Source organism: Marmota monax, unplaced genomic scaffold (assembly GCF_021218885.2).
Source record: "Marmota monax isolate L192 unplaced genomic scaffold, Marmota_monax_Labrador192_F-V1.1 WCK01_AAM20220418_F8-fsc00044, whole genome shotgun sequence".
NCBI lineage: Eukaryota > Metazoa > Chordata > Mammalia > Rodentia > Sciuridae > Marmota > Marmota monax.
The window spans coordinates 16,637,157-16,709,245 of NW_026695198.1; the positions used below are offsets into that span (position 1 = coordinate 16,637,157).

Sequence of the window (72,089 nt, forward strand, 5' to 3'; positions counted from 1 at the left end):
AGGATGAGTGAACCTGATTTAGAACCACATACCATCAACTTAATGGGAACCTCAAGAGACAGGCCTCTAATTAGGGAAGGTAACAGAAACCCATTTTACAGAAGGGACAACAGGGGTACAAGACCTTGCATGATTCCTGCAAACTAAGATTAACCTTGTTTTGCAAAGTGAGCTAGATTTTGGGCAAAGCTAACCTTCAATTGTTCCCTAGGGGAATGAGTAATCACTACGAGGAGCTGGAAATTTTTAGCTTGTCCTCAGACCTACGGAAATATCTTTGCTCTTTCCATGCATCTGTAAGAGCAACTGTTGTTTTCAGTCATTCAAGGGGAAAGTGTGCGGTAAGTGCCTCTTCTATTTTTGTGGTAGACTCCACAACAAATAAAGAAAGTCTCTCTGGGAAGCCTGAGGGTTGCTTTTTGGAATGTAAACTGCAAGGTTTAGAGAACTGTTGTGCAATAGTAAAACCAATTGATAAATTTGAGAGGTTGACCTGTGATCACTTTGCCCCTTATTCATGATATGCCTCATTATTATGTGCCTTGTGGCAAGGGGTAAAGTGGAGGTACTATGGTGGTAGAATGCTTAGGAGTACAGGCTGCTCTTATGCATAGAGGAAAAAAATCTAACCTTTCACCCATAGACTGAATGTACAGATTCTCAGCATGTGTTTGGTACATTGCAAATGCTTAGGAATTGGTAACCATTATTATTAGCAACTTACTAGACTCTGAGGACATGTGAATCATATTTAAAACTACAAAAACACTAACATTTACTTTTAACTTTAGACTAATTTTTTTTTTTTTTTACAAGGAGCTAAGAACTCTACTATCCTGTATTTGGCTTTTAAAAATGGATTTTTAGGATTTATTGATGTCTTGTAAAAATGTGCAATGTTCAGTATAGAAAACTAAAAATATATGTAAACATATGTAGGCTTATATGTATATGTAGACATATATGTCTTTCTTAGAAAACTGAATAATCCTACTTCTCAGGAATTTGACTGTTATCAGCATTTTTCTATATAATTTCAAGGTTTAGATATGCATAAATATTTTAAAAATCAAAATGGGAATTGATTATGAAAGCTGGTTTGGAAACTGCATTTTACATTTATTATTATATTTAAAACATTTTTTCTTTAAAACTACTAATTACTTTTAGTAGTTTTTGTTAGCTGAATAATAGTTTTTGTTAGCTGAATAATATTTCTTTGTGTGGATTTTCCATAATTTAAGAAATTTCCTATTTTCATGTATATCAGTTGTTTCTAGTTATTCATAATTATTTTAAAAATACTAAGATGCATAACTTTGTAGCCAAGTCTCTTTAGATAAATTCTTAGAAATAATTTTGGGGAGAATGTGTAATATTCAGGTATTAATACCTATTGTTACTTAACAAATTATCTCAAACTTAACAGCTTAAAATAACATACTTTTATCATCTCAGTTTCTGTGGGCCAGAAGTTCAGGCACAGCAGATTTTATTCCTCTGCAAGGCAGCAATTTAAGTGTCCACTGTCAGTTGGGATTGTGGTCTCATCTGAGGTTGCACTGGAAGAATCCACTTTAAAACTAACTCACGTCATTGGTTGAATCCATTTCTTTGTTTTGTAGGACTTCAAGCTTCATTTTCTTCCTTATGATAGGTAGGTACTCCAGGAGTACCTTCAGCTCTGAGATAGCCTGGAAGTTCATTGCCACATTGACCTTCTAACATAGCCAGTCCAAACGTGGCAGCTTGCTTCTACAAAACCAGCAAGGAAAGAGAAACATACTCCAGAAGATGGATATTAAAATCTGTTTCCTCTCTTTTGTTGTTTTCATTCTATTGAGTAGACACATGTTACAGGTCCACGGGAGAGCATGACAGAAAGGTGTAAACCCTGGTAGGTGATTATGGAGGCCACCCTGAGAATGTATCCACTACAATACATTTTTTAAAGCTTTGATAAATATAACCAAACTGAAAATATATCTCTGTTAGCCCAGAATTATTGTGACCTTGTCTTTAATTAACCTTGATCAATTTGTCTATCACCATTTAAAAATTAATCTGGCAATTTGATAGGAAAAAAGTGATATATTTTAATGTATTTGTATATTAATGAACCTAAATATATTTTATTTTGTTTTTTTTTTTAGTCATTTGCATATTTCTATTTTGCAAATTGCCTTTCATATCTTTTGGGTAGGCTATTAATGCTTTTTGTTGTTACACTTATTGCAAGTATTTCTTCTCCATTTTTCTGCTGATTGTTTTGGTGAGAATATTTCAGCATATGTCATATTTTATTTTATTTTATTTTAGTCAAATCAGACATTCTCTACCCTATTGTTATTCTCTTTGCCACCACATAGAACAAATGGTTTCCTCCTCTGGGATTATGTAAATATTCTAAAGCATTTTATAAAAACACTTAAAACAACTTTATGTCTTATTTTTGCATTTACATTTAATGTATATGATATGTATTTAGTATATAATATAAAACAGATATTTCTTTTTATTATTTTTAACATAAGTTGTTGGTAAATTTCTAGGAACTCATTAAGACTAAAAAGTCTAAAGAACCAGAACCAATGGATTGAGACTTGTAGAATTTTTAGCATCATAGAGGGTGGATAGAACAGATTTATTTAGGAAATGGGAGCTTTTTATTCCTCATGGTAGTTGTTGGCTGTGTCTATTTGTTAACACCCTTCTATTATGCCTTGAGTATATTTTTTGTCTGTGAATGTTGCAAAGAAGTACTGCAATAAATGCCAGTGAATTGACTGTGAGGTCAATAAAACCAAGAATGTTTGACCTTCCACTGGGTCCCTTTGCTTGTGTAGCAGAATCTGCTATCTATTCAACAAATTGCATTTTCCTCTTTTCTTCCTAATAATAAAAACTTCTTAAGTTGTAGTAGGGCTTGTGAACATCTATTTATAGTTTGTACTTTCCAACCTCCCTTGCAATCAATCATGGCCATCTGATATGGCCCATGGGATGTATGCAGTTTCTTGGTGGTAGACTTAAAGAGGCTTTCTTTGGACTCCCCCCAAGCCACCCCTCTGCCCCCTTTCCTGTGTGCAGGAGATAACAGCTTTGACCATAAAAGCAGAAGCAACACTATCGGGCTGTGATACTAAAAGCATGGTCTCTAAACCATAAGCATCAACATCACATGAAACTTGTTAGAACTCTAAATTCTGGGGTCCCACCACAGATTTACTGAAGCAGAAACTCTGGAGTGGGCTCACTCAGAAAGTCCTCAAAGTGATTCTGATGTCCAAAAGCAGAGACCTGCAAACTACAGCTATGGGCCAAAACCATTTGGTAACCAAATTTTGGTGGCCCAAGTAATTTCCCCATTTTTAGAGTTGTAACAACAAAATGACAGAACTGAAGAAGAACACTTAATCAAGATTGCATGTGACCTACAAAGATTAAAGTATTTATCTGAAAGTCCTTTACAGGAAAAGTTTACCAACCTCTGCATGGAAGTTTGATGCCTCCTCACACAGAACATTGAGAGAAGAATTTTAGACCCCTGAATGACTTTGTGGAGCAGACTGATTCTGTCATTTTGATCTGCTTATGAAGAACTGCATAAGCAAGGAAAAAACTATTCTATTTAAAACCTCCATCACTGGAGTCTTTGTTATAACAGCTAGGCCCACAATGTAACCAATGTAGCAGGTAAAAAGGAGCTTCAATGAGATTCACTGATCTTACTTCCAACCCTCTGAAGCAGTCTGAGGTTTTATCTCCAAACTCACAGCTCTCTCGATGTCTCTCTTTAAAGATACAGATGTTTGTTTGATTCACCCTATGGTCCTCCATGCATTTTGAGTACCAGAAGCTTCTGGAAAATTTATTGGAACTTTAAGGTTAAGTTCAATCTAATTACACTTAAATCTTTCCCATCAAAAGTATTTTCTTAAATGCATTTGTTCAGTAATCTTGTATTTTGTATATCCTTTTCTGTAATATTGAATTGGAATGCTTAGTGTGCCATCACTGAACAACCATTATGACCTCATATTCTGACTGATGCAAACAGATTCATCCTTGCGTGGAAAGGTGCATTGAGTGACATCAGTTCTCAACAAATACAACTTGATGATAAGGTCTGCAGCTGTTGGCATTGGAATTTCTTTTTAAGAGGGTAGTTATGATTTAGGCCGCAGGCGGAGGACTCTGCATTTAGGGAAGAGATTAAAAAGGCTTAAATGACCTTGTAGGGAGTAAGGTCTGTATTTCCGGCTATTTATGCTCCCTTTACCAAGGAAATCGTCCTGTGTATCACAAGAAATGGTGCAAAGGAGACTCAGCCCCGGGAAGGGATTCTGAATGGGAAGGAAGAGAAAGAGTGGACCTAAACTTTGTTCGTTGGCAAATGCAGTTCTTTTCTAGGTCTTTGGGGGAATGCATATATCGAATAACAAGAAAGCGGGTAAAACTTGGCTTCCAATGGGAGCAACGTATCCCCAGATAGGGCGCCTACACAGCAAGCTCTGGTTGGGGGCAGCGGGTGGGTGGCCGGGCTTGCCAGAAGAAGCGGGTGCGGGTCGCGGTGATGCACTGGCTCTGTCGCACACCATAAGCCTAGTTGTGGACCACAGGCTCGCTCGTGTCATTTTGTGTGCAGTAATGAAGCCTGACGAGAGGTCTCCAGCTTGCCGATAGCCGGCTGTTGTCCTAAAAATGCAAACCATCGCCTCGGGCCATGGAATCGGGAACAGGCAGAGGACAGAGGCTCCGGCTGAGCGCCCCACTGCTCGCCCTCCCTTCAGCACTGGCAACTTGGATGTAGAAAGCTGGTCTTTACCCTTGTACATAAGGACACAGAAGAAAGGGATTTTTTTTTAAAGATGTCCCGGAGGTCGATGGTTTTAATCCTGACTTTTTTTTTTTTTGCAGAGAACATATCAGGGATGGGGGAGGAGGGATGGCTACGGCCAATCCTCCAGCCCCCTGTGTTTTCTCATGCAAAAACGCCTTTTGAGCTTGAAAGCTGCCTTTTCGGCTCCTCCCCCAAACCTCTCCCTGCCCCCTGCCCCATCCTCTCGGTTCTCTCCTTAGAGTAGGCGAGTCGATTTCCGCCACCTTTGGCAAGGCTTTTCTAACAATGGCTCATTAATATTCGGTGGCGCAGGCTTGCCAGGAGAGCGCAAGAGTTCTCAGCTCCCTGCCCTGGGCACCGAAGACCCCCTCGGGCTACTTAGCAATCCCTGGCCCCGGAGGCAGCCCTCCGCCAGCGCGGCGCTGTGGGGCGCTGCTCCAAGATCTAAGACCGATAAAAACAGACCTAGTCTGGGGTAGCTCCTCCTGGGCCTGAGTCATCTATGCAAAAACAAATTTGTTCCTTTTTGCAGTGTTTGTTGTCTTTGTCTTGAAACGTAGTCTTTACGCTTCCCAAGCAGCATGCCGGTCCTAAGACTGCGAAGACTTCTTTGACTCTTGCAGACACGCATTTTTGAGGTAAAACTTGTCCCTCTTTCCCTGGGAGGGTGTTATCAGCAGCAGCAGTTCACATTTCAGAAACCCTCCTCTTCCCTCATGTTAACCTCCTTGGAAGCAAACTCCTGAAATAGAGGGGGGAGAAATGCACTTTTCCTTGTGTTTTTAGGCATCTATTATTTCTATGGAATTCTTGACAGACAACAAAGAAATAAAAAAAAAAAAAAAAAAAAACAACTGTGGATTTTCTGCTGTCAAGGAAACAAGCTGTTCTCCCCATTTAAGGATCCCTTGGTAAGCCTGGCGAAAACTTTATTAACAATTGATGAATACATTCAATGCCTCACAGAATTCACCTGGAGTCATTTCTAGAACCACCAAGTGCTATGGGGCAAGCTTGGTGAGTCTCTGATTATGAATCCTGTCTGTGCAGAATGCCCCTGGTTTTCTGGAAGGCCTGAGGAGAGGTGCTGAGCCCAGCAGGTTTCCGCCCCAGGATGTGGAATAAGGTATGGACAGTGCTATCACTGTGGCAGTGAAAAGGGGAAGTTCCTTGACCTCACTCATTGCCGGGTCCACTGCCCACACTCCTATAACCAAAGACTAATTGACAAGAAAAAAAAAGCATAACAAATTTATGTAATTAAAGTTTCAAGAGGGGAGTCTTCAGAGACTTAAAGACCCAGGGAAATGTGTTTTTATGCTTAGGCTTGATAAAGAATGGACAGCCAGGTACCAATGTATTTGGACAAAAATGGTAGGATCTAGTGCTGATAAATGGAGGAACCTAGCTAGGCCTGTTTGTTTAGATGGTTCTTAGCTTTTCTGTGCTGCATTATCTCCCCCCACCACCTATGGGGCAGGAAACTTCTGGAAGAAGAGTCTTACGACCTACTTTCAGGGGAGATAGGTCAGAGAGTGATGCTTCTATGCTTTATGACTTGCTGTAGGGGGAATGAGTTCTGGTTTTTATGATCTGCCTTGGGAAGAAATGAGGGAAGGAGAAAGAAGGGCAGGAAAAGGTCAGGGTTTCTGAAGCCCTGCCAGTTTCAGTTCCAATTACTCAGCATACCAAAAGGCCATCCTTTGGGATATCATGTTCTAAGCCCCAGTGCTTCACACCTACATAGCAGTTTTTCATAAGCCCTTCCGCATAACCATCAAACTTGGTAACCCCATTGGGCACTCAAAACACTGGTTGGGGTTGGGGGTTGGGGGAGAGCAACCAACAGGGGAATTACCAGCAGCCAAGATTGAATTTCAAGTACAAGCCCATAATGTCCTCTTTCTGCACTTTTCTTTCTTTTGCATCTCTCTTTATTTTATTTATTTGCTGATAGCTTTCCTTAAAATCCCATTTTCCTGGAGAATTGAGCAGGGAGAGCTTCTCTCTTGCTGTGCTCATATCCTCATGGACTCTTTTCTTCTTGGTTAAGAATTAATTGTTCCACGAACCACTCTGATTTCAATACAGCTTTATAAACCTGAACTGTGACCACTTTAGGCAGTACTCTCTGGTTTTCAGAGTGATGTAAATGTTCTCTTGATTGAACATCACAGTGATCTTCTGAGATAGGGATCCTCCACTTTATTCTCTGCAAAACCCAGGGCAAGTGGTAAATTTATCCTTTCTCTTGGTCACCTTGTTTCCCTGCCACTCCCAGACACTTGATTGGCAACCAGTATATATTCATAAATGCACAAAGTCCATTCTCAGCCTATATGGTAGCAGATATGCTATGTTATATACCAAAAATGGTAATTCAAAGTAGGATTATATTCCTTTGACAAGAATACAATCGAAGTATTATGTTGTTTCAGAGAAGGCAGAGATACTTTTTTGGTGGAAAAAGATAAGATGTGGGTTAAAGACATGGCCTTTGGAATCATAGGGACCTGGGCTGAATCAGCTTCACAACTTGTTGGCTGCAGACATGAGAAAAATTATTCAACTTTTCTGAATTTAAGATTCCTCATCTGAAAAACAGGTTTATTTTACCCAGAGCATTTTCATGGGGATTAAATGAACTAATGTATATATGTAACTCATTAAGCCTAGCACAGAGTGAGAATGCATTAAATGGTAGCAATTATTTGAAGACTTTGCATACTAGGATTTTGACACATAGGGATGGACAGATAATGACATTTCCTATAAATTAAGAACCTATTTCTAAGGTTTCCTAGTCTAAAATCACATATTGAATGATACATATCCTCTTGCAAAGAAAGTGGTTACCAAGATACTTTATGATTTGACTAGTATTTCACAAAACTCTATCACTTTTTCATTGAAATCTCTTGATAATTCTTTGAATAGGTAATATCACATGTCCTTTAACAGGGGAGAAAATTGGAGCCCCAGGAGGTAAAATAACTTATTATCAGTCATATTTTTTGGGAGCCAGACTTGACTCCCTTTTCTGATCCCTGCCCCCAACTTTTTTTCCTTTAGACCTGTGCCTCTGACATTTGTCTAGGGCTTGTGGTGCACTAGGCATGCTCCAAACACTTTATATACGTTAAGTCACTTCTTTCTTACTGCATCTCCTTGAAGTAACACTGTCATTACCCAAAAATGGAGGGAAATGAGGCACAGAGAAGGTAAGAAATTACATGCCCCCATTTTCACAGTGGTATGGGGCAGAGATGCATTCCACTTCAGGTGGGCTGACTCTGGAGTCTACGTGATAGACCACGGATGACACTCTTCCTATGGGATGATGCATCTCCTGGTGTGTGCTCGGTGTGCTACAGTTTCTTTTCTCTGATTCCTTCTATCTTCTTCCAAGTTGAATAAGAACCAGCCTGAGCTGGACAGGTAGTCAATAGTTGTTCACCACACTGGGCAACTTACCTTGGCAAACAATAGCAGCAAATATTTGGGTTGCTCAGGTGCAGTGAATACCAAGGCTCTCTTTGATGAGGAGCAGTGTGGTTGAGGGGACATAAGGTTCAAGGTGCAGGGGTAGTGAGGGTAGAAGAGAATATGAAATTTGGAATAAGCAGACTTGGGAAGGAGACCATGCAGGGGTGGGGAACAGCTTCTCTGGAATCTCTAACAAATCACTGGAACATTTTGGATCTTAGCTAGGACATCTGAAAAACAATGAGGATAATATGAACACTTTTCCCACCTGATTCACATATTGTTTTGAGAATAAAAGAAAGCAATGAGTGAATTTGCAGTTTGTCCTGTAGAAGGTATATGATTATGAATCAACAAAAGACTCAAACTTTAATGTGAAATAAAACCTGATTTTCTATATTGGCTAGAGTGACTAGTGGGAATAATTTGTTTCTGTAACTAAACACAAAACTAGATCTCTATGACCAACCTTCTAACGCCACCTTGGCTTTTGAGTGCATTGAGTTATCTGCATTTTAAATCATGGCCTCAAAATCCTAGTCTTAGGATTTTGTAAAAGATGAGATTGACACAGCATGTTTAGCTCAGCCTGTTGTACAACAAGGCTCTTGAAGGGAAAGAGAAAAGCCAAGATATATTATGGATATTCTCGTTTTTTAATCAGCTAGGTCAACATGACTCTAATACTATTTAAAACCTCGCCTTATCTCACAAATTGTTTTCAATATAAAGATTATTGAAATCTTTATATTGGGGGTCTCATCAGCTTTTCACCTTTATCCAAAGAACAAAGAGGGACCATCTGGTCAGAATGCAGAAGAACCTCTTTCTATGCTGTCATTGCTGCCATCACAGTACTTACTGCAGTCTCTCTGCAAAGATTGTTATAGCTTCTTTATTTGTGGATGAGAAGGGAGGGTTCTCTCTGCCCACATAGGCCTGAGCCTACAAAATTGGAGCCCTAGGTGAGCAGCTTTTTCTGTCCCTATGCCTGCCACCCCACCTAGGCACAAAGTAACTCTAGAGTGATTGCCAACAGAAGTGAGCCTCATCTGCCTGATAGGGCCTATCCTCCTCTCCAAAGTCCCAGATCCCAATTCTGTATTTTTTTTGCTTGTAATGACTCATGTATTAGTAGCTCCTTTGTCTCTCCTGGATTCACCCTCGTCCAGGATCCAACTACTGCCTGTCCACATACTGCCCACCACCATTTTTATGGATAAAGTTCATTGGAACAAAACCATGGTCATTGGTTTACATATTGTCTGTGGCTTCTTTCCTGCAGCAGAGCTGAGCACACAAAGCCTAAAATATTTATTATCTAACCCTTTTCTGAAGAAGTTTGTCTAAGTACATGTGACCCTTAAAAATGCTAAGATGACAGCAATATTAACATAAAATATTCTTGGTCCTTTTTCTTCCTCTTGAAAGATTTCAAAATCAAGTAAATTGATGGGTGGAAAATAAATGTATGTGCAAGAGGTAATGCCACTTATCTGAAGTACCTTCCTTCCAGGTTCTTATCAAATCGACAGTGCATTCTTTTATACTCTTACCCTGCAATGATTTTTTTTTTCCCTTAGAACAAAGAAGATGAGTTCTAAGTTGGCTTGGATGTCTCCATTCCCAGAAATAGAAATAGGTAGCCAGTTTTAAATAGAAAATGATTCTGACTCACCAGTATCCTGAAACACCCTCCCAGGGATAGAAAGCACTATCATAGGGCACACCCAATCGTAAGGCGTCTCAAAATAATAGTACTAGTGGTGACTTCTGGTGACTTTTAGACCTCCTAAAGATTGACCGACCTGAAATCAATCTTTCTAGAAAGATTCTTTGAACAATAATCTTTATATTGAAAACAATTTGTGAGATAAGGCGAGGTTTTAAATAGTATTAGAGTCATGTTGACCTAGCTGATTAAAAAACGAGAATATTCATAATATATCTTGGCTTTTCTCTTTCCCTTCAAGAGCCTTGTTGTACAACAGGCTGAGCTAAACATGCTGTGTCAATCTCATCTTTTACATTTCCCGGGTGTTTTCTTCTTAGATCATGCAACAACCCTGTCATTATTTTAAATATTTTTGCCTGTAAATTGCAGAATACTTGATCTGATTTTAATAGGACCCATGTGTGAAATCCTTTACTTTTTTTTTCAATCTATCGTTCTGATTCTTTCTGCTCTTTAGTACAGCACAGCTTGGTAGCACTAGGTACGTCTTGTTGAAAGTATGTCCATAAATATGTCCCTTGCAGCACGGAACAGCTTGTTAAATTGGCAGTCCTCAGCAGTTTGCCTAGAAAAGTTTGCCTCACTTGCGATAGTCCAAATGTAGGGCAGAACACAGCGTAACTTTTTATCTAATTTTACCAATTGACATATTCTCCAAATTTTTAACTACCTCGTGCCTTTTCCTTATAGTGCCACCAACTTGACTTAAAAACTGGCTAAATGTTCTCACGATTGCCAAATGTGGATAAGGAAATTACCTAATTTAATACTGAATGTTAATTTGGGGAAAATATTGTAACTTAAGACAGGATGCCACAGTCATTGTGGGAAAAGTGCTTTGGCAGGAGCGAGGCCACTGATCTGTCTTATGGAGGGAGGAGGGGTACTGTTTTCTATCATGACAAGGGCAGGGCTCATTGAGTTTGGTCATTTAAATCTTACTGATTGACAAGCTGCTCTTAATGACACCCCATTTCTGATGTTGATATTCTTTGATAGTTTACTGATTTTTGGCATACTCTGATTTCTATCTCTCTTTGGGATCCTAGGGGTCCTAGAATTAGGGATGATATGTATACAAGGACTTTTGACCCAAAATTTAATGTCACAAAGATGAAACTTCCATATCACATGCCCACCTCTGTGAGAGGAGGCCAGGTTTTCTCCCTCCCTGTGTCTAGAGCATGCAGGAAGGTGGCATCACCCATCTCCAGGCCTTGGAACACCAGAGAGACCACTCTTATTTCCTTGTCATTGTGCTGTTTAAAATTTGTCAAGCTTCATGCTAGGGGGAAAAAAAATCTCACAGCCAAATAAAATATATCTGAATATGACCTTTGCAAAGGGACCCAGGCATGGGGTAGCACAGTGCAAAGACTGCGTGTTGGGAGTCCCTGTCTTGGGGGCCACACCTTCCAGATGGCCCTAAGTGGTTTGGGTTAAGTGGCCCCCCCCCAAAAAAAAAGACAAATGCATTTTCCATGCTTAGTTCTTGTTTTGCAATTTTACCGCCTAGTAGAGAATTTGCCAGTCTCTGAAGAATCTATTAGAAGATACTATTTGGGGAGCCATTCTTGAAAAAAGCCATCTTAGGTATATTGAAATGCAAAGTGGGCTTTCTAAAAATGATACCCAAGCTTTCTACCCACTTCTTGAGTATGGTTTGCTAGCTGCAGGTGAATAAGGACCACTGCATTTATATCATTTTAGTTTCATTTGAATTATGTGTGTGAAACCTATTATAACCTCTCTCTTTTTTTTTTAAGTGTGCTCAGTATGCTTCACAACTCTGTCTCAAAGTTAAGAGACAGAATCTGAAGCTTCTGACACAGTATTACCCAAAGTGGGGTATGAGTCCTGCTCACTTCGGAATCAACTTAGATTGTCATTTAAAGTGTGCATTTCTGGGATCTATTTTTAACTCCCAAATCAGAGTCACAAAGAATCTTGGTGACTCTGATATACATGAAAATTGGAGACTGCCACATCAAAGCTCTGTGTTCAGTACATTTTTGTGGAATGAATAAAAATAATCCAAGGGAACAAAGTAAAATCATTAAATCAAATAAAGTACCTACTTTTTATCATTATTAAATGTCCTTCAGCCTCTATGTCTAGTTGACCATGTCATAACTGTGACCAAGGACATTCTAAATGTGGAACTGTTGTTTATAATCCAAAGAAAATTCTCTTAGCTGGCATCTTGAAGAATATTTTCTTATATTCTTACAGGGGTCTCAAAAGCACATTTAAAATAGCCATTCTGGATTGTTTTACCTTTTCTTTTTAATTGAAAAAATTTAATTATTGCCAAAAGCTAGTTGCTGGAATTGTGTAAAAGTGTTTACAGATGCCTTAGAAAGAAAACAGCAGAATGTGGAACTAATTGTGTTGATTCAAGATAATTATGAAACATAAATGACCATTGCTTACCACAAGTCTCTTGACAGTTAGGGTTTGACTCCTGGGAACAGGCTCAAATGAAGTTAAAGAGAAAGAAAAGAAAAGAAAAGTGATATATGTGTGTGATAATAACCAATAATAATCAAACTAGAAAATGTGCCCCATCCCCAAGTTAATGAAGTTCTTTGGAGACATTTAGAGTACTTAAATCACATAAACTATTTTTTTTTAACAAAGTAAAGGTTTTTCTTCTAATTTCAAAGAAGTGTGTGTAAGTGTGTGTGTGTGTGTGTGTGTGTGTGTGTATATATATTAGTTTCATTTGAATTATATGTGTGAAACCTATTACAACCTCTTTTTTAAATTTGTTTTAATTAGTTACACATGACAGTACAATGACCTTGACATATCGTACATTTGAATCAGATGAGATATAATTTCTCATTTTTCTGAGTGTACAGGTTGCAGAATTACATTGTTCATACAGTCACGTATATACCCACAGCAATAATAATGTCTACTTTATTCTGCTGTCCTTCCATTAACCCCTTTCCCTCCCCTCCCCTCCCATCACTTCTCTCTACCCAAGCTAATGTGACCCACTTCTTTTTTTTCCCCTTACATCATCATACCTGTATTCTGTATATTTCAATACATATATTGAAATCTTGAGTTCCTATCACTTTGAATCCTAGGAATAAGAGGTAAATAAACACTCCATTTCCATTTTTGCTTCTTTTTTAGTGGAAAATGACACATTTGGGTATGTTTTGCTTTCATTTTTTTTTCTTTTCCCATCCTAGGTTGTCAGTGAGATTTCATGCTAGGGTTAGAACCGAAAAGAGACCTATGGATGCTACCAGATATCCTGGTACAACAGACCCACACACGCCTAATGCACTTCAGATCATTGTTGGGGTATTCACAGGCTGTCCTCAGCTTGGACCTTTTAGTCTACTGTGATCTAGTCATGCTATAGTTAGCCTAAAGGATGAAATTGGAGACACAGAAAAGGCCAGAAACTAGCCAGGCATGGTGGCACTTGGAAGGCTGAGGCAGAAGGATTGCAAGTTTGAGGACAGCCTCAGCAATTTAGTGAGACATATACAACTTAATGAGATCCTGGCTCAAAATAAAATACGAAATAAGAAGGGCTGGGAATGTGACTCAGTGATAAAATGCCCCTAAGTTCAAACCCCAATAGCAAAACAAACAAAATTTTTTAAAAAATGAAATAAAGTAACAAAAAGGCCAGAAACTTCCAGTGGGACTCACCACCAACAAGAAGTGCTAGAGGACTGGACATAATTTTGAACCCTCTGTTGAACAGCTCCATCTAGAAGAGAGAGTATCTTCTACCTTTGTAGAAGAGTAAGCTTCAATTTCACATTATTAATTGAAAGAGAAGCTGTAAATCAACATACAATCCATCCAGCACTCTCTGGTGGAAGTTGAGCCCCAGAAATCTTAAATATGCTACTAGCAACTTCAAAGCAAGTGAAAAGAAACAGGTGAAATTAACGATATATTTTATTTAACCCAATATTTCCACAAAGTCATTTTCACATTTAAAGAATGTAAGAATTATTAATGAGATGTTTAACATTCCTTTTATCACACTCGATCTTCGTATCTCAATTTGAATTAGCCACATGCTCAGTAACCACATGTGGCCATGGCGGCCATACTGAACAACACAGCACTGGATGGTTAATCTTTCATCCACAGTTGAGTTCTCTAAGAGACTCTCTTCTGAAGGGAGAATTTTTCAAAGGCAAAAAAATGTTGTCATTTCTGTTGTGATCTTGGGGTTTAGAGCTGCCGATGCATGTGGGAAACTAGTAAAAAGAAGGAGTGAGTGTGGGGAAGACTGTTTCTCTGGTGTGTGTGTATGTGTGTGTGTGTGTGTGTGTGTGTATGTGTGTAGGCTGCCTTTGAGTTTGCCGTGGCTGCATATAGAGCCTTTCTAGAGCAGTTAATTGCTGAGAGCCATAGCCCAGTGGGAATGATGCATGGCATTTTTTTGCCAGAACCAGAACGGAGTGGTTGAGCAAGCCATTGAGATGATAATGGTTATGTTAAGCTGTGTATATTAGACCCCTGCTGTCCACCTCGGCCTGCTACTTTGGAGTTCTCCTGGGGATTCCCGGAGAGTTCCCATTGGTTGGGGAAGTGCCGGAGGAGGGATTTCCGGTTTCCGGTTGGTGGTTCGGGAGAATTCCTGGGGAGCGTGTGTGGAGTGTGCTGGTGGAGTTCAGAAATAAAGTTTGTTCCTCTTGAGTGGCTCGTGATTTATGCCCAGCCAGACTGCGGCAGTTAATACTTGTCTTGTTGCTACATTTACCAGGTTGAGTTGTCAGACATTGAAGTTTGCAAATGTTCCAGACTCTGCTGCACTTTTGGACTATTAGCTGGTACTTTGAGATGTCTTTACAGGGTGATTATCCTCCATTGCTTGTGGTTGTCTGGATACATTTATTTCTGAATTAAAATACAGAAAATTATTAATCATACTCTTAATTTATGATACCGTATCACTGATCTGCAGAGCTTTATCTCTTGACTAACTGTCTAGATCACTTTTATGCCATCCATCCACCTATCATCACCATCATCTACATTTATCCATCTCTTTGTCTACCTATCAATTTCATTTTATCTCCATGTCTCAGTTTCTCACTGCCATATCTATTCTTCCATTCATTTTAATATGCGTGGTGATATTCTTTTGTTTTCATTCATTCTTGTAAAGCATGTGTGCCTGTGTTTTAATTGGTACAGCCATCATTATGCTAGATAGCTCATTATATTTTCTTTTTATCATCTGACCTACTGTTCCTAAGATCTACTCATGTAAGTGTGTCCCTACTCATGTAAGTGTGTGGACACGAACTCTATTTTTAACCCTGCAGAATATGTCATAGTTGGCATCTTCCATATTTTACCTGTTCACAAATTATGAGTGACACAATTGCCTTCTACATCTCATCACCACAAACAACAGTGTAATAAATGTCCTGGGGTATGTCTTTTCCGGTGTATGAATATTTTTGAGAATTACATCCAGGAACAAAATTAATGCATCATAGGAAATATTTAAGTAAATACTACCAGGGTTATTTCCAGAATGTCTACACCAGTCTATGCTTATATCAGCAAAAACACATGAATGTTTCTGTATCTCCATTTACCCTAAAATATTGGCATTCTCTAGCTTTCAAGTAGTAATCAATCTAATGAATTTCTTAAAATATTTAATGTTACTGTGTCAAAATCCATGATAAAAGCATATAATTGGGATGTAAAAATAGGTGAAAAGTCCAGTTTTCTATTTATTTTTAAAACATTTGATCACATGCTGAGTTGCAATTGTACTAGAGTAATTATGTCACTACTGCTGTATTTTAGAAAGACAGTGGGCCAGAGAGTGAAACATAATGATAAAGTAAATACATTCAGGATATATTACAGCCACTGGCCACTTTTGTATCTCAGTCTGGAAGGCAGAGACTTACCTTCTTTAACAGTCATCAAGTCTTTTCTGGGCTGGCAGTAAGTAGGGACCCGGGAACCTAGGGTCCTACAAGTGCCAATCAATTCAAGGGGAACCTGAAAACCAGTAAAATGTCTAAAATCAGCTTGTGCTATCTTACATTCTTTAGGAACCTGTCCCAATAGATCCTAGAAATGTAACTCAGGAACGATTACTCATGAGGACATTGGTAGTTTGAGTCAAAGGGGAAGAGTAGGATCCTGAATCTTGACGGACCAGGGGAACTAACCTGCAGTATGTCACATCAGTGTTGTTGCCCTAGATGGTAGGTTGCCTCTCAGGTACTGCAAGAGTGGCCAATGCTAAACAACAGTGTATATCATGACACTATGCACTGGAACAAGATCTAAGTTAGTGTAGACATTCAAAAGGGTCTAATATGGTAGGTAGCTGAAGCATGGTAGGAATCCCCTGATAGTGGCTGTTTCAGAAGTCATGTGAATAACAGCATCTTGGGGAATCTTTCTGTTTGAAAAGAAGACCTAATAATTGACTAAAAGTATGAAATATAGAGTCCAAGACCATCTAAGGAAAGACCAGGAAGAACCAGGTAGGTCTTAGGGACTCAGCCAATTGGCTCAGAGTATATGGATGCTGGAATTGAGGTCAGGTCTTAGTGAAGATTTGAAACTCAAAAAGACTTTTTGAGGACTTGAAGCCCATCCCAGATTCCAGATTTATGAATGCAAGTGTGGTGGAGCAGAGCCTAGTAATATACAGCCTCTCTTGGATGAGGAGCGCCAAGCCTGGATGTGACTGAACCTGCTATTCTAAACTCCCACTGCTTAGGGTCAAGGGGCTGGAGACAATTGCAATTAATTGAGACTCATATGTTCCGAAACCAGTGTAAAGATGGTCTCCTATTGTCAGTCTGACCATAAGGTTCCTAACCCACAGACTTGACCAACCATGAAGTGAAAATATTTTGGAAAAATTGTGCTTTTACTAACAAATATAGGCTTTTTTCCCCTTGTCATTATTTCCTAAACAATTTAGTATTAAAACTATTTACACAGCAGTATATATAGTATTTGGTACTAGAAGTAATCTAGAGATAATTTAAAGTATTTGGGAAGTTATATTTAAATAGGATGCAATTTTGCATAGTGGACTTGAGCATCTGCAGATTTTGTTTTCTGAGGGCATCCTGGAACTAATCCCTGGGGATATTGAGGGACAACTGTATAGTATCCCTGATTACACATATTGTTTTATGGATTCTGTTTGGAATGTACCAAGAGCATCCCTGTATCATTGTAAATAATAGCTTCAGTATGCCCGTGCCCTTAGGAGACTTGCAGTGAATATTTATTACATGAATGAATGAATGAGTAAATGCACAAGACAGGGATATTGATTTTTATGTCATGTAAAGCAGAAGAGTTTGGTTGCTATTCTGCAATATCAGTAATACTGATTGTGAGAAGGCAAGAGAAATGAGTCTAAATACTATAAATTAGAGAATATCTATAGTCAGAAAATAACAAAATTATAAATGGCAATGTGTAATTTGGTTTATGGTAAAATAATTCCAGAATGATCTCACACAGTTTTTAACTAACTAGTTTGTTTATATGGACTTCACCTACATGAGCTGAAATATAGTCCCATTATCCCTTTCACTACTTTATAATGTCTGTAGCCCAAAATGTTCTATGAATTTGTTTACCAGTACTACCTTCTGTGTTGGTTAAGAAGATCATCCCCTTCCAAACACTACTCTTTGGGTTTTAAGAGACTCCTTGAACAGAGGCAAAATGAGGTCATTTCATTTTTGTTACCAGTATTGGAATTCATCTCTACACACTCCCAACTCTGGCTGACAGCTTATTTGTGGAAGTGACTTCCAGTGATTTCGTTTACTTTGTTAGGTTTGTGAAGCCTCAGAAAAGTCTGCAGGATGTGGTTGTGTCCCTATAGTATGCTGTTTTTAAGTCCGTTGGGTATAGACCAAGGAGAAGGATAGTTTGGACAAATGGTAGTTCCACTCCCAGTTTTCCAAAGAATCTCCATACTGCTTTCCATATTGGCTGCACCAATTTGCAATGTTTATAGCAGCACAATTCACAGTAGCTAAACTGTGGAACCAACCTAAATGCCCTTCAGTAGATGAATGGATTAAAAAAAATGGCACATATATTCACAATGGAATATTACTCAGCAATAAAAGAGAATAAAATCATGGCATTTGCAAGTAAATGGATGCAGTTGAAGAAGATAATGCTAAGTGAAGTTAGCCAATCCCCAAAAAACAAATGCCAAATGTTTTCTCTGATATAAGGTGACTGCCTCATAGTGGGGTAGGGACAAGGAACATGGGAGGAATAGATAAACTCTAGATAGGGCAGAGGGGTGGGAGGGCAGTGGAGGGGGCAGGGGATTAGCAAGGATGGTAGAATGTGATAGACATCATTATCCAAAGTGCATGTTTGAAGACATGAATTGATGTGAACATTCTTTATATACAACCAGAGATATGAAAAATTGTGCTCTATATGTGTAATATGAATTGTAATGCATCCCACTGTCATTTTTTTAAAAAAAAATCAAATAAATAAATAAATCACATTTTAAGAAGAAGAAAAAGAAAAGTCTGCAGGAAATCCTCTGCTTCCCCCTCCCAGCTTTGAAATACTGTCTCAAAAGTGGAACTAAGTCTGTGGTAGTTAGGATTTGGACACGGTCCTTCCCTTCAAAATCAGGAACCAGTCCTGTGGAGGACGCCAGGGGAAAAGTTCATTGTCAAGGGTGAACGGAGTTAAAGATAATATAAATCTAAGCATCCACAGGGATAATAGATCACGTACGAAGTAATAATTAGATAAGTCATTACTACTCTGTAGAAGGGAAGAAAGAACTGAATACATGGGGCAGAGATGTGAGCCATTTGCCAACAGGATTCTGCCAAATGTGCGAACACTGGAGAAAGATGCCAAAGTTAGCAGGGCTGAGGCTGTACCTGCAGAGCTGAGGTGGAGGGGGGGAGCCTGAGGCTGTGGCTAGTTGCTGGGGCAGAAGCTCCTCCCCCTCAGTTTACTCCCAAGTGTTTGGGGGTAGACCTAGAAGTGCAGCACCTGCTCTCAGGCAAAAACAGGTGGGGGAGAGCTTTCTGCTTGGGCATCTCTCCTTTATGTGGTTACAGAGCAAGAAGTTTCATTAGGTATTACTGGAAAAATCAAAGTGGAGTCTACATCACAGTCCCAACAGCAAAGAACAGACTGATTTGATCTCTTCTCTAGCTGGTTGCACAGACTGTCTCTGACCCTAGATCCATGATCAGGGCTGGGAGGGATATTCTTCTTACCTCCTGAGAAATTAGGGGATAATACAGACTTTCTGCTTTTAATTATTGGCCAGTACTTGAATTAGCCCAGGTCCTTTGGACTCCTGATAGGTAAGGAAATGAAAAGTAATTGAGTGGCAGATTCATTGCCTCTAGCCATTTTCTGTCCTTCTAACAGGTATTAGTCAAGGTTTTTAGAAGGGGATGATTTTCTTAACCAACACAGAAGGTAGTACTGGTAAACAAATTCACAGAACATTTTGGGCTACAGACATTATAAAGTAGTGAAAGGGATAATGGGACTATATTTCAGCTCCTGTAGGTGAAGTCCACGTAAACAAACTAGTTAGTTAAAAATAATTTCTTTCTAAAAAATTTAAAAATTTTCCTCCAGCAGCAAACCAACCATCACCACCCTCCTCTGTCCACTTCCCCCTACATTGTTATTTAAATTTAGTGCATAGATAATAAAGCATCCTGGAAGCACCTCAATTCATTTAACCTGATTAGAGCTCCCAGTTCTAAAGCAATCACATTTTCTAAAGGGTAGTCTCTGACTGAGATTTTAATGGACATGTTCTCATTTTCTTGCTTTTGTGATAATTCTGCAAGATATTTAGCATTTTTGAGCTTCTGGCATAGTTTTCTAAGTATAAAACATATAATATCTGACTTCCAACATTTCTAGTCTCAAATGAAATGAGGAGCAAAAAGGCAGTATCCGTTAATTCATAATTAAACTGGTAGAGAAAAGAGAAGCACATGCCAGCAGATTGGTCCTTGGTGACTGATACGCTCCCTGCCACAGAGCCACCTCCAGAGGATGATTTATGATTTTTTCTAATGTTTCTTATTCCTGTTACAGCTAGAGAAGGTCATCCACAAAAGACAGAATCTGGAAAAAAGACGACACAGTTTGACTTTGGATGATGGCCTTTTCCTCCTTCCTTTCACTTAAATTTCAGTATTTACAGCTTACTAGTCTTAAATTTGACACTCAGCAGACATAAACTGTATTCTTGAGAGGATTAAAGGATTATTCACTCACTGGTTTAATCAGATTAATCAGAGATTTTGAACAAGATACCTAATGCCATTCACAAGACAAGATGTGTGATCACTGCTAGTTAAATTTGATTTGAGCACACACACATGCACTGACACCTGCGCCCATGCACACACTCAAGTACCAATACATGTACAAACAAGCACATACCCACTGATTTTTTCACATAACATTATTATTTGTAATAATAACTATAATAATGTCATGATTGATTTTCTTCTAGTACCTACCTTATCTAAGGACAGAAAGAAAAGGCTAAGTAGCTGTATGTTGCTTAATGGTATTCAGATTTTAATTATTTTGTTCATTATAGGTTATTTAGCTTTATTTTCATAACTGCTCTTTTGTTGGCATACCATTCTTTATAATAATCTCTGGAACTTTTTAGGAAGAAATAATTATTTTTTTACTCTCTGTGATGTAAATCTTGAAATTTGAATATTACTAATAGAAATTATCGTACAAAAAGAAATATCCTGAAAAAAAAAACGGATTTTTATTATTATTATTTTAATTATTGCTTTTCCATTCCTATTGGGAGCTTAAATTCTAGCCTATATTTATTTTTTATTTTTGTTTTATTCATTTATTTTTTATTGGTACATTATAATTATACATAATGGTGGGATTCATTATGCCATATTTGTACATGCGACATTTATTTTAATAAACTCCTTTTTCCCCCCCACAGAAACAGGAGGCAGCAAAGACCCTTTGTACTGTAGACATATTAAACCAGGATTGGGACCAACTGTCTTATTGTATGAACTCTTGTTTTAAAGCAGCCTGAGTTAAGCAGATTTTGTTGGATTTACTTTTATTTGGGTCTTATGCTGTTTGGGAGATAAACATTGTAATATTGGAAATATTCTCAAAGATGGGAAGAAACAAAATTAAAGTGTGAGCCCTATTTGTCCTCTCCATTAATAAGAAACATTTTGATCTAAGAACACTAGAGGCTCCCAGGAGCAGAATTTAGACATATCTCCATATTGGCCTCATGATTCTGCAACTGATAGATTTTGAAGCTCTTTGCTTTCCATCTAGAATCTAATTTATTTCCAGCAGTTGCACATTTATTATAAATACTTCACTAATCTGTTTGTAATACTCATTAATGTTTGGCAAGGATGCTGCCTTAGATATGGAATACCAATACTTGATATTTAAATTTTATAATACTTTATATTTTTCAAATATTAGATTCTTCCAGCAATCCCATGAAATTAAAGGGCATTCTAATATATATTTTACAAATGAAGAGACAAGTGCTTTTCCCAAAGTTTAGCAGTAGAGTGAAGATGAACATGCAGATCTATAAACTTTGAGTCCTATATAATGCCACTCCTTTCCCTCTTGTATTTTGAGATATTTTCCCAGTCATAGTTGGGTTTGCAGAGAAAGTAAGCTATACCCATCTTGCATGAGGAATGGTGTGTGTGTGTGTGTGTGTGTGTGTGTGTGACCTGCTTATAGCTTAGTAAGTATATAGGTATTGTTTATAATAATAAAATAAAACAAACAATAGTTCCAACCTAACAAAGACTAAAAACTAAAAACAGAAAATAAAAGTGAACAATGAATTCCAGTCAGTGTCCTGGGCATTTGAGTTACCATACAACTTCATTGCTACACTAGAGCCAAAAGTTAGTAAAAAATGATGTGCTGTTCTTTCAGTCTTTCAAGCACTCTGAATGCTATCTCACTTTTATAATGCTTATAATTTGCCAGGTGTGCTACCTGTATCATCTCATCTAACCCTGACAGCCAACCTGTGTGGTAGGTTCCTTATTATGGCCCTCATTTTTCAAGTGAAAAACCTGAAACAGACAAGTAATATGCATGTGTCAGGTTGAGGATGAGACCTAGAGCGAAATCTGGTGTCTCTGTTCATCAAAAAGTCTACGTTGAACACTGTGCTTTTTATTTTTATTTTTTACTAAATATGATTTCTGTATGGAAACCTAATAATCTTAATGATTATATGTGTATTTGCAGTATTATCTTTCAACAGAAATGGTGACATTTGTTCTGGTTTGACATCATTTTTTATCATACTTTAAGGGCTTAGTACAAGGCAGATACATGTGAGATGTTTTCTATTTATCAAAGATAATCCTCACTTGAGAGATTGGTATTGTTTAGCACATTGACAGAGAATATGCGGCCTGGAGAAAGTAAGTGTCCTGTCCAAGTGCAAGGCCAAGTAAGAAGCCTGATTCCATGCTCTTGTAGAGACAACCCCTCCTCCACAGAAAATCTTAACTAAACTTCTTCAGAAATCTTCACCATAATTGATTTGAGGACTATTAACAAAAGAGTCTCTACAAAAGAGTTCAATGTAGGTAAACTTTCCATTTTCCTGTTGCTCTATTTTAATTGGCCATTGGCCTGGAAGAAATCAGCACTCCAGGTGCTGAATGCCCCTTTACTAGTTTTTCCATAAACATTTATCCAGCATAGTAGTTTGTTGAAGTGTGTTTGCAAATGCAAAATGTGATTTTTTAAAAAAATCCTTTAACAAGGCCTCTGGCCTTGAGCTGGAGCTTCACAGAGATGTCTACATTTTTAAGATAAGAAAAGTTACCAATTGGACTCCATGGTAACAGCTGGCAGGGAGAGGAAAGAAAGGGGAGAAGAAGCTCTCCCTTTCTCAGGTGTTGTCCTTGAAGGGTTAACTTGCGCAAAACAGTGGGGGGGGGGGTAGCTGCTTTTGTGTGAACTTCTACAGACTGTGAGCTTCTGAGCCCCTCCCCTTACACGCTGGGTATAAAGTTCTGAAAGTACCTGAACTCAGGGGATTAATTGATTACAGTGAAAGCTGTACCCCCTGGACCTGGCTGCAGCCAAATAAAGCTGTTTCCTGCTATCTTCAGTGCCCTGCCTCGTCTGTCCCCTACAACACTCTCTGGCCTTTCTTTGCACCTTGACCTCTTGGTTGTAAATGACAAAACCAGAACCAGAAATAAAGATGCTCAACATTTGGGATTTGCAGAATTATCCTCTCCCCACATGGGGGCCAGGAAGCTTTCATGTTTCTTAGCACATTTCATTAACCCTAAGTAATCAAATCCAGTTTCCCTTTTCTCATCCTGGGTCTTCATAATCTTTTTTGCTTTATAAAGTTACATTTTGTATTTTAAATCAAATGCATTCTATCTGATTATCTTCCATCTTTTTTTTGAGAGGATGGACTATATTTGGTAGTTTGGTTTTCAATATGCATCCCTGTAATTTTGTTATAGCACAATGGAGCAATGTGATGTTACAAAGGTCAGGATCAGCTGTTTAACTAGGTAGAGTTAATCCCAAACTGATTCCTGTCTGTGCTGGGGATAAATATTATGTACGGTGGGGAGAATGCTGGTATTTTAAAAATCCATGTGCTTAGGTATAATCCATTATAGGCTAATATTCAGGGACCAGGAGTTATTTTGGATAGGCATGACTAATTGTTTTGTTTGTGTCTTTAAATATCATTGCCAAAATATCTCAGACAGTATACATACAAATCTATTGAATTCAAAAGCCCCACTTTATCTATAGGAGCTACTTTCCAAACTCAGTGGATGCCTGAAATCATGGATGGTACTGACCCCTAAATATACTATTTTTTTTTCCTATGTATACATACTTATGATGAAGCCTAATTTATAAATTAGGCATGATAAAAATGAACAACAATGACTAATAATAAAATAGAATAACTTTACAGTATACCATAATGTTTGCCTTTGGGGAGTCATTATTAAGTAAAATAAGGGTTACTAGAACATAAACATTGTGATACTATGACAGTTACAGTTAGTGCCTCAGTAACTACCAGGCAGGTAGCTGGCCCAGTGTGGATATGGTATACAAAGAGATGATTCACATCCTGAATAGAATGAAGCTTGACAATGTTAGATTCTACCACACTACTCAGAATGGCATACAATTTAAAACTTAGGAGTCATTTATTTCTGGAATCTTCCTTTTATTCTTTTGATCTTGGCTGAGTGTGGGCAATTGAAGCTATAGAAAGGGAAACCTCAGATAAGAAGAGACTACTGCATACCCACATACAAACACATATGCACCAATCCCCCAAATTTAAAAAAAAAAAAAGGAAAATAGAAAATAAGAGCCAGTTTAAGGGTAGGAAACCATAAACCTCTTCTTTGAAAACACACTTGTGACGGAATTAAACCACATTAATTTTCTTCCTCTAAAAATATTTAGTAGTGGTTTTTATTCTGTTAAGACCAATTATTTCCTGGTACGGTAGCACCTTCCTGTGATCCCAGCAGCTCAGGAGGCTGAGGCAAGAGGATCACAACTTCAGAGCCAGCCTCAGCAATTTAGCAAAGCCCTGAGCAACTCAGTGAAACCCTGTCTCTAATAAAATATAAAAGGGTTGGGGATGTGACTCAGTGGTTGGGTTCAATCCTTGGCTCAAAAAAAAAAAGAAAAGAAAAGAAGAGAAAAAAGTAAAAAGAAAGAAAAAGAAAAAAAGGAAGGAAGGAAAAGAAAAAGAGCAATTTTATAGAAAATAGAAGGAGAACTGGAAGTTTGTGAGCTAAATAAGTTTTGTTTTGTTTTATTTTTAAGATGAAGTTGATTAAAACATTATTGGCTTTTATTCAAATCCCCACCAGAAAGATCCCTAATATGCAAGCAAAACGTGTAAAATAACTTTGGACCTGTGTTTAGACCTGTAATTTACTTGAACTCAATTACTTTTTGAGGAAATGTAGGTATGGAAGAGGAGCCTCTCTGTGTGTGTGTGTGTGTGTGGTGTTGTGTTCCTAGTGGGATTTCTCAGCTGGTTTTCTCACAATTACTCTGTTGTGGCTTACCCTACCTTCCCAACACAACCTGATATTCTGGAAGAGTCAGCCCTTGGGGAGTGGTGTGTAAGAGGCTGGGACTACACAGCTCACAGATAGAGAATTTTCATTCTATTTTACTCTAAACCAGAAGATATCCTGTGACTGTCTCCAGGATCACTCAGATTTAGTGTCTGAGCAAAGATATTGGATTTAGGTAATTGCAACCATTGGGTTATGTGGCAGTTACTTGAAGTGAATGATCCAAATAGGCAAGACTTCAAGGTTATGGGTCACTGGAAATATTTCCCTGTTTTTTGTGGACAGCTGCTCACTGGCAGGGGCTTATCCACACAGAGTGTATATGAGAGAGAGGGAGAGGTAGAGAGAGCAAGGTTGGGGGGTGGGTCAACTTCTAGGCTTGCGGATAGTGTTAATTTCAAGGGTAGTTGTGCAGGCAGAGGAGGTGAGCCTCTTAATGAGTCTGCTTTTCAGTCAGCTGGAGTTTGGGAACTATCCTAAACCTTAATCTCGGTCAAATATTTACATGTTAAAAAAGTGGATTTAAAATGTATGTGTTTTGTTATATATAATTTGTACCTAAAAAGCCCAAAAGTTGATAATCACTTTATTTACAACTATAATGTGTTTATTTTTTTGCACATTTCAGTTTTACTATGGATTCCTTTAGACCCCTTGATGAATCTCTAATAGTGAGTGGCAACGGTGGTCTGGGAGAAAACTTGCCTATTTTACCAGCCATCCTGTCTGCCAGTGGGCACCCTGACCTGTACCCAGCGCTTTGTCTATGCCCGTCCCTACCCTCATGTCTCTTTCTCAGCAAAGAGTTTCCTAATGAATTTTTCAGAGTTCCACAGTACCTGGGGGTTTTCCATTCTTGCTCACAGTCACCAGCATCTAAATCCCTCCCTGGACCCTTATGCTTTGACACACAGGTGGTCCTTCTCCTGGGACTATTTCAGAAAGAATTTTAAACAAAGAATTTTAAAATATGTAAAGCAAACTAAAAACCCTTAAATGGAAAAGAACGAGGCCAATACCACGGAAACCATATTCCCAATAACAAAAACTGGGATCACATTGCTTTATTTTTCAAGCAGGGCTCCCTCCTGATCTCTCTCAAAAAAAAAAAAAAAAAAAAATCAACACATTAATGATGCATTTGCAAACAAACTTGTTTTTACCTAATGCTGACAGGCAGGCGGGGTGGGGGCAGGGGCTAGAGAAGAGCAAGAGAGGCAAGGCCAGGGGATTGCTTTGCTGCACTGTCTTGGTTTCCCAGCCTCGGCTGATGGAATTATTGTTTATTTTTTTAATTTTCGAAGGTAGGCTGATGACAGCTGAAGAAGACTGTATTTGCTGAGGAGCAGCATGAGGGTAGAGAGGAGCAGAGCTCCTGAGGGAGACCTAATGGTTCCTCTCCTTCCTGCACGGAGATAAAGACTTATAATAAGCGTGTATGTTCACCATCTGGCTCTGCGCATGTGGTCCTTATGGAGGAGAGAGCAGCGCAATCTGTAAGTGATCAGGAGCCATGGCGCTCTCTCCAGAGAATCCACGATGCAATCAAGGTGACAGATGGCATGGCCACTGCTGTGGCCTCATGGAGAAGATCAAAATCACCTTCAATAAACTCTGACTGAAATGGGCATGAGCACCTCAAAAAAGTCAGTTTGTCAGTCAAACTGCCACAGCAAGCTGCACTGGGGAAACGCAGCGGCCAGCTCTCTGTTTTCAATCGTTTCCGTCTGACTGGGCCTGAACTATGATCTTTCTCAAATTGTCCTTTCTGTTTAGCTGAAGCAGGCCAGCAAATTGCCAGATTCATTGCTTTATTGAAGAAAATTGAAAACACGATGTCCTCAATTCCGGGGACGCACAGCTGGCCAGTGCTGGGACACCCAAGCGCAGACAGTGGACCCCACTTCTTCAGCTCAAGTTTGCCCAACTTGAGGCAGATTTTTGGACATGAAAATAAAATGCAAATGTGTGCCTGGCAGTAGTTATGTAAGGGGTGTTAGGTATCCAATAAAATGTTGTAGAATAAATAAATGATTGAAAAGAGAAAGAGGAAAGAAGGAGAGAAGTAAATAAACTTTCGTGTTGTTAGGATTAGGCATTTTCACAGCAGATCACCGACTTGATGGAACTGATATCTGTTTCCATTTCTATGCATATTTATTGCCCATGGTTTTCCATGGACTTGAAGCCCTGGGCATAAGGTCGATGAAATATAGATACATTATTTTGTCCTAAGCAGTTCATATGGAGTTTCAGGGGCAGCAAGTTCAGACAAATTTCCATTCTGTTCCCCCCAGCTGAAAAATTTCCAAATGCTCCAACTGTTTCTATATCTAGAAGGAAATGAGTATAAGCTACCTGCAGGAGAAGAAAAATATACTACTCTGCTTTGCTAGGTAAGGATGCTGATTTGGGGGTCAAATATGATGGATCTTAATGAAAGAAACCTCTCCCCCTCCATCTCCCTCCTCCTCGTTTGGCAGAGTTCCACTGTTGTTCTTTCTCTGGAGCTCCAGGAACTGTGGATTGAAAGCAAAAGTCGACTTTCCCAACCTGGTGTTTTCCCCAAGTACCTAATATCTGCTGTCTGGTACTAGTGTTTTATATGTCTGTGAGGGAACTTATAATATTTCAACTTCCCATTGGTTTTCCTGTTGGAAACTGTAACCTTCTGGCTTTGTGTTCTTGCTCCATTTAAAATCCAAATCCTGCTCCTGCCTGTTCTTCATCCTCCATGTTGTAAATTATTTGTTTTGATGATTGAGAAATATTTTATTGTTGGGTCCTGGATTCTCATAAAGTCATGATTCCTCTTATAGGTGCAATCTGAATGCTAATGTTCTGGTGTAGACATTTGTAACTATAACTCAAGGGGCCTCATTCCTAATCTGTGTACACAAAATAAGAGAAACCATGACAAAAGGCTCACATTTTGAGTGACAGGAATGGCTAGCTCTTGAGACAGAACTGTCTTTTTACAGGGCATACAGGTGGAGCAGACTTATTCCTTATCACAGTGAGGCGTGGCTTCCTCGGAATGGAAGACTAAATTTATTCAGGGGGAAATACTCACTGAATGCTGAATACCTACTAGGGGCCGGCTTTGCAGAATTAAGAAATAAGTCTCTGTAAAGGAAAACAGCCATTTTCATGGGCACGGTTCTCTGCCTGCCCTTTCTTGCCTGGATCTAGCTCTTGGGAAAAGGCATTGCACCCCTGTCAATGTTCAGCTCTTGTGCAATAGCAGGGCCCCGTGTGGGCTGCTGGGAGCATGCTATTGTTACACAGGAGAAGCTGTGTGAGATGTCATCTTGGCCTGTGGCTTTCTGTAATGACAGGTTCTGTAATGGACATGTTCATCAATGCTGCCACCAGGCGGGGTGGCAGGATGGGCCATTTCTGTTTTGGTAGCAGTTCCTTTCCTCAGACTCTTGCTGCAAGGAGTAATGCTTCCAAAAGGCAATAGGCCCAACCCTTCCTTAAGGGAAAGATTGCATGGGGAGATTCAGCAGGGTCCAGATGGTTAAGGTAGCCTACATTGCAACATGAATATTCTGAAACATACCTCCAGCATGATATTTAGTAATCAGAGCTTGGCCTAAATTCAGATAATTATGTTCTGTCTCTTTGTGGCATGGACCATCATCTGATTTATGCAAGTTATATAACCATATATTATTCTTCTTCTTTGTATTTGTCCTGTTGTTCCCAAATAACACATTACTTTAGAGAAAGCTTCTTGAGATAATGTTAAAAACTTCAGTCAGCAGAACTTAAAAAAAAAAATGCTGCATGTGCATTTGCTATCTCAATTTATCCATCCATCTATTGTCTATCTAGACACAGGGGGCAGGGGTAGGATCTATAGATCTTTGGGTTCCACCTGCCCCTGGAATTCATAAAGGAGCAGCCACAGGAGAATGGCCCACAGTCACAATAAGGGGAGTAACCCCAAATGAACTAAGTAATTTTTAATCATGGAGATTTTTTTTAAAAAATAAGTACAACACTGAAGAAAAGGCTACACAGAAATGTAAACACCCACACCCATGCACACAGAGGTGTGAGTATGTGTTGAGACATTTCTAGTGAGGTGATAGAAATCTTCAGATTCTTCTTTCTGTTTTGGTGAGCTCTTGATTGCTCCAAGTTATTTAATGCATTCATATCAAATCTTTCTCTATTAACTGTATTAGGTTAAGGAATATGCATCTGCAAAAATGTACTTATTAAGAGAAAAATTAAAAGTAGATCATGTCATTAGTAAATATATACCTTATAATATATGCCACAAATGTTATGTTTTTGCAGATTCTCTTTGTCTTGAAAACAATAATGGAGTAAGCATAAGTAAGGAAATGCAAAAGGGAAGCATCTTGCACATGCAGCATTATTATTCCTATTTTAATTGTCCAACTTTATTTTAGATTATCAGACTGCAAAATACCCATCTGAACTATATGTACATTGAGTCTGGCTTTATTATGAAAGGATTGTGGATTCAGATAATTTTTAAAAGGCAGAACATCAATGTTGAATAATACATTTTATCATTGAATAAAGCAACCTAAAGAATTAATAGTCTGAAAAAAAAAATATATATATATATATATATATATATATATATATATATATATATATATTGTCTTTCCTTCTATCCCCAGTTGATAACATCAAAAAGATAGTTTTCTTCCTTTTGCTGGAAGAGAGAGTAGGAAAGGAAACAGAACAGCAAAGGAAACCAGGACAATGGGGCAGAGACCAAGAACAAGGATTCCAAGTTGTAGTCCTGAATCTAAAATCAGACTGTCTAGTGTTTAGTGACTTGCTCCCCATCTTGTCTATTGACATAGTAGTGTGGATGGAGGAAGATCAGGCTTGAGAAATACGTGCAACTGGGTTGGGATCCTCATTTCAGCTCTTGCCATGTGACCTTGGGACCAGCTTTAATTTCTTTGGCCTCAGTTCTCTCATTTTAAAAATGTGGATAAAAATAGTTGCCATCCACAGGTGTGAGAACCCCAGGAGATGACATTGGCAAATCCTAACAGTGTTTGGTACGTGGCACATATGCAGTAAGTAGGGCTAATTATTATCTCCAAGGTCCCTTTGAACTATTGTAATTTCTGATTCAGGAACTGGTTGACTGGCATCTGAATTTTGGTTTCCAATGGATAGTTTGCTGATGGCCCTGTGCTACCCTGCCACCCTCAGGTATGTGGCAGCTGTGGAATAGCAGTGCTCCTAGAAACACAGAACAGGTCATGTTACAGACACAGACATTGTCTTGGTTTAGTTTTGTGCCTAGTGTGGAAGCAGGACACCTCAAAAGTGCTCAAACACTTGGAGCCAGATTTTAATCATTCACCATGACTCAGTGACCTATTTTTTTTTCCCCAAGGCTGCTATAAAATCAGAGATGGAAGCTAGCACTGAATCAAAGCACTGTGGTTCTCTGTCATATATATTTTCTTGGTTTCTATCCAACCTTATTTTAAATATCCCTAGGGATGGGCTTTCATCACTTTTCTTGGAAGATTTTTCTTGTATAATAATTTTTACTGTCAGAAAGTTTTCTCTCCCATTCAGGGTAAATTTTTCTTTCCTTCTCTATACTCTTCTAGTTATCTTGTCCTGAACCTGATTAAATAATTCTTCCTGCCTGTTCAGTATTTCTCCTGTCAGATTTTTGTGGTCAATTATTAGTCCCCCCTCAGCCATTACTTAGCAACCCCAGACATAATCTTTATCTTTAATCATTTCTCATAACTCACTCCTCTATCACCACAATCATTATTCTCTCCTCCCTGAACTAATCCATCTGCTCTTTTGAAGGTAACTTCAGTGTCTTAGATGCATGTTCCTTTGGAAGTAAAACACATAACCTATTGACTTATTTTACATTTTCACTAAAATAATACATTACAATTTGTGAAACAAAACCAAATTAACCTGTTTTAACACAATGACCATTGTTACTTTTTGTCTTTTCTATTTTTATATTTTGGAGTATTTTAAGTATAAATACTTTATGCTATTAGTGAATATTTGCACCAGGATTGTACTAGACATCTTTCCTGTGCATTATCCCAATATTCACCACAGCAGTCCCATCAACTAGCTTTATATCCCCCCCATTTCACAGATGAGGAAACTGAGGGTCTGAGAAATTAAGCCAGTTGCCTTACATCTGGCTCAGGAATCACTCTTAATCATTATACTTTCCCACACATCCTATATTTGTCAGGTAGTGTGATAGTCATATTTTAGTTGTAGTATATTGGATAAAATAATAAACTACAGCTGGGCACAGTGGCACACGCCTGTAATCCTAGCAGCTCAGAAGGCAGAGGCAGAAGGATCACAAGTTCAAAGCCAGCCTCAGCAAAAGTGAGACACTAAGCAACTCAGTGAGACCCTGTCTCTAAGTAAAATTCAAAATAGAACTGGGGATGTGGCTCAGTGGTCGAGTGCCCCTGAGTTCAATCCCTGGTACTTGGCTCCCCCAAAAAACAAATCATGACCTAACCATTTTTTATTGATGGTTCTTAAGAGTGCTTCCATTTTTTTTTCATATTATAAACAGTTGTGGAAGGAACACTTTCAAGCAATGAATATCTTAGAGGGTTGTTGTATATTTCTATATGTTGTATATTTCTATGCTTCTATATTTCTTTATTTTAAAAAGTATTTATATCAACAAATCATAAAAGGATATATATTGGGGGATTTGATTAAACTAATTTTTAAAAACTGAGTTCTGACTGGAATATTGTAACACGAATAAGATTGAACAACAAACAACAAACTGAAGAAATCATCTGCATAAAATTTGACAGGTAAATATTCCCATTCTCAATATGCAAAAGATTTATATAAATAAGTTGAAAAATGATTTTAGGCAGAAATCACCTGGGGGCTTGTTTATTCTCATGTCTGTGTCTGGTCTCTGGTGAATGACTTCCAGGCTGGGTTTAGCTGGGAGGATTGATCAGAGAGTTACATATGGCCCATCCTGTGGCTTGGGTGTCTCTCAGAATGGCAGCTGGGCTCTGAGAGGGAGTATCCTGAGGGGGAGCAAGCATTCCAAAGAAACCAGGTGGGAACTGCAAGGTCTTTTTTTTTTTTTTTTTTTTTTAAATAACTGAGCCTCAAACATCATATAACATCTCTTCCTGATACTCTTATTAGTCAAAGTAGTCACAATTCTGCTCAGATTCAAGGGAGGAGAATGTAGATCCGACCTCTTAATGGGAAGCATGCCAAACAAATTGCAGCCTTTTTTTTTTTTTTAATTTAACCTACACAATACACCAGACCCCTAGGATGAAAACACGAGATCCTGTACTATAGCTATGCAGGATCATTCTTCTTCCATCCAAATAGAAATATTTTTTTTCCTCCAAAATGGAAGCTTCAAAATTTATAACTGTTAGAGATTTCACTAACCTTTAAATTTGTGGTAATTTCTTAACCTTTTTCCATCTGCTTTCAAATTTTGCCTGATTTGAGCCGATGAAGTTCTGTGGCTTCTACACAGAGTACTTCCCTTCCTGATGTATACCAATCTATTTTCCCTCTCGCCATTAGTAAAGGTATTAGGACTATTTTAACGACAGTATTTTTTTATTAAGAAAGTAGTTCTAGGATCTTAATTTTTTTTTCTTTTCCTTTTTTTTGTTTTGTTTTGTTATTATCTTAGATACCAGTTCACTGACATCATCAATCTCTCTCAACCTAGTTTTAAAAGTCCAAAGATTTGGTTTGCTTCATTATTTTCTCTTCACATTTTATTTTTCTCTTGCTTCCCTTAATGCAAACAAACCAAAACATCACTTCACCTCATATATCTTCCACCACCCTTAAAAGATGTGCAACTTGATGCCGGGGATGATTTTGAGCAGTGGTTTCTTGTCACAATTACTCTCATTTGTTAGGGTGAAATCAGGGAAGGACTTGGGAAACAAATGGAGGTATTGGGGTCCTCTCAGGACTTCCTGGCCCTGTGACCCAGGAAGTTCTGTAGCACTCAAAAAGGGGGAGATTTCCTTTTCACACAGATGTTTATTAAGGAGCAAATCATCCTCATCCCCAAGTCACTTCTTATAGTTCTGAAAAGTATCATTCTGGGAGAAACAAAGTGAAATTGCAGTTAACTAAATGCTGGCATCTGTTTAATTGTTTCGAATTTATAAAATGTGGCAATTTGTAAAAATTCTCAGCCATGTTATACCATTTATAAATCTCTGTAGCTGTAATCATCATTTAATAATTCATTCACTCATGTGTTTTTTCCAGTAAGCACTTATTAAATACTTTTTAATTCTACAAACATTAAACTTAGTGGGTTACCAAGACAAAATAATTAACCTATTTTTTGAGCTATTTTATATTTAAATATAAACTAAAACTGTTTATGTAGTTTTTTATGTGTCCCTGACATGTATTGAACTCCATACTTAGTGCTTTGATACCAAGAGTAAGATAGGTATATGTAGTTTAAACAAAAGAAACATCTCAGCAGGTGATACATAGTAAGAGATTTATCATGAGGTACTGGCTTACATAATTGTGGGCTCTGATGGGGCAAGTCCAAAAAATCTGTGGGGCATGACATTGTCAGGCAAGCTAGAACTCCCCAGGCCCTTGACTAATTGAACCAGGCCCTCCCAGATTATCTAGACTATCCTCTGATTAAAGTCAACTGATCCTGACTTGAATCACATCTGCAAAACACCTTCACAGCAACACCACCATTAGTTCTTGATTGAATATCTGGGGATTGTAGCCTCACCAAGTTGACATTTAAATCATTTCCCACTTGTCAACTTGGAAACCAGGTACATCTCTTTACACTGTAATTAATCTCCAAGTAAAGAGAATAAAAGTCATACATTTGCCTAACATGATACAACTAGTCTGTGTACAATGGAAGTTGCACTAACTTCTTACTGGAAGTTGTGAAATCCTGGCTGAAGTTCCCTCTTCTTTCATATTGTATAATATAAGCTTTGTAATAGAAATTTAACTTCATTAACATACCTTTTGTTAGATGGAAAGGGAGTGAAAAAGAGAAAAAAATAAAAATATGTGGCTAGCATATTTCCAAATGTGTTTATAACAAAACAAGGAAGAAATACTACTACTACAGTTCTTGTTTCTGCAACCAATTAAATGTCATACTGGAATTTATATCTAATTCAGCTTCATGTTCATGTTCCTTTTGTCCTCGGTAAGCACCTTGGATGCTTGTGGATCTTTACCTTCACTCCTGAAGCCTATGGGCCCTTATTGGCTGCATTTCCATAGGCTTCAGTGACAGGACATAGCCGTACAGCAACACTAGGGTATACCTATGTTCCAAACATGCTCTTTCTTACCTCCAACACACAGTAGCAATCTAACTACTCCTTTGTAATCAGGATTAGTGAGGTACAGAGGATATAATAACAACACACACACCTTTTTTAAAAATGCCTCTTTGAAAATCGTGAGGAACCAAAGTAGCTACATAGAAGTCTCAATTTCCAGATTAACAGATTAATTCTCCTGGTGGAAGCGTTCTTCCCTTCAAAAACCTTCAAAACCTCTAGACAGCCAGAATCTAAAATTGTGCTGACAGCAGGCAAACATTCTGCTGGTGGATGGCTATGGGTTATAGTGACTAGAGAGACTCCCTTTTCCTTCCTTCGATTCTTGGATCTAGGAATCTTAGCTATGTGAATAACAGCACATCATACAGTGAATATTGACTTCAAGGTATTCAGCTCCCAGCCCTGCAAGATATTTCAATCCTAGACAGCAATGTAATTGAGTCTTTAAAAGCCATCTCACCATTCTGTTAAGCTAGTTGCTTAAGGATGGTGGGGAATGTGGAAAGAATTCGATGAGCATGTGCCCTGTGCTCCACTTCTTTTGCTGTGAAGTGAGTTCCTTGGTCATGAGCAATACTGTATGGAGTCCCATGACAATGGATAAAGCATGCTGTAAACCACCAATAATTTTAGCAATTGTTAAATAAGTATTTATCCCAAATTGGTTACAAAAACAAAAACAAAAACAAAACCCTGAAATGACACAGCTGAATCCTATTCTAATTTAAGAAACAAAAGAAATTGAAAACAATTAGGGAGGATATACCTAGTTTTCTCTTTCATTAATCACATACTTTTATTTTTGATATTTACATTTTTGTCCATAGGAGTAATTTTCTGGACAGCAAAATAACCCATCTAACACTCATGATTAGGTACATGCTTGTCACTGATCTTAGCTGATATGATCTCTTTTAAAGATAACTGGGGTTGGTTTGTACTTCTGAGGTGGGAGCACATTATGTTGTTTTGGTGTGCCTCTAAGTATATATAAAATTATTTCTCATATTAAACTGAGTTTATTTTACACAGGAAAAGGGTTAAACGGTACAAATAAAAAGCTATAAAAAGCTGTAAAATTGGGTTTATTTCATTTATTTAGATTTATAATGACATTCACTCAGAGATAGACAAGAGAAAGTTGCAAGTTAATTCTAAAGAATTTCTTTCAACTTTTTAAAATAAATTTGTTTTAAAATAAGAAATTATAAAATTGCATCCTAAGTTCTAAAGTTGCAAGCATTTTTAGACTCTGCTCATGAGATCGGAGTGAATACTGCACTTAATAAAATGCTTTATCTTCCCACTGGCTAAGTAAGGACCCCCTGCTTCCAATCTGAGACTGCACGAACAATACACCTGAAACAAATTACAATATTTTTCTGCTTAAATAACAAAATGTCATTTACAACATGTGGAATTTCATCACTTATATTATTGAAGTGTATCAATATTAATGGGAGGAAAAAAAATTAAATGCCTATAGAATTAGATAGCTTGAGCATATATATATATACTATGTAGGGCTTATATGAAGCATGTGAAGTCCAAGAAAAGTTTCAAGAATTTAAAATTTTATATAAAATTCAAAGTATTAACCTTTGTGATGAATTACTAAGTTACAGATTCTTATATGGAATTGAATAACCATGAATTGTTTTGTTCTACTCAAGGGAAATATAGATGGTGAAATTAGGTATATAACTTTTCTCTTAAATCAATAACATATTTCAGAAGTTAAAAATTGACAAATAGTGGGAAAATGGGATATTCATGAAAGAAATAAGATCTCTGGTAACCCCAATATCCAGAAATAAACATGACATATTATACTCCAATCTTTTCTTTAAATCACAAATATGTGTTACGTGTATTTTATACTCATGCATTCATTTAATGTATATTTTGCATAACCTAAATCATGTTCTGTATAAACTTATTCCTGCATTTATTTACCATGTTATGAGTATTTTCTCATGCCATTGAACATTTTGAAAATATAATACTTACAACATATTCCTTTTTATGGATGCTTCTTAATTTCTTAGAACATTTCTCTATTATATATCTTTTATATATCCTTTATATCTATTTCTATTTTTACCCTAAAATACATGCACTGTTCCAAATTTTACCATAATCACGTATTTGCTTTTCAAGATACCTTTAACACTTCTGTGTGCATTCCAAATATTATATTTTTATTTTTGCCTGATTTTGAACTTAACATAAATAGAATTATACTTTTTATATTACATTGTGCTTGGCTTCTTCCAGTTAGATTTCCCAATCATCTGTTTTGTTGTATGTAATTATTGTATGTTCTTTCTCTTTGATATACTGTTACACTGAATGAATATGCCACATTGTATTTATGTGCTTTGGGTTTTTTTAAAAAGTTGATTCCAGTTTGCGGCAATTACAAATAGTTCAGCTGTGTGTGTCCTTGTCTGTGTCTCTGTACACTCTGCAAACATTTCTCTTGGTTACAAAACTGGAGTGTAATAAAATTTGTTGGGGTGGGACATGTGTTTGGACTAGTCACCTGCATGAGGCCCAACAGACCAAGCCAATCTTGAGTTAAATTGCAGCTTTGAGTTTAACTGAGCCTTGATTGGTTGCAGGAGGCCCTTTAGCCAATTAACTAGTTAAAGGGTCATCAATTGACTAAGCTGTAGCCAATTAAGTTATTTTCGATTCCTCGAGTCTGTTTTTCTATAAATACTATCAGAGTTGGTTGTTAGTGGGAGTTTTCAGTACTTGCTCTGGTTGGTAGAGCAGTCCCGTTTGATTTGTTTTGTTTTATTTTTCTTTGCTCAAGTCCACTGTCTTGGACACGATTGGCCCAAGAAATTTTTTCTTTGAAGAGTGGAACGAACCAAATCATTGGGTAGGTGTATCTTCAAATTTGCTGAATTTCAAATCCTTCATCATGTGTGGTGATATCATATTGCTCTCCCTCAGTAGATGTTCAAGTTGTTCTATACCCTACCTAATATTTGGTACTGTTAGCCATTCTCAATTTAGTCTGTGGCTTCGTAGCCAATATGTATGTGATATCTGTGTAAGACTAGCATTCAAAATGCTAGGGAGTAGGAGTGTTTCAGATCTATAATATATAATAAATATATATAGTATTGAACCCAGGGATGCTTAACTACCGAGACACATCCTCATCCCTTTTTAAAAATATTTTATTTACAGACGGGGTCTACGAAGTTGCTTAGGGCCTTGCTAAGTTGCTGAGGCTGGCTTTGAACTTGTTATCCTCCTGCCTCAGCCTTCTGAGTCACTGGGATTATAGGTGTATGTCACTGTGCCAGGCTTGTTTTGGTTTTGGTTTTGTATTTTTTTAGTTGGGCCTATTTGCACATACATAATGAGATATCCCAGGGATAGGACCTAAGACTAAACAAAATACTTGTTTGTCTGATATACACTTTATATACATGGGCTTAAGGTGATTTTTTAGTTAATATTTTTGGTGTGCCTTGTCCTTGACAACAACAGGAGTGTTAAAAAAAAAAAATTCACTGGTAGCATCATGCTTGTTCTTGAAGTTTCAGATTTTGGAGAATTTTTTCTCTTTTTAGTGAAGCACAATCTGTCACATGTATATATCACGACTTTAACTTGAATATAGTTATTGGTAATACAATTTTATGGCTCTCTAGGGATTTTTGTTTTGGTTAAGTACCACTTAAATCTTTCTCCATTTATGATGAGGCTGCTGATCATCATTTGAGGTACTGGGGATTGAATCCATGGGTGCGCTACCACTGAGGTACATCCCTAGTCCTTTTTATTTTTCAGATTGAGATGGAGTCTTGCTACCTTGCCAAGGTTGGGCTTGCATTTGGAATTCTGCTGCCTCAGCCTCCCAAGTTGCTGGGCTTATAGGCGTGCACCACTACGTCTGGCTTTCACATTTTAAAATTTACTTTTGCTGAACTTGAAGAGTTCTCTTTATTTTCTGGATACAAACCCTTTGTCAGTTACACACATTGCAAGCCTTCAACGATGGAGGATGTTTTAGTTGATGTCTAATTTGAGGTGTTATTTCATCCCTTCAAGCTATCTTCATGGCCTCATTGTTTCAGAAGCCAGTAGTCTACTGACTTCCATTGGTGTTTTGAAAGTAATGTCTGTTTTATTCTCTTGGTACACTTCCAAGGTACTTTTGGATCTATTATATATCCAAGTATACTGGTTTTTCTTTTTTAATTTATCCAGTTTCATATTTGATTGGATCCTTGAATTTGTGGGTTGGGACCTTTCTTAATTTCAGAAAATTCTTAGCCTGGATCTCTTCAAACATTATTTCTGGGACAATTGCTTCCCTCTTGAATTCCAATCACATGGGTGTTATACCTCCTCAATGTATACTTGATGTCTCTTTATTTTATATTTTCATCCTTTTGTCCTCAATAATTTCTTGCATTTATTTCTTAAACTATACTATCATTCATTGATTTCTTACTTTCAGACTTTTCCTTTCAGAATTTTTATTTTTTCACTTTCCTATGTGCAAAGTCTTTTTCATAATTTACAGCTTTGTTATTGTTTAAAGCTTTTATTATTGAATATTACAGAGACCCTAATGGATGGTAAAGAATTTCAGGTTTATTTTTTTCTCATGAACTTGGTTATTTTTACATTCAAGCATACTTGAAAATGTAATAACTAAGTGATGCTACCTTTCCTCAAAGAGAAGTTTTGTTGATTCCAGGCGCAGGGGACAGTAGGGATCCTAGATCATATCAATCCAATTGTAAGGATCGCAGATGACAGCTCGGACAAGGTCTGTGAGACCTTGTGGGTTCCCAACTTGGTGCACAGTGAATTCCAGAGCCCCATCTTCAGTTGAGCCAGCATTCCAGTTTTATTCTTCCATCTCCACAGTGTTTCAGTACTCTCATCTTGTCAGCCAATGACCCTTTGGAAAAATGGCCCTAGTGCTAAGATCACCTCCCTACATTTCAGTCTTATCCTGGGAATTATACCAGGGGTTCTTCAGCACTTCAAAGGTTTTTTACATGCTCTCAATACTTTTTTACCAGCTTTTCTCATAGTCTGACATGGAAGTTGAGACAGATGTTGAAAACAAAATATAAAAGGAAAAATTCTGGAGTAAATTGCAGAAGGTTTATGATAAACTTTAATATAGATTGATCTATTAGAATTTCAAATAGTGGAAATATAAAAATTGTCTGATTTCATCTGAAATGTGAAATCATTATTGAAGGAATACATAATCTTTGATTAAAACTTACAAATAGAATCTATTTAAAAATAAAATGTTTTTAAGGCTTCTGCATGTAATATTCTTATACAATATGAACATTAATACGTTTTCATGATTTTTAAGAAGTTATCAAAGACAAAGGATTCCTGTGAGTGAAATATACCACAGAAAAAGGCAAACTAATTGGATTAGGTGTGAGAACCCAAATTGATTCTTCCTGGTTATATAAACCTATCTTATTGTACAAACATGAAAAGTGTAAGCCATGCTATAAGGTAGTGAACTCAGTACCATGGTGTATAGCGAAAAATCCTCACCTATGAAAACCCCCCGAGTTCAGTAGACAGTGTCGGCTTCATTGCCTCAGCAATTACAGGCATCACCTAGATTAGTGAAATTATCTTTAGAACTTACACTAGGCCTGTAAATCTAATCTAACTACATCTAGGGATCCTTGTTGCCATTGGAAACCATCCAATAATTGTAGACCAGTTGAGTAACTAATTATGAATGACTGTTATCCTCTCCTGTGCATCTACTAGTACAGCAGTTAATCCCATAACCCTATCATTGTTTCTTTAATTCAAAAAATATCCATGGCTGGATCAGAATTCTTGGATACTCCAATATCAAATGCTGATTTAATAGTTTGTTGGATAGATCTCATAAAACAGGCAATATTAGGCTTTTTTTTTCCTTAATAAAACTTAATTTCTTACCAGAAGCCATATTGTTCAAATGGTTGATCTGTGTGACCCTCTCTATAGCATACAAAATTACTAAAATTAAAGAATAAATGTAAAACTGGTAGTTAGTATATTTTAAAATAATAAAAATGCTGAAGAAAAATACTTAAGAAAAAAATTTTAGTACCTTTTAATTAGCATTAAATGTATTAATGAATGCTGTGATGTTATCCTGAAGAATTGCTATCAAAAATTGATCATAGGACATCAGAAATGTTCTAAAACTAAATTATGCTAGTTACACAACCCAGCAAATGTATTCATTGAATAGTTTAAGTGAGTATATTTTATATAAATCTGAGTCAAAAACTGCAAATAGTGTTCAATACTCTAGAACTTATAAAATATTTGAAATATAAATATAGCAATTCTTTAAAACTATTATAGAAATCCTTCAACCATCATGCTAAGTAAATTGACATATTTGAAAAGGCTTCATATGAATCAACAAAAATAAATTACTGAAATTCAAGAATTCATCATAAATACACAGAATATAGTCTGCCAAATTCTGAAAAAACTCCAGGAATGATAAGGTTGTATGACTTTAAAAGTAAAATCTGGCAAAATCTCAATAGCTACCTACTGGCACCAAATAAAACCTCAAGTGTTCACTTGAAAAAAATCTTCCATGAATCAAAACATCACACAGGGGCAAATTTGCCAAAAATGTTAAACCCCACCTTTTGTCACATAGAATGGGACATAGCCAGTTCATGCTATATCTGTAACTAATTTAATCTGAAAAGGCTCTAGCGGGTGAGCGCTTATTTTGTGTGTGTATGTGTGTGTGTGTGTGTGTGTGTGTCTCTGTAGAACCCTTCAAGGGCCTCCAGATTATATAGTTTCCTTCCTTTATGGGTTATAAGTATAAGCAGTAAATTAGTTCTTATAGTTACACTCAAGCATTTTCTTGAACCCCATACAGTGGCTAAACTGCTATCGTGTTTTCTACTGAAGACTCTCCAAATAACTGCTCCAGTTAGATGGGTCACATTTAACTAAAGCATTTATCCCTATATTTACATTATGCAAGGCTTTACCCCTGATATCTGTCTTGACTTTTTTTTTTAAAGAGTGAGAGAGAGGGAGAGAGAATTTTAATTTTATTTATATATATATATATATTAAGTTTTTTTTTCAGTTTTTGCCGGGCACAACATCTTTGTATGTGGTGCTGAGGATCGAACTCGGGCTGCACGCATGCCAGGTGAGCGCGCTACCGCTTGAGCCACATCCCCAGCCCTTGACTTTCAATCCTCTGGAAAAATTTAATAGATCTGCCAAGTTATAGCCATTAAAGATTCTAAGCAAAAGTTCTCAAAGGAGAACAACTGAGGTTGACAGACACAAGAACCTGGAACAAGTTAATGATCATAGAAAGCTTCTGCCTAAGACCATGGAAAAATTTCTCAATGTTACACTTACCTTTATATACTTGTTTATTGTTTTGGTCATAGCCTTTACTGGTTTAAAGTTACTACACTTTTGTAAATATAACAGACTAGTTCAAATTATTTAAAGTAGTCATAGATAAAATCTTCGTAGATTTTCCTTTTCACCATAACATCTTCATATTTTTCTCTTGGCCAACTAGGTAGGAATCCACATCATTGCTACTAGATTTTCACTATGTGAGAAAAACAATGTTACCATTTTACAAAAAACAAAGCAAAATTTTCCTCCCTCTTTTAAAAATATAAATCCACTTATTTGCTTAATAATTGTTCAAAGTATCCAGGGTCTTAATGCTTCTTGGTAGTCAGTACCCTGACTGACTCTACAAATAAGAGAAGGAAAGGAAGGTGCTGCTTTTTAAAAAAAAAAAAAAAAAAAAAAAAAAAACTCGACAAAATCAGATGTCTGTAAATAAATACTTTTGAACATCTGATGTCTCCTTCAGTTTTGGCTCAACAAAGACAAAAATGGAAACAAAATTTTGTAGTTACTGCAAAATTAGGAACTTTTTTTCTGTAACCTTTGCAACAAGTCACTGAAAAGTTGTAAAGCTGTTCTATCAATCAACACCAGTTTTGGTGAACAGGCTTTTGTAAATCAGTTGACCAGTTGACTTAATTTTGAAGGTTTCCAGGGACAGGCTCTTATATTTGGTTGGCATATAAATGTATATATATTTTTTTACAATCAACATGGTATGACCTCAGCTTCTGTGGAGGATGCTTCTGGAGGTACACCAACCTCTGGACTTATTGTTTCCCAAAACTCTAAGACCATCATTCTGCTTAGGATCTACATCTGGTCTGTAAAGTTTCCTTGAAGCAATAAGTTCAGCTTTACCTTTTGTATTTCTAGTATTGGTGGTTCCATTATGACAAAAGCTTGTCTACTTCTTAGGTATATGACAATGTTTAGTACTCTCACCTCACTGTCAATTCTTTCATAAGTACTGTGTGTGTGTGTGTATGTAACAGATTTTTGAGTAAGGAAAATTTATTATAAATAACCTTCCTACTTTGTTTGACCAAATTCTATTTGGCCAAATTCTGAAATGGGAGATGCCTCAAAAATTTTTTAATAGCATTGTCATTCATAGCTCTCATTTTCCCAGAATTACAAAATTTATTTACCCTTTTTGTGTTTTTAAAATTTTTTTCTGGGCTGGGGTTGTGGCCCAGAGGCAGAGCCTGCTCACCTAGTATGCATGACACACTAGGTTCGATCCTTGGCACCATATAAAAAAAAGATATTAAAAAAAATTTTCTTCTTTTTAGTTATACATGATAGTATATTTTCATACTTACATAAACAAGAATAAGATACTTCAAAATTAAACCTATAAATTTACTGAAACATATTGAAGTCTTTATAATATAGTATTGTATTAAGTATTAAAATCATTTCATTGACTCAAAACTTTGACTTTTCTCAATGGTAGGCCTCTTAATTTATGTTAAATTGCTTTGTTTAATGTTTTAATGCTATTGTGAGGGACTCAATTGTTTTATTTTGATTACTAATGATATCTAAGTAAGCAATTGGGGTATTCCAATACAAATTAAAATTATATAACCCATCTAATGTTCTACTTTTTTTTTCTGACACTGTCTTGAGTTTACTACATTTATAATTCTCAATTTCATTTATTCTTAGGAATATGAGGCAAATTTCTTGAGCTACATGAAGCCATGGAATAAATAGTCCTTGGAACATCAATTTTACTTAATCATGGAAAGCACCTTGTTTCTATTAAGGTAAGCATGTATATACAGTTGTGTACCATGTAAAAAATATTTAGGTCAATAATGAACTTTAAATATGATGGTGGTACCATAAGATTTATTGTAATGGGACTGAAAAATATCCATGGCCTAGAGGTGACAAAGTATAACATGTTCTTCATAAGTTTGTGGTGATTCTGGTGTAAACCAGCCTAATACTAGTAAAACACTGATAGAGCCATTTGACATAAATTGAGACATACCGTCAAGAAAAATATTGAGTCAATGAAAAGATGTTACTAGAAAGACTTAAATACTTTATAAGTTAATTTATAGATCTAACATAATTTTGAAGTGTCTGCCTTTTCTCAGATTGACAAAATGGAGCTAAATATCAGTAAAATGAAAAAGTATAGCATACACAAATATGTATAGCAAATAATACTTGATAATAACAAATGACTATTACTGGATTATGTATTTATATTCCTCTCATTTTGGTGTAGTATTGTCCTTCTACTTACATATTTAAAAAAAAATTACTGTAAAGCAGTGTACATCATGGCTCTAGGAGCAAGGTATTCTGCTTATATGTGTGTGACTGGCCTTATTGGCTAAGTGTGCATTAAGTTTATACCACTTAGGTTTGTGTAAGAAATGTTTCAGTTCCTTTACCCATTTATTGATTTATTTTTTTGGTTTGGTGTATTGTTTTGGTTTGGGGGGTTTTTTGGTGTCAAGTTTGAATTCTTTGTATATCCTGGATATTAATGCCCTGGATATTAATGCCCTATCCAAGGTGCAGATGGCAAAGATTTTCTGTAGACTTCTTTTGTATGTTCTTGTTTCCTTTGCATGCTTTTGTTTCCTTTGCTTTGAAGATTTTTTTCCCCACTTATTGAATTTTTATTTTACTTCTTACTCTTTAGGCATCTTGTTAAGGAACTCAGTTCCTGAGCCTATATGTTGGTGTGTTGTGTTTACCTTTTCTTTTAGGAAGGGCAGGGTTTCTGGTCTAAATCTGAGGTCTTTGATCCACTTTGAGTTGTTTTATGCAGGGTTAGACATAGGGGTTAAGTTGCGTTCTATTACATATGGATTTTAAAGTTTTCCTAACACCATTAATGTTTTTGGCATCCTTGTCAAATGAGATCACTGTATTTATGTGGGTTTGTCTTGTGTCTTCCATTGGTTTTCATGCCTATTTTGGTGCCAATACCATGCTGTTTTTGTTACAATGGCTCTATAGTATAATTTAAGGTCTGGTGTTGTGATGCCTCCTGCTTTGCTTTTCTTGCTAAGGATTACTTTGGCTCTTCTGGGACTCATATTTTTCCAAATGAATTTAATTACTGCTTTTTCTATTTCTAGGAATAATTAGAATTTTGATGGGAATTTTATTGAATCTATATAGTACTTTTTTTGTAGTATGGCCATTACTGAGCTTTTTATTTCCAGGATTTCTATTCTTTTCCAAAATATGTCTGTTTGCTGAGTTATGATTCTTTTTTTTTAAGATGCCAATTTTCTTGTAACTTAATTCAGCCTTAAGATAGTGATGGCTAAGATACAAAAGTTGTATGTTTTACAATAAATATACTTTAAAGGGCAATAATTAGTTTAATAAACAGATAATAAATTTTTGAAAATAGACATACCATAACCTATATACACATATATTTATTGCTGCTTTCAGTCTAGCACCAAAGGCTAGTCATTGAATATTCTACCAAGTACTCTGAGCACCAGCTTCAAAGCAATAACCTTCAAGCTTTAAGTTAATAAAACAAAATCATTGCTTTTCCAACCAAACTCTGACATGGTGTCATCCATGTCCAGTGACAACTGCTATTTTCAAATTCACACTGGCATTACTGGCTGTTGCAGTTTGGATCTGGAATGGCCTCCAAAGGCTCATGTGTGGAAGGCCTAATCCCCATTGCAACAGTGTTCAGAGAGGGGCTTTTGGGAAGTGATTTGGTCCTGAGAGCACTGGCTTCATCAGTGGGCTAATCCATTGATGGATGAATTATTCAGTGGCACTAATAGGAAGTGGTAGAAATTATAGTGGGGGATACTTAGCTGGAGGAAGTAGGCCGGTGGATCATGCCTTAGAAAGGAATTTCTTTTTCTTCTATGCTTCCTTCACCCTTTTCTTGGCTACCCTCTACAAAATCGGGCACATAGCCTAAGTTGGGTGACTTTACTTTTGCAGTAGTTAGTAGGCATATGGTTTTCTGAGAGGTAATAAGAGACAAAATAATTCAGATTGTCTGTGTATAGTAGCTGAGAAACAGATACCATCATGACTCCCCAAAAGACAGATGTGCAGTATCTTTTTTTTTTTTTTTTGGTATCAAGGATTGAACCCAGGACATTTAACCATTGAACCACATCCCCATCCCTTTTTTTATGTTTTATTTATAGACAAGGTCTTGCTGAGTTGCTTAGGGCCTCACTAAATTGCCAAGGCTGGCTTTGAACTCATGATCTTTCTGCTTTAGCCTTTCGAGCCGCTGGGATTATAGGCGTGTGCCATTGCATCCAGTTTGTAGTTCATTTCTTGAACCCCAGTTGGCCACCCACCATCCCCTATCTTAGTGCCCCGTCTCTGGGGACTTGTACCCTAGATGGCTTCCTGTAGGAACCCGAGTTGAAAGTTGTCTGCTACAGGTGTACGGTGTCTCAGTGGCTTAGGCAACTGAGAAGTGAGAGCCTGTTTATTCATACTGAAATGGAAAACTTGTGCAGATTTCCAAAGTTTCAAAAGACAAAATGAAAGAATCTAAATTTCTTTAGTAAACAGTTGTGATAGGATATTTCCCTCTCACATATGACCCTATACTTCTGAGTTGGGGGAATTTACATTGAATACCTGGCATTCTTCCCATTCACCGGTAGTATTTGCTAATCCATTTAGATAGCCGAAGAGTGTCCAGTTCCTTGAACAACCTAAAGGCGTTTCAAAATAGTCATCACCAACTCCTTCAAAGTGAATTGCTCTGCCTGATCCACAGTATAGACTACATGGTAAGCTACAGTCTAGAACTGTTAATTCATCTTATTCAGTATTGAAATTGGTGTTCATTCCACCTGGACTTTCACATGTCATCCTTTTATATTGAGAGTCTGATAGAGTTTACTGTTTTTTTTTTTTTTTTTTTTTTGTGGGGTTTTTATTTTTTGATATCTTCCTGGGTATTTTAATGGTAAGCTGAGCAGAAATGTTTTAGGCCTCGTTCCATTTCAACCTGAATGTCTATAAATACCATCATTACCCTTTATTTGCAGGATTCTGCCAGAGGACAGGAAAGTAATATGATAGATGAAATGCATAATTTAGAAAGAAAACCTATATACATTTGTATTTAGGAAGGAAAAAAGTAACATAAAATAGGAGGAAACAATGATAGAAATAGAATAGTACTTTCTCCATTATCATTAAACAATGGGGAAAGTAAAATGTAGATGTACATCTAGGAAGGGGACTATGGTACAGGTTTGTGACACATGCTAAATTTTATTAAAAATTTTTCACTTTGAGCTGGGCACAGTGGTGCACCCCTGTAAACCCAGTAGCTCAGGAGGCTGAGACGGGAGGATCACAAGTTCAAAGTCAGCCTCAGCAACTTAGGCCCTGCCTCAAAATAAATAAATAAAATAAAACATATTGGGGATGTAGCTCTGGGTAAAGTGCCTCTGGCTTCATTCCCTCATACCAGAAAGGAAAAAAAAATTAGTTCAAAAAGTGTGCCTGACTCTACTCTGATTAATGACAATGGCACCAAAACATTTAACTATTTGCTTTATGTTTACATTCTTTATACATATGGTTATTTATTTTTTTGGTGGGGGCGCTCAGGGAGGATTTCCAGCTATTATGAATTTTATGTCTTTTTCTCACAGTGAAAACATCTTTTAGTTTCCCTGTGGTTTATCAGAACTATATCCTTACGTAGTCCCTCTTTTAGATGAAGCAAAATTACAATTTGAAATAAAATGACCCTCTTTTTATAGCTTGTCGTTCTCCCCATAAATCAAAAAGGTAATTTTTTAGAATGATACTGCTGTAGTTCTTTCTGCTTTTCCTACTAATATACAACATTTCTTGATAAATTCAATAATGGAAGTTTAGAGAGATAAAATATGCCTTTTATTTTAACAGGGATGGAGAATTATGATGAAAGTTTTATATATCAAATGAAATGCAAATTATGTGATTACACACTCATATGCACAACGACATCTAAGGAGTTCCACTTATATGTACTCAACACACGATTCTTCCTTAGTAGCTTTATGTTGATTTTTCTATCTTGACTCAATTATTTAACAGTGCCTGGATTATAGACCCTAAAAAAATATTTAGAGTTGAGAAATTTAAAATGATTGACTGAAATTAAGATAAATGCACATTTCTAGCACCCCAGAACTACCAGTGCCCACAAAATCATTGAAATTATGTGGCTAAAAATTTGTTAGTACTTTGTTAAAATTACATACATAATTGTCCTTAATATTAATTTCCATCAAAGTTTTCATTATTTTATATTGTCACTTGAAATTCAAAAATGTAAAATCTATGCTTAAAATTGTACAGTGTCTTTTGGTAAGGGAGGGATTATTATTTTTTTGTAAGAGTAGATTCACAAAGGTAGCAGAATACAACAGTTACTAATATGGCATTATGTAAAAATGTGGATGTGTAACCGATGTGATTCTGCAATCTGTATACGGGGTAAAAATGGGAGTTCATAACCCACTTGAATCCAAAGTATGAAATATGATATGTCGAGAGCTATGTAATGTTTTGAACAACCAATAAAAAAAAATTTAAAAAAAACTTAAAAAAAAAAAAAAGTAGATTCACATGCAGTTCAGAAATCCCATCATGATACATTCACTTCTGTTTTGATGGTGTCACCATTAATCTGTTGACTTCTAGTTTTATTATCCTAAGGAAATGTATAAATGGAATGACGCAGTTTGTAACTGAGATTGGCTTTTTCTAAACATGGTGCTCTAGGTTTTCTTCCAGGTAGTTGTGTATTATTCCTGTCATTCCATGATGTAAATAAACCAGTTTGTTGAAACATTCACCTATTGAAGGACAGCTGGATATTTGTAGTTTTTGACCCCTAGGAATAAAGTATTAATACTAATGTATTAATATATATATCAGTATACATATTAATGATTTAATAAAATGATTTATGTTTACCCTAAAAATCTTTGTGAATATAAATATTTGCAAAGAGATTTTTAGAGTAAATGGATCATTTTTTCCTGGAGTACATTTCTAGGAGTATAAATGCTGCATCATATGATATTTATATATTTGTTTAGAGGAACTTCCAAACTTCTCTAGAAGGGCTACATTTTGAAGTCCCTCCAACTATGTTTCTTGAGTTTTCCACATTCTCTCCAGTATTTGGTATTACTATTTCTTATTTTGTCCCTTTTCATGGGTATGTAGTAATAGCTCACTGTGGTTTTAATTTGCATTTGCCTAACACAAAAGATACTAAACATTTTTCATCTGCTAATTTTCTATCTGTATATCCGCTTTTGGTGAAATGCCTCTTAATGTCTTTTGCTCACTTTGTAATTATATTTTTTTCTGATGAGTTTTGAGAGTTCTTTATATATTCTAGATACTAGTTCTTTATATGTGATTTAAAAATACTTTATTTCTTCCATTGATCATCTCCCTTTTCCTAACAGGATGCTTCACAGAACAGAAGTTCTTATTTTTGAAGTACATTTTATCATTGTTTCCTTTTATGGACTAGGTTTCAGTGTTAGCTTCAGATTTAAGATTTCTTTCTTTTTTTTCTTCCTAAAAGTTAGGTGTTTGATTCAAAAGGATAATGCATGTGAATAACAATTTTTGTATGAGGCATGAGATGTAGGTCTAGGTCAAGGTGCTTTGTGGTAGTGATTGTTTGGTTTTGTACTCCTAGTAATATATTTCAGAAAAAAAAATTTATGTTCATCCCCAAATTTGTATCAGTTACTTGAATCATGATGTTTCTTTAGCCTGTTAACATTGTATATTGCATTGAATGCTCTTCAAATTTGAGCCAGTTGGTATCCCTGAAATAAATCCTACTTTGTCATAGTGTATGATCATTTTTACATATTACTGAATTCTACTTTTATATTTTAAAGGGTGTGTCTTTATTCATGGGGACATTGGTTTGTTATTTTCTTATTTTGTACTGTGATTGTCCAGTCAGGATAATGTAAAATGCATTGGAAAGTGTTCTCTCCTCTTCCATTTCTGAAGAAATGGTATAAAAGTGGCATTAATTCTTAAACTGTTTGGAAGAATTCTCCAGTGAAGCTTCCTGAGTTTGAAGATTTTTTTTTTTCTAGAAGATTTTCAATTATGAATTACATTTCTTGGGTAGACGTAGTGCTAATCCATGGATTTCCAATGGTGTGAATTGTGGTAGTTTATATCTTAAAATTAGTTTACTTCATCTAAGTTATAAACTTTTTGCTTAGAGTTCATAACTTTCCTGTATAATCCTTTTTAGTATCTATACCAAAGGATGGTTCTTAACGATAATTTGTTACCAATATTAGCACATTTGGTACACTGATACAGGAGACACAAATATACTAATGTATTAATATGTAAGTTTTGGTAGATATGTCAACTTCATTGATATTTCAAAGAAAATTCCTTTTAGACAGTGCATAGTTGGGTCACGTTTTATTTTTATTTATTTATTTAAAGTGGTGCTGAGGATCGAACCCAGTGCCTCACATGCGCTTGGCAAGTGCTCTACCATAAAGCTACACCCCAGCCCCATGGGTTGTTTTTGATTCATGCTACCAATACTTTTCCTTTAATGTCTTTGGATCATTTTTATTGAATATTAATATTGACATGTTACAGCTTACATTTGCAATTTATTTTCCTTTTTCCTTGCCTTCCTATTGGGCTACTTAGTTTTTAGAATTCCACTTTTTTATCTATAGTGTTTTTGAGTACATAGTTATAAATGTAGAGCAACCACTCAAAGAACTAGTGGATTGCTGTTTTCATTTTACCAGTTCTAATAAGGTAGATAAAATTTACTTTCCTGTATTTAACTTTTCCCTTTCCCTTTCAGAATGATTGTTTTAAATACTTCCTCTGCACACATTTATAGCCACATCAGATAGTGTGACACTGTTTAACTGTCAAACATAAGTCAAAAGACTTGAGAGAAAGCACATTTCCTGTACATGCCCATATTTTAGCTCGCCTAGTTCCTTTTCCTGTTACAAGATTTCTCACTAATCGTTGTTAACTTTCTATTTAGAGAACTTAAACAAAACAAAACACCCTTTTAAGGTAGGTCCCTAGATAACAAATTATCTTAGTTTTCATTTAACAATGTTAACTTCCCCTTCATTCCTGGAACTTACTATCTAACTATAAATAGTCAAATCTATCTTGCTGCTTCAAGACTGTTTTCTTTGTTTTCAGATATTTGCCTATGATGTGTGTGAGTAATTTTTGATTTCCTTCTGTTGAGGGTTTTCTTAGCTTCTTGAACCTACAGACTTATGTTTTTGTCTGTTTGAGATTTTTATTATCTTTGAGTAGTTTTTAGTCTTTCTTTCAGGATTTCAATGCCTGGAATGTTTTTTCTTAGTTTCACTGGCTCTTTTACATTTTTAAAGTATTTCTGCTGTCCAGACAGGGCAATTTCTGTTCTATCTTCCAGTTCACTAATGTTTCCTATTTATTCTGCTGTTGTGTCTACCTTCTGAGATTTTTATTTCAGTTATTGTATTTTTGTTTTGTTTTTTAGGTTCTAAAATTTGTATTCACTTTTTCTTTTTTTCGAAAAGGAAAAATGTTTATCACTTTGCTAGCAAAGGAGAAACACAGGGGACTTCTGTCCCAGAGGCTGTGCTTTTGCCCAACAGGGGAAACAGGGGGCTTTTAAAGTTATTCAAAGGCTACATTCCAGGTGTGCCATCAGAGGGAGTCCCAGGTGTGCCCTGACTGTGTGTCAAAATTCACTTGTTAATTTGGGAGATAGTCACTTCCTAGTTCTCCTGGTGATAATTTCTCCTGTGGAGAATGCATAAGATTAACTCAAGGTAATCTTGTTCCCTGCCCCCAGGTGAGGGAGAAGTTGTTAAAAAAACAAATTAAAAAAAAATGTTCCTTTTAGAATAAGAAGCAAGGGCTATAAGGGCTATATTAAAAAAGTGAGGAGGACCACTGTTACATTTCCCCACTATCAATTTCTACATTTCATTTCTATGGAAAAATGGGTGACATATCCAAGCTACTTCCTGCTGAGAGAGAGTGAAGTTGTGGGGAAGTGACCAAAGTCTTTGTTTTCAGTCAGGTGGGGCATGGACAGTTATGGATATTCACCATCAGGGCAGTCCAGCGGTCCATGGTGGCACTTGGTAGGTGACTGGACAAGGTATACATGGGGCAAGGGTCATGCTAGGACAACAATAAACAGTATGGAAAAGCACTTCTTTTTTGTAAACTGTTAATACAAAAGCTATTAGTATTTTAGCCAGTCTCTGAAATGCAGGACAAACTTCTCTTGATTCCTTTGGGATAGTTAAATATTAGGCATTCCCACACAAGAACCCTTCTTATAGCCTCCATGACCCATCCTGTCATATGACCCCACTGGTAGGGGAAAGCTAAAGGAGCCAAGAGGCTTTGCGCATGTTCCCAAGAGTGATCTGAGGAATCTCAGCTGACTCTTAACAGTAGATGGGAACAATGTCAGTTTTGACCAGCCTGGTGTATTATTTTTTGACATTTTCTAGCTCTTTGCTGATACTTTTTTTTTTTTAACCCACTCATCTTAAGAATGTTCCTAATTTCTCAAACATTTATCATGTCTGCTTTAAAATCTGTCATCTTGTACTGGCATCTACTTAAATTCAATTTGAGTTGTTCCTTCTTAGTATGAGAAATGATTTTTTTTTTTTCAATTGTGGCATTTGTGATGTTATGAAGCTCTAGATTTTATTTAAATACTTTATTTCAAATTATACTTCCATCACTACCCTGGCAGGGCAAGTGGGGCCTTGCTTCATGATTGTCACATAGGGCTGGAAGTCTAGGTTCTTTGCTCAGTCTACTGACATTCAAGGGTAGTCTTTTTTTTTTTTTTTTTTTTTTACTGTTAGTGAAGCTCCAGAACTTTCATCTCCACCTAGGTCTACACTGATAACTCCTTGCAAAGTAGGGGTTAGAGTGCCTCTTTACTGTTTCCCTGTTATGCTCGAATTCGGGACCCCCAAAGACTACCAGAGACCCAAGATCCATGTAAGCAGCAAAGAGGTGTTTATTGCGAGCTAGCTTGGTCCTCTGCAGGCACACACAGCAACGGGTGACGCTGAGAGGCCCCGAACCCAGGGTTTGCAGCAGTTTTATACATTCTTTGGAGAGGGCAGGGACTTCACATACATCATAGCAAATCATCACACACCGTGGGGAAATCAAATAACTCTAAAACATGATTAGCACATTCACTGGCCGGAACAAGTTGGGTAGGAGTGATTGGTCAGTACAAAAGGGGTATTTGTTTGAACTGATTGGTTTGAGCCACGAGGGGTGTACGTGCTAAACTACATGGTTTCCCAACATGTTATCAACCACCATAAACTACTGGGAGGGTCATCTAGCATCCCAGGTATTTCCCTGACTCATGCTGATTGGTGGCTGCTAGGGGGCTGCTGTGGGTCCCCACCTAGCCTGACTGAGTCAGGGACACCTGGTGCAGCAGATCTCTCCTGTTATTTGTAGATAAACAACTCAGCAGGGTGGGAATGTGCTTAGGAGTGCTCTGTGGGTTTTTCCAAGGACAAAGGCCATGTCCCTTCCTTGGACAGGCTTTGCTCTGAGATAGAGGCTGGTTTTTCATCCCATGTGTCTTTCACTGTGTCACCCTGGTGGTGATGTGGAGAGTGCCTTATTTATTACTAGCTGGGAGCAAAGTCTGGGCTCCCTACTTTCCCCGTCATTGCTGGGGAAGAACTTGTTAGCACATTATGGGCATGGCAGTACTGGCTTTGGTTTCGGCCTTCAGCAAGGAGTTTGGGTACTTCTTACAGTTAGCAAGGGTAGAAGGCTAGGCTCTGGAATCATGTAATCCTTATTCAAATGTGTTCTATGTGTCAGTCATGGTTCTAAGACATTCCTCTGTATTAAACCGTTTGATTCTTACAACAACCCCATGAAGTAGTCAGGCTTATTTCGATACCACTGGCTATCGGTGACAAGTCCTGCTTCCCCACATGTTGAAGCTCAAACATTAGAGAAGCACGCCGAGGCAAGCATATAAAGCAGGGCTTATTGAAAAAGGGGTAACAGACTTTTCCTGTGAAGGAGAAGGGGGTCATAGCCCGTATCAAGAAGGGAGGTGTTCTGCCCTCTTTATGTCGTAGGCTTCCTTTGTTCTGCTTTCTTCCCCTTTTCTCCCTCCTGCATATGTGACTAGGCCCAGGAATGCTTGCTGGGATGACCAAAAGGTGGAAAACAGGTGGGCTAAAGGGGGAAGGGAAGGATGGTGAAATCCAGGACACATTGACAACCTTATAGCTCCCTGTAGGGAGGGGCAATTCCTAGGACAGTTCACCTTGGCAACTGGTTGGAGCAGGGGCAGGTTCTTGATAAGGGTGGAGGAAGGGCTCTGAAGAAATTAGCATTTCAATCCCCCTGGACTCGCTCAAAATTGGCCTCCATGATCCAACCTGACTCGATTGACCCATCTATATTGACTGCCCATTTAATTCTGGCTTCAGTTCTACCACAGAAATTAAGTAACTTGCCCAAGGTTTAAACACTCACACACACATTTCTGTAAGGGAATACTAAACTTACTGGTGTATATGAATACACCCCGACCAGGAAGTGAATAAAGTTTCTCTTAGGACTGGCAGTCAGGAACTCTGGGAAAAGGAATAATGAAAACCATATAAATAGCCCATTGCTGGGCTTGTCACTCGGGGTAGAGCACTTACCTAGCAAGTGCAAGACCTTGTGTACAATTCCCAACACTACCAAAACAAAACTCAGTTGTGCAAAAATGACCCCCTCATGTTTAGTGCAGCTGGTACACTAAACATTCAAAGGCAAAAAGTAAAAACTTCCCCAAAAAGGTTTCCCCAAAAGGAAGACTCCTTTTCCCCAGTCATCTTGAATTGCTGTATCACAAACCAAAAATGGAAATTTACCTTAGACTGCCTTTCAGCTTGAGTTGAGAAGTTCCCTATATATTTCAAGTTTGCATAAGGAGAGGTAAAAGAAATTCATAATGATACCTGACTATGATAGAGTGCTTATCACACTCACCGTTAAAAACCAAACAACCTGCTAACCACACTTGTATCCTCGCATATGCTCAGAATCTGGGCCTCCAAAAAGATCTGGCAACACAAAACCATATCACCTAAGAACTAGAGACCACTTTTCAAACAAATGCACTGTAGGAAACATGGAACATGTAGAATACTTCCATTTGGTATACTCAGACATTTAAGCAATCATGACTCTTTTTAGAACAAATGAAAGATGAGATGAAAAGGCAGATTAAGACAAGCCTAAGTAAACAGCTGGAGAAACTATGCTGAAAGATGGTTGTAGAGAAAGACTAGCATTAAAAACAAAATATCAGAAATAAGACCATAATTGAAGTTGGGAAGAACATGGTTGTTCCCTATTTTATCAGTGATAAAGTTTAGCCCAAGTCTTTCAGAAGAGAGAAATGGATGAAAATGAGGACAAGAAGATGCTTACAATTAAAAATAATAAAAATGCAACAGACTTACTATAATAGAGGGAAAACTTGAGATGAGAACCTGTTCTACCCCTGCAGGATGATAGGGCCGACTACATACTAAGCAAAATCTCAGTGTATAGACTATGCAATAAAAATCTAAGCAAGAACAAAGAAGTATAATTATAAACACCAAAAAATGAAGACAAAACCAAAAATACATGACAACTACTAAAAGAAAACCACCCTGACCATAGAAATTCTCTTCTTTAATGCCAAAAGAGAAATATCTTTGCATTTCAGGTAAAATATTAAAAGAATTCTACATTCCTTACACTATAATTTATGTATAATGGTTCCTGTGGCCATCCTTAGATATTCAGACACTCGGAAAATATACTACCCATACTATTTTAAGATATGAATCACACATGAGGAAGTCACAGCAGGAACGAGATGGTTGATAGCACTGAAAACATTTAAATATTAATTAGTCCAAAAATGTCATAAACATGGTTGGTAAGTAGAATATATCTACTATATCAAGATCCATAAGTGGATCTTGAAGAGAAGATAAAGTGTAATTTGGCAATGATACCTGAGACTTAAATTTTAGTATTTCAAACTTTTCAAGAAGCATGAAGAGAAGAAATGGAAAAATATAATAGCCTAATTCTCTGTCATATATGGGGTAGTCAAAAGTATTTTACTATTGATAATAAAAATTAGAACAATGTATGTTCAGATGCTTTAAAGTAATGGTGTGTTACTAATATGAACTGGCTTGTTTTTCTTAATCACTAAAGAAAAATATTTTATATATAGAAATTATAGAAAACAAGTGAAGTAGAATATAAGCTCCAATTACTTAAAAATCATAAAATAAAATTGAAGTGAAATCATGCATATGAATATAAACAGGTCAAAATCATTTTTGTGAGGAAATTATATTTAGTGAGAAAAACAAAATCCATCCATGTGTAGTATATAAGAGATGCATTTAAGATAGAGTGACTCCAACAGGCTACTATTAAAAGCATGGGCAATTTTTCTTCAGGAAAATGTGTTCTAAGCCCTCCAGTGCTTAAAATGTTAGTAAACCAAGCAGGATTCAAGGGAAACATTAAATAGGACAGTCTGTTGTTCAATACTGGTGAAAGTATAATCCAAAAACAAGATAAAATTTTTGGAATTATGATAAAACTATTACCAACATATTAAAATTAGTATAGTTATGAATGTAACTGGAATTAGCTGACAATGAATTGTGAAGAATTTTGTTGTATTTGAAGATTTAGTAGGTAATTGGTAAATAAGAATATGGGGGAACTGAACAAAATATTTAATACTTATTTTACATAATTTATACTATTAAAAATGAGACTGTATGCTTGCTTCACTTGCCTAGTTTGCAAAAGTTGATTATATGTTTATCGACAGGACATGTAAAAAGTTCTCAAGGGAAAAATATGTAATTCTTAATTGATTCAGCAATACAAATCAGAACTGAATACTTAATTTCCAAACACAGAAAGTTAAAAGATATTCTCACTGATAAAGTAGAAATTAAAACATTTACAATTATGATTTGCTTAGAAATAATTAAAGTGAATAATACTTAAATCTTAGAGGCAATGATTAAAAATGAATTTAGAAGTAATACTGTGATATTAGAAGAAAAAATGAAAATGAATTTAATGTACAATATAATTTTGTCGATTTCAATTATCTATAAATATGTGAAAGTACTGAGGAAGGAATTAATAACTATAAAGACAGAAGTGAGTCAAAGATACCACAAGTAAATTCAGTAATTAAGAAAATAGTTTACCATGATCATGTGATCAAACAAGTTTTTTTTTTTCCCCCGAGGGGGTACTGGGGATTGAACTCGGGGGCACTCAACCACTGAGCCACATCCCCAGCCTATTTTGTATTTTATTTAGAGACAGAGTCTCACGAATTGTTTAGTACCTTACTTTTGCTGAAGCTGGCTTTGAACTCCGGATCCTCTTGCCTCAGTCTCCAGAGCCGCTGGGATTATAGGCATAGGCCACCACACCCTGCACGTAAAGTTTATTTTAAAGGCATAAAAGCATTATGATACTAGGAATAGTAGAGCAATAATGTCAGTAGGTCAAAAAAAAAAAAAAGGTGCATGACTATGTTAGATGATAAATTTACTTGATTAAAAGTCATTTCTACTTTTGTTAAATATTATATATAATAAAACATTAAATATTCTTACATATTAATCATTTAGTGGAGTAGAAGTAGACATTTCTTTAAAAATGTTTATTTTTATTCAATAGCAAAATTATTCTTGGTATTGAAACATCACAGCTATTACTTTGAAACTAGGAAAAACGATGCCCACCATCACCAATATCATGCAAAAATGTTATAGGTATTCTGATGAATCTGAAAAGATAGTAAAATACACAAGTAGTATATATGATGATTGATTGTAGATGATATATGACCCACATAATTTTTTTAAAATACTGAAAGCACTAATGTACTTAAAAGGAAATTCAGAATAATTTAACAAATTCAATGTAAGTATTGATTGGAAATACAAATACCACAGATATATCAGCTGATTCCAGTGAACAAATAAAAGTAGTTTAGAGGGAAAAATAAACCTCATTCACATTAGCAACACAAATATAAAATATCGAGCAAAAACCAAAACAAATAATGGTCTTTTCTGAAGAAAATGAAATACAGACACATAGAAGACTTAAAGAAAAAAATGGTACTTTAAGAAGAAAAAACAATATTGTAAAGATATTAATAACAAATCATTTGTAAATTCAATGTGATTGCAATGTCAGACTTGTATATAGTATATATGCAATATTGTATTTATGAAGTGATTATATTGAGGTGAACTTATTGTGTATGTTATATATATGAGATGATTATAAGTGTCAGATATAGAATAATCAAATTTTTAAAAAAACAAAAGGGTTACTCTTGTTGAAAATTTAAAATATTTAAAGATAGTTGTTTTAACAGTGTGATGTGTGGTTCGAGAATAGACAGACCAAAACTGAGGAAAATGTTTGCAGCATATGTATGATAGAATTCAGAGCTTAAAGACTTTCTATAAATTAATAGAAAAACGAACAAACAACACTGACAAACATAAAAATGAAACAACTGAGAACTAAATGTTCGATATAGCAATCGGGAAGCTACAAGTCATGCCACTTTATTTTGGCAAGTTGTTAGGTTATTTTTAGTAGGACATGATAAGATAGGATAACTTAACCAATATGAACATTGGTTAAGTTTGTTAGGGGTAGTTGGGCAACATATTAAAAAACTTAAAATTATCTTGGTCCTCAACTAGTAATTCTGCTAGAAATTTACCTAAAAGGAACGTTTAAATTTGAGTTCTCGAACACAGCTTTAAGATGCATTAAAAATGTGAAAGTCTGACAAAATCATAGAATTTACAGGGAAATGGATGGCATTAGAGCAGATTATGCTAAGTGAAGCTAGCCAATCCCTAAAAAACAAATGCCAAATGTCTTCTTTGATATAAGGAAAGTAACTAAGAACAGAGTAGGGAGGAAGAACAGGAGAAGAAGATTAACATTTAACAGGGATGAGAGGTGGGAGGGAAAGGGAGAGAGAAGGGAAATTGCACTGTAATGGAAGGAGACCCTCAGGGTTATACAGTGGAGGGGGTAGAGAGAGGAGGGGAGGGGAGGGGAGGGGAGAGGTGGGGAGGGGGGAGGGTGGATGATGGGAAAGGCAGCGGAGCACAACAGACACTAGTATGGCAATTTGTAAATCAATGGATGTGTAACTGATGTGAATCTGCAATCTGTGTATGGGGTGAAGGTGGGAGTTCATAACCCACTTGAATCAAAGTGTGGAATATGATATGTCAAGAAATTTGTAATGTTTTGAACAACAATAAAAAATTAAAAAAAAAATAAGTAAGTAAAAATTTGAAAGTCTGAAAATTAGAGTCACACAATTACTATGATTCAATAGGGAGAATTTTGCAACTGAATTTCTAAAAGCATTTCGGAAGAATGATTTGATATTATGACAGGGTACTACATAGCCATCAAAAATCATACTTCCAGAAGAATGAAGAAAGTGTTGTTATTATTTTTTTTTTTTTTACAAAAAGTGTATACAATAATTTTTCATAAACAACCCTCTTATCTGTTCCAAAAAGATAATTATATCTGACAATTCTATATATTTTTAGATTATCAATTTCCATTTGGTTTAGTGAAGATGGGATTTTTCTGTTGCATATAAGTTAATACTATTTCAAAGATTATATTGAAAATTGGTGCAATACATGCTAAAAGTGCTCAGTAATGATATTTAAAGTTTGAAATGTATGGTCCTCATTTTCACCATGCACTGTTACTTCTAAGCTTTCTATATAATGACACATTATTTTTGTTGTTGGATGTAATGTTACAAAATATGAATGACCTAAGACAAAATAAAAATTAATACTTGTTTAACTTGATCATGTGGTTTACTGTTCATCAGGTATTACTTAAGGGCTTTCGTATGTATTCTTATTAATTCTCAAAGCAAATTTGTTTACTGACAATTGTTATTGCCCAAATTTAAGAATGAGAAAACCTAAGGTTTAGGAAAACAACTTGCCCACATGACACCAATCACATTTGCTGAAACTGGAGGTCCAAACCCCATGAGTAGCTTCTTGCATGGTGGCAAATGCCTTCCCACCCGGGGCTATCTATCTTTGGAAAGACTGACAGTTTTCTTAAGATGACCACTTAATGTGGATAACACAAAGATCTTGATCTTAAGTTACAATAAATCATCATTAATCTAGATAAAGTAAAGCCAAGAGATAAAGATAAATCCTTGCAAGTAACAGAAAACAATTGTAGAATCTTTTTTTTAGGAAGCTGTATTATGATCTAGATTAATGATTTTTCATGTAATTTCCTTAAGTGACACATTTTTGCATGAGGAATGGATTTTATTAATTGCATGTAAGTAAAATGTTTCTCATTATGCTTAAAATCAAATTTTTCCTCTAAGGATTTGTTAATCTCATAATTTCATTTGAAAAATTTTCAGTAGCCTATAAAGAAAGGCTATGGTAAACATTTAATCTCAGTCTAGACCTTATAGATTCCAAATAGTTTGAATTATTTAAGAATGAATTTATAGTATCTAAGAGTTTTCCCTTACATACTCTATTTGCTAATTATATCCTAGATACCCAGTGCACAGAATTTTTTTTTTCCTTAAATCAGTAGCTAGTTTTAATTTCAGTGCAGCTTTGTTCTATGCCTCTCCTTTACTCTATTCTTTGTCTAGGGGTTGTTCATTAACAATTTCAGAACCCAGTGGGCAAGTGTGAGTTCCCCGAGAAGAGGATCTTTGCATCTTTTTTATCTTTGTATTTCTGTACCTAACAATTACTTGACATCTAGTAGTTTTCCAATTGTTTTTGCTAAATTGTATTGAATCAACTGATTGCAAAACTTGTCCATTTCTTTAATGTTTTTATGTCTACCTTATCCCTCACTGTAATCAGCCTAAAGAAAAAAGGGTACACTTGTACATTGCTGGTGGGACTGCAAATTGGTGCAGCCAATTTGGAAAGCAGTATGGAGATTTCTTGGAAAGCTGGGAATGGAGCCACCATTTGACCCAGCTATTCCCCTTCTTGGTCTATTCCCTAAAGACCTAAAAAGAGCATGCTACAGGGACACTGCTACATCGATGTTCATAGCAGCTCAATTCACAATAGCAAGACTTTGGAACCAACCCAGATGCCCTTCAATAGACGAATGGATTAAAAAAATGTGGCATTTATACACAATGGAGTATTACTCTGCATTAAAAAATGACAAAATCATAGAATTTGCAGGGAAATGGATGGCACTAGAGCAGATTATGCTAAGTGAAGCTAGCCAATCCCTAAAAAGCAAATGCCAAATGTCTCCTTTGATATAAGGAGAGTAACTAAGAACAGAGTAGGGACGAAGAGCATGAGAAGAAGATTAACATTAAACAGAGATGAGAGGTGGGAGGGAAAGGGAGAGAAAAGGGAAATTGCATGGAAATGGAAGGAGACCCTCAGGGTTATACAAAAGAACATACAAGAGGAAATGAGGGGAAAGGGAAAAATAATACAAGGGGGAGAAATGAAGGTCAATAGGGGGGGTAGAGAGAGAAGAAGGGTGGGGAGGGGAGGGGAGGGGGGATAGTAGAGGACAGGAAAGGTAGCAGAACATGACAGTCACAAGTATGGCAATATGTAAATCAATGGATGTGTAATTGATGTGATTCTGCAATCTGTATATGGGCTAAAAATGGGAGTTCATAACTCACTTGAAGCAAAGTGTGAAAGATGATATATCAAGAACTATGTAATGTTTTGAACAACCAACAATAAAAAAAAATAAAATAAAAAAAAAAAAAGTAAAAAATAATATTTGGATTGAGAAGAATTTAACAGAATGATTATAGGCTACTTTTATTGAGGGTTGTGTCTATTACAAGCATTATGCTTGAATGTTTCACATTTATTGCCTTCTTTAACCAGTGACACGCTGATAAAGGTACTATTTAGTCATAGATAATGACATCGGGGTTGAGAAGTGTTAATTAGTTTAGGAGCAGTATGCTATAGCTTTAAATATTGTGGGGACTAGGATTAGGCTGCTTGGATTTAAATCCTTGTTCTAGCTCTGGCCTAATATTTTAGCCAAATATTCTCTAATTCTCAATGCCTCTTTTGTATATTAGGAACAATAATAGTATCTGCTTAGTATTAATCTTAGGACTGAATAAAGTAATCTATGAAAATTGCTTATCCCAATACTCTGCCTAATAGTGAAACACAACAAAGTCATTAAGTGTTAGCAATTGTTGCCCAAGCTCAAGTGCAAATAAAGAACCAGGATTAGCAAGAGTAAAGTGCTTTTTTTTGGAATATCAAGGGTTAAAACCATTATCCAAGAATAAAGAATGCAAACTGGTAATGGCAATTCTTTATGGTATTAATAATATTCTAATAATAGAAAAATATTATGTTGTAATATATATGTTGATATAAATCTATTATATAATATTATGATATGAATAGCAGAGAACATTTTAAAATAAACTGGATAAGTATAATAATAAAAAAAAAAAAGAAAAATTTCAAAAAATTGTTTATAAACTGATCATTTGATAAAGATAAGTTTAAAATTAGTGTAGGAACATTGTGTAGGTAGCATGCATCTTAGTCTGTCTTCTGTTGCTATAACAAAGTACTTAAGACTGGGTAACTGATAAAGAATAGAGGATTATTTATCTCAGAGTTCTGGAGCTGAGAAGCCTAAGAGCATGGCATCAGTATCTGCTTGATATCTGTTGAGATCCTTCTTGCTGTGTCATAACATGGCAGAGGGTATCATATGGTAAGACACAGCTAATGTACCACAGTCCACTTTTATGACAAAGCCACCCTTCTGACCTAATCCATTAATCCATAAATGGACCAATCCATTCTTGGGGGATGGTTCCAGAACCTAATCATCTCCCAAAAAACCCATCTCCAAATACCATTAACGTGATATGGGGGATTAAATTTCCAACACATGAATTAGAGGAGAAAACACATAAATCATAGCACCATTTTTATTCTTCATGTTCTTCTTTAATTATGTTCCCATTTCCTTATAATTTCTAAACTTTATCAGAATTTTTATAATACTGGTGGTTTTGTTATTGCTATATTTTTATCTGGGTTACTTAGAAGATGGAGAGAGTTTGTTATTCTACTAAAAAAAAACTTACCATTGCAAAACACTCAAAAGGATTAGAATATTTTGTCTTTCAAAAGATTGTAGATGTTTTGATCAAATTCATGGATGTTCATTTATTTAAACATTGAAGGAAAGTTTCTAAGAGATCATTGTGATTATAGGCTTCAGAATAAATTCAATTTAAATTTGAACGTATTTCTCTTTGCTTTAGGGATATGTTTATGTAAACATTGCTTTGTAAAAAAAAAAATTGGCAGTGATGTGTTTATAATGAAAATAATTAGTTATTGAAATCATATCTTCTGTAATGGTGACATCCTTAGGGAGGGGATGGAAGATAGTGCTCATTAGATACTTTTCTTCATTTGTGAGCCAGACAGTATTAGTTTTATCCAATTGCCATCTGCCATCCATTTTGTATACAGTATGCCTAAAGAGCTTACTCCATATAAGGGTCTAGAAGATAAAGGTAGACCATATTGTATTTATATTTGTAAATACTGTATGCATTAAATTACAAATATTTATGTGCCATTAAGGTCTGGTTAAAGGAAATAGAGTTAAAACAGACATGTCTCCTTGCTCAAAGCTGGGGGTTGAGGATGAGGCTTGGCTAGAAGTGTTCTTCATTTGTGTGTACACTTGCTTTTGTCATAACTATGTGAATGTGTCGCTTTGATTTCACTTTCCATTAATTTGCTCAGTACAGCTTGTGAAGGAAGAGTAAAGGATTTCATATAATTGATTTCAGATTACATTTTTGCAATACACATGGGATAGATTCGATTATGCAATAGATATTGAGGGAACACATTTAATCAGTTTTAAGCATTTAAAGAATTAAATTTTATGCAAAATTATGTGATATTATACCAATAACTAGAACGAAAGATTTTGTCAACACAGTGGCACACATCAATTTTGAAATGGGAAGAAAAATTGTTTAATTCTTTGCAGTCGCATCCTTTCAATCATAGCCAGAAATATTCGCTTTTTAGCATGAAATATGTGGTACAAAATAATACTTGAAGGAAAAATGCTCTTTAAAAATGAGGGTAAAAAATTATCCCTAGTGTAAAACATCAAAAGATTTTATATATATATATATATATATATTTATATATAAAATATATAATATATATATAAAATATATAAAATTTTACTCTAAAGAATCTATGTAAACTCAGAAGAAAACTTGTATTCTGCTTGAAACTTGAGATTTTGAACGTAGAAACATTAATTGATGCATTTGTGTGAATCTCTAGTCAAGCAGGGGTAAGATCATTTTAATAGACCTGCGAGTGAGTGGATGTTGCAGTGCTGTTATAGTATGACAAAGGTCTATGCGTGTGAGTGTGCATGTGTAAAGGCAACATGGCGCTCAAGAAAATGAGAGGAAATGAGCCAGAAACTTCTCACATTTTGCTGGCATCTGTAGAGTGTCGCCATATGAGAACCATATGACTGCTGGCAGATTGGCATGTCAGCTCAGGCATGGAAAAGTTGACCGCGCTGAGCTAGGGGTTGATCAGTTTATAACAAGAATATTGAAATAATTTTAACTGCACTCTTTTTGTGCAAGGACATTTTATACTTTCCCAATGCCTCAAATCCCAATCCCACCCTTGAAACCATCTCCAAACAGAAATAATGTGTGTGTGTGTGTGTGTGTGTGTGTGTATATATTTTCCATGAAATTTATCTATGTATGTGTTATGTTGGATCAACCAATTGCAAAACATTCATAGTTTCTTTGTCTCTACTTCATCCTTTGCTCCAATCAGTCTACCTATAAATTTCATTGAAAATGAGCTGTTGAAGAAAGTGGCAATGATGGCAATGTTTTCTGTGGTTAAACTGGCTCCCCCCCACCCTTTTTGTGCTAGCAAGTGCTGACCACCCTGGTCTGCTGTGAGCCAGAGACAAGGTTTCGGTTTCTCTTTAACATAAGCAGTAAGGTAGAGCTAGGAAGTGCAACCATAAACCTTCCTTCTAAATTGGGCAGAGGAGGCGTATCTTGGCGTGGTCTGTACTTTCCACAAGTGGAAGCTGTTGGTGAACTAAGTCTTCAGTAGCTTTGGAGAGGAAGATGGTCTTAATTGCTATCATCGAGGTCAAAGAACAAAGAGTGTGAAAGAAACAGTTTCTGTCTACACTGTTCAAAAGGAAATTGCCTTCTGTTGGAAAAGTGTCTACTGGCCTGCTTTTTAATGAGTGACTTTTTTGAGATAGAATATTCTGTTTAATTTTCAGAGCCAGGGAAGAGAGAACAGAGAATATGAATTTATTTTTTTTCATGGCATCTACTAAAGTCATGATGTTTCTAGTTATTAATATAAACTAAAAGTGGAGATGACAAAGTTCTGATCTTGTTCTTGGCAAAACTGGCAACTGGGCAGGTCTGGCATGGTATTGGAGAGTACACGGCCTCTTTGGCATAGGCAGGTAGTTTTGTGTGCAGGGTACCCATATCTCCAATATATCCACTTAGTATCTCTGCTTTGCATTCTTTTTTTAAAAAAAAATGTTTTAGTATCCGGTATTTAACCCATTGGTGCTTAACCACTAAGCCACATCCTGCCCTCCCCCTCTATTTTTGAGGCAGGATGTCACTAAGTTGATTAGGGCTTGCTAACTTGCTGAGTCTACAGTTGCAGAAGTTCAAAGGCATGGTGGTGACATCAGCTTAGCTCTGGTGAGGACCTTGTGATCAATGGCGTCACAACAGCTGGAGCACATATGGTAGGAAGAAGGATATCCCCAAAGTAGAAGAGGTACTGGGGTTGGGCTTGCTAACAACTCTCACTCTCATAGAGCTTAGGGTTCCACGACAGCTCTGCAGTGACCTAAGGACTTCCAACTAGACCCATCTCTTTTTAAAATATATTTTTTAGTTGTAGTTGGACACAATACCTTTATTTTGTGTGGTGCTGAGGATCAAACCCAGGACTCAAATGTGCTAGGCAAGGATTCTACCTCTGAGCCACAATCCCAGCCCTAGACCTATCTCTTAAATGCCTCACCATCTCCCATCCTACCACACAGAACCAGGCTCCCAGCACATTAACTTTTGGGGGCACAGTGAAGCTATATCCAAATCTTAGCATTGCTTTTGCAATTCCCCATCTCATGGTCCCCACTGCCTCACTCCTACATCCTGGGATAAAATTCAAATGAACTACTAAAAGTTTCATCTCAAACTCTGCTTCTGGAAGAACCCAAACTAAGATGGTATCACCCATCCCCTTTTATAGTCTCTTTGGGAACATCCCTCACCAAATGTGACTTGCATACTATGACCAACATGATCTTCATCTCCAGATCCTACTATTTTTAGTCATCTCCCGATTCTGGACTTAATCCATTTCTTTCACACATTATTGAACCTTCCCTATCTTGATTTTTAATTCCCTTAGGGATTCTGAATTCTTCTGGACAAAAGGTTCTTCCAACATGTGCTCAAATGGCATTGATGAGCTGTATGATTTATGTCATCTGATATATCACACTGATATTTTAGCAAAGCCTTAACTCAAAGCTGTGAGTCCACTGGTAGGAATTTGGGTTCCCTCCAACTCCTGTCAAAGAGGCTGACACCAATGTTGCTGACATGGCGAACTTGGCCTGCCAGCTCCCTTCTGCAAGGAGCAAACCCCCAAATGTACAAGTCAAATGGGAAACTGGAGAGCATAATGTGATCCATGATTCAAGTGTCATTATGTGAGTTACATTTATTCAAGAAAATCTTGTTTATTGTTGGGTACAGCACCTAACACAAGAAGATATGAAATAATGAAATCAGTTAAAGGATGTTTCTATGTACTACAAAAAATGTCCATGCTTTACATGCATCGTCTGTCTGTTCTATGGCTTCTTAAAAGTAAACATACAATATCCTATAACGCTTCAACTGAATGCTTCTTAAGGCACAGGGACTATTTGTTAGTATTTTATTTCTCTCACCTAATCCCTTACTTGGATCAGTTATTCAGCAAACATTGTAAAAATGAACATGAGTTTCTGTTATTTATATAGCATCAATTACTTAGCAAATTGTTTAGGATTGGATGAGTGATTCAAAGTGAAATTTAAAATAGTATTAGATGGTATTTTCAACTGAAGGTAACTCAGAAATAACACATTTTTTTTCCAGGCTAGAATAGAGCAAGGATATGCTAAAAATCACATAATAAGCAGTAACACTGGCTCAGAAGCCATAGGAACATGGGTTTCAAACCTGGTTCTGCCAATTAAGAGCTGGATGATAATTTGCCTAACATCACCAAACCTCATTTTTAGAAGTTGGATAAAATTTTTTTTCTGGTTAAAAATTAGATCAAACACATGAAGCCCTAGCATATATCTAACCTTACTGTTTTTATTATTTTATGTTTCATTTCCCTGATGCCACATAACCAGTGAGTAATGAATCTCTGATTTAAACATTACAAAACATACACATATGTCAAAACATCTCACTGTGCCCCAAAATGTGTACGATTTTTGTTTTATGTATCAGTTAAAACATATTAAGCTAGATTTTTTTCTTTAATTTTTCAAATTGGTATACCTTTGATTATAAAACAGTAGGTCAAAATAAACATCTCTTAAACTATAGTGAAAATTGATGATAAAATAGGTATTTGATATGTTGGTATTTTTCCAAGATACAACTATGGCCTTAAAGTATCTTTGATCATGTTCACTAAGACCCAGAGGCTGTCAGGTCAGGTGAATGAAGACCTTTATGGTTCTATTTGGGGCCTCAAGTAACCAATTTGTATCTTTTATCTCATTCATAATAGGTCAACTAGATCTGTCTTCCATTAAGATGGTACTAGCCTAAACAATGCACTTGGGATTTTTTTTTTTTTTTTAAAAGAAGGTACACGTGGCTTCATTGCTCAGATTGCCAATGCTACAGGCATTGCAGTCCATGGTGATGAGATATGATACAGCAACTGTTAGACAGTGGCCATCTACCTTGTCTCATGGATTCCACAAGGCCTAGCACCTGCTACCTTCACAGTTGAACTTTGCATTGCTATGTACCCCCAACTAGGAAAAGGCTAATCCTGTCTCACTGAGTTAGAATTTAGATTTTGTGTGTGTGTGAATTAAAGTTTGCTGCTAGTGCAAAACATGTAACGGAGCAATCAAGGTCTTCTCTAACAATCAAAAGAAAATCTGGAAATCTGGAGCCAATTGTTTAAAAATTGTCTCAATGATAGTGGATCTCAACCCAGTTGCATTTAGAATCAGATGGGGACCTAACAACAATGACTGATACCTTGTCCCCACTGGGACCTGTGAGGCCCAAGCACTTCTGGTCTCATGAAAGCTCCCTGTTGTGATTTAGTGTGCAGTCACTGCTGAGAACCACCAGTCTAGAAGAGAACTTTATACTGCCTTTCCTCTCACTGCCATTTCAAGGGATAGGAAGCCACAGTTGTGTTATCTTGGAGTTTTGTCTCAAAGCTGAACTCTGCTACTCAAAGAACTAAGCTTTGAAACTTCAGTTTGCTTTAGCAGATGAGTTTCAGCAATCAGAAGAATCTGAGTCAAGTAGGCTTTTCTTTTTCTTTTGTTCAGTGGTGGGGACTGAACCCAGGGCCTCACACAGCTAGGCAAGGACTCTACCACTGAGCCACATCCCCAGCCTGGCAGGCAGACTTTCAACTAGTTGATTTTATTTTATTTCATTCATTCATTTATTGCAGTACTGGGGATTGAACCCAGGGGTCCTCTATCACTGAATCTTACTCTCAGCCCCTTTTAAAATTTTATTTTGGGACAAGGTCTCACTAAGTTGCTGTGACTGACCTCAAACTTATGATATTCCTGCTTCAGTGGCCTGTGTTGCTGGGATTACAGGCATGTGCTACTGTGACTAGCTAATTTATTTTTGAAAAATTATTTTCAAAAAAACAAACCAATCTACATTCTGACTGCTTGACACTGCAAAACACTGGGATGCAAAACCTTCCATGTGTAACAGAAATATGAACTTAGCTTGCAGAATTATACGAACCATGAAACTTGCTGGATAAAGTCTCATACTTTATTTATTTTTTTCCAAAGATGACATCAAGAATAACTATACCAGTCCAAAATATCTTTGGATCCTTTTCTGCCCACCCTCTCCCTCTTTCTGGCAAGAAGATGCTCTACTGCTGATCCTTAGTAAAACAATGAAGACAGCTGTAAGCTCAGTGCATCCTCATCTAAATTGCATATAATAACTGAGTTGCTCTATATGTTCATATTTACACACTCCATCCTCTGAGTAGTCCCAAGGGCTTTATTTACACTTCCTTTTTGGCAAACTACTGTTCATCAACCCCAGCAAAACAGACAAATTCTTACTCTTTTTATTGATGGTAGTTGGCCTAAATCTATAACAGGCTCTTACAGGCTTAGGTATCAAAAGGATGGGTTTTGTGAGTAAACCCATTCACAATTCAGAAAGATCAAGATACCTCCTTTTGGAAGAAAGATGAAGTCACATTGCAACAAAAATCTGCCTCTAAAAAAGCTGTTTCTAAAAATCTGTTCAATATGTATCAAAGAATCAAATTACACCCATCTGGAGAGACGCATGTGTAAAAAATGCATTGAGCAGCAAACCACATCTATAGCATTTCTTGGAGCAAACAAAGAAATAGAGGATGTATCAACAGGCAGGGCAGGGCCTCTTTTGATTAAAAAGTACTTACAGGAAGAGGACAAATCAAGCTCTTGTAGCCTTTCTAGTTTTTTTTTTTTTTTTTTTTAAAGGGTGGGGGATAGAGGACAGCTGCACGTTCTAAGTAATTTATACCAGGGGGGGGAAATCATTTTCAGTGGCTTGCGAATGGCTTTGAGTGAGAGCAGATTTCCATGCAGGAATGATCTATGGGCCAGGGATTACACCCCTTTTTGCTCACATGAGGACTGATTGCATGGCCCACAGCTGGAGTTAATCCAGATTTCTGTTTAATTAAATAGGAGCCATCATTCTGTTGCATTACATCAAAACCCAGGAAGGTGACAAGGAGGTGAACTGGCAAATGTAAATTTTTAGTCCTTAGTTTCTTGGATAGTGAAGGGATAAAAATTCTAGTTTTGATAGTTTGTGAGAAAAGAATATAAATATAATTGAGACATCTGTGACTGTTTTAATTTCCCATCAGAATCATCCTTCATAAAAATGATATTTTTCTGGGGTAGCATGTTTGGTAGGAGAAAAAAAAAAAAAAAAAAAAAAAAAAAAAAAAAATCAGTGAAGCAATTGTTTCCTTCAAGAAAAATCCAGAGTGCATTCCTGTGGAAAAGGTGTCACAGATAACATGATAATGGGCCTAGCCAAGAGCAAGTTTAGCTAAAAACAAAAAGGGTACTGCTTACATGGCTTAACAATTAGAAGTACCAAAATGTTTATTGTTCTTGTTGGTCTAGAGCTTAAGTGTTTATTAAAACCAATACTTGATATGTTAACACTGAAATTCCAACCAACAAAAGGTTTAAACAGAACGAAATTACCATTTTAAAGTATGGACTACTTGTAAGTTACTACAATTAGCTATAACATTATTGATGTATGTTAAATATATCAAATGGAAATGTCTACTTTCATGTTAACCATCTTTCCCCTAAGTGATTGAACCCTTCCCAAGGCATGGCTAAGGATAGACTTTCAGCTGTAGAAGTTTCTCTAAGAAACTTTCCACCCCTTCACTGTTCACATCATATGTATTATGTACCATTTGTGATGCAATAGCCACTTCTAGGTGGAAGGGCTTTAATATTAGCTTCAGAAGATTCTGAATCTCTGCCTGCATTGGGTAAAATTTCTGACTCTTAAGTACAGAGTCTTTACAAAGGAACAGCAGATTTTTGTGATAATTGGAATTTTTTTCCTTTAATATACTCTGCAAAATGGTTTGTGCCATACATTGTACCATCTAGGCATCTCTTCTTTCCATAACGCTGCAGCTCTTTGCTTTCTCAATTTGAAAACTGATCACCACCATGTCTTAGCAGTGAGTAGAAAATCTTCTTCTTCCTGGTTTATTGGGAGAAAGAAAATGCAAAAATCAGACTAAATCATTCATGATAAAACCACAGGCAATATAATAGTTCTTGAGTACTACCTATAATATATATATTATATATGTGTTTTATATATGTATATATATAATATATATGTGTATATATATATATATATTTTTTTTTGGTGGTGCTGGGGATTGAACCCAGGGCCTTGTGCATGTGAGGCAAGCACTCTACTGACTGAGCTATATCCCCAGCCCCCTATTATATTTCTTTTAGAGTAGTTAATTGTATAAATTTCAAAGACCACAAGACTGGTCATTTCCAAACTCACTAGTTATGTGACCTTAGGCAAGTCATCTCTTGGAACCTCAGTTTATTCAAATGCTTGGGTCGCTTATATAAAATGATGTAGTATCTCTCAAAACCCACACATATCCCTGTATTCTTTAAGTCATCTCTAGATTAATTATAACATCTAATACAAAGCTGACACATCACTTCATTCATGAGGACTCAGCATAGTTCTTGGCACACAGCAAAGTCAAGTTTTGTTCTTTGGAACTTCTGGAATTTTTTTTTTCCAAATACTTTCTATCTGCCATTGTTGAATCCACACGCATGGATTCAACAATGTATTGGAGGGTTTACTGTAATTATCTGGGAAGAGGGAACTAACAGCAGGCCTGTAGCTCAGTTACTCCCTCCTTCAGAGAAGTTCCAACTGATTCTTACCTGACCATAAAACATACAAA

General features: G+C 36.5%; 1 long non-coding RNA gene across 1 annotated transcript; it reads left to right on the forward strand.

The window, feature by feature from the left end:
- The first annotated feature begins 5,108 nt into the window (after window positions 1-5,108).
- LOC131423583 (uncharacterized) lies at window positions 5,109-41,795 on the forward strand. The gene is made up of 3 exons (XR_009225317.1): window positions 5,109-5,481; window positions 5,894-5,969; window positions 41,729-41,795. It is a non-coding gene; the product is annotated as an uncharacterized LOC131423583 (long non-coding RNA).
- The last annotated feature ends 30,294 nt before the right edge of the window (window positions 41,796-72,089 follow it).